Genomic DNA, 72,089 nt, shown 5'->3' on the forward strand with positions numbered 1-72,089 from the left:
GATTCTGGATCCTTCTTGGCTTGCACGCCGGCAGAGAAACCCTGGAGATGACGTGAGTGGGGCTTTTGGTTTAGACTGTTATGGTTAAGTCTGACTGTTGTCATTTAAGCTAAACTTACAAGTCTTTATTTGCCTGCCCACTCCCACTGGTGTCTCCAGGGGCAACATTATTTTGTTATTGGATGTAGTTGATGCGGGTTTGAGCACCCCAACTCTCTATCTATCCTATCCTCAACTGTAAAAAATTTTTTTTTTAAAAAGGCAAATAATGATGGTCACTTATTTTTTGCAATAAAAATAGTTGTGTGAGAATTTGTTACTATGTACATTTAGAGTTAAGCATTCAAGAAAGCATAATATTTTCATCTCGAAATCTAAATATATTAAATTGGAAAATTATGATGAAAACACAGCATGAAATTAAATGTAATAAAAAAGATTGTTAGTGGCTGTACGTATTGCATGACTTCAAGCAGTATTTCATGGAGGGGAAGTGTTTTGCTTTTAGAGCTCTTTAATTCTTAAGTACATTTATATGCATTTTTTACATTACCAGTAATGCAAAATGACCCTCTGTAGCTCTATTTCCTTTCCCCAAAGATTCCCTCCCGTGATACTCCACTTGTGTTTCTCTACTACAGTATGATTTATGTCATGTAGCGTATGTATGGTGACGTACCATGCTGCTTTTTTTTTTTTAGCTACAGTAAACAGGATAGTTCTTTCTCTCAATAGTGCTTTTGCCAGATGGTGTTTGTAGGCGTGGAAGGTTTCAAGCTGATTTTGAGTGAACATTTGAGCCCAGACCACTAGACTTTGTAAAGCCATTTGTTGTAACATTTACCTCAGTTAATATGATGTTAATGGTAAAGCTGTACTCCCTAGAGAAAGTAACATTAACTTATGTTCATTTCAGCTTAAAGGCCTAGTATTTTTATAAAACGGATGTTAGTTGAATTGATATGCAAATGAAACGCAAGCATAAAAATTCCCTGCTCACAAAGTTTTGTTAATGTTAATGCCAAAAAAATTATGTACCGTAACATTATTGAAGTCCTATCTAAATCTGTTGTTGCTCCCATCTAGACTGTGATTAGAGCAAACATTAAAAATTAGAGCAAAAGCCAAATGTACAATTATTTGGATGACATTTAAAAAAGGGCACAAGACCAGTCCAGATAACTTCAACATCTGACGAGTTTTGGATTTCCTGAGGCATACATGGACAGTTAGTGAACTTCAAAAAAAATCACCTAATCCCAGTGCAAAAAATAAAATATTTGGGAGTACAATTCGATACTCAGGCATGGTTTTTCTTCCCCATGAAAAAAGGGACAACCTAAAAAAATATGATCAGGACAACCAGGTCCAGTTATCAGCTGTCGGCCAGGCAATGCACGAGTATCATCGGCATGCTCTCGTCCACCATTCAAGTGGTAACATGGGCGAGATGACACATGAGGGTTTTCCAGCAACATTTTCTAAGACGGTGGGACAGGAAGACAAAATACCCACTTGAATCTATCACACTTCCACAAAGAATTGCAAGTATAGTGGGAACAGGATAAACATCTAGAAAGTGGTTGTTCCCTACATGAACAGGTCTGGCTTATGTTCACGACCGATGCAAGTGGCACAGGCTGGGGCTTCCAACTCGGCACCAATGTAGACTAAGGAAAGTGGCCTACCAGTTGTTGCAATGTTCCAGCATGTTATAGAATTGAGTGCAATAAGTCACTTCTCATTACAAATCGAAGGCAGTAACTGCAATATTCGATCAGAAATGTTATTAGATCTTAATATTATTGAATCATATTTTAAGTTCTAATTATAGATAATGATAGCCTGATCAAATAAATGACACAAAAACATGATACTTTTTCAACATGTATCATAGTTACATATTTACATAGTAGATGAGGTTGAAAAAAGACACGTCCATCAAGTACAACCGATGCTAAATTTAGAAGACGGATACTTTATCCGTACTTGCAGTATATTATTTATCCACAAATTATTCAACATTCACTGTCCATGTGTGAAAAATTATGTGAAGCTGTAGGTTCAGTACCTGGTGGCACCCTTTGAGCAGCAATGACTTCAACAAAGCGTTTCCTGTAACTGCTGGACAGTTTCTCACATTGGATTTGAGGACTTTTGGCCCATTCCTCCTTACAAAACTGCTTCAACTCAGTGGCATTTGAGGACTTCCTTGCATTGACCGCTCGCTTCAGGTCCTGCATTTCAATGGGGTTTAGGTCAGACATTAACGAGGACATTCCAAAATGTAGATTTTCTTCTTCTGCAGCCATTCTTTTGTAGATCTGCTTTTATGTTTAGGTTCATTGTCTTGCTGCATGACCCACTTTCAGTTCAGCTTTAACTCACGGCCTGATGTTCTCTAAAATCTTTTGGTACAATGTAGAATTCATGGTTGTGTCAATGATGGCAAACCGTCCAGGTTCTCAGGCAGCAAAACAGCCCCAAACCATCATATTCCCCCCACCATGCTTAAAGTTTGGGATGAGGTTCTTCTGTTTGAATGCAATGTTTGGTTTTCGCCAAATATAAAATTTCTCATTGAGGTCAAAAAGTTACACCTTTGACTCGTTTGTCCAGAGAACATTGTTCCAGAAGTCTTGTGTATTATCTATGTGCTCTTTGGCAATCTTCAGATGGGCAGCAATGTTTTTTTTTTTTTTTTTTTTAAAGAGAGCATTGTTTTCCTCCTGGCTATCCTTCCATGAACACAATTCTTGTTTGGTCTTTTTCTGATTGTTGAATCATGAACACTCAAAATAGTCAAAGCGAGAGTGATCTGCAGATCCTTGGATTTTACTCTGGGGTTCTTTGTAACATCCTGGATGATTTGCTGGTTTGTTCTTGGAGAGATTTTGGTAGGACGACTGCTCCTGGGTAGAGTGACTGTGGTCTTAAATTTTCTCCATTTGTAGGCTATCTATCTGGCAATGGATTTGTGGAGCTGTGAGTCCTTAGATATGGTTTTGTAACCCTTTCTAACCTGATGATCATCAGTAACTGCTTTTCTGAGGTCATCAGAGATTTATTTTAATTGTGACATTACGTGTTTCCACACACTTGTATGGTGAAGACCAAACTCACAAAGTTTCTGATCTTTTTATAGGGTGGGGCCTACCAAACTCACACCTGAAGATCTACCTTTTTATTTAAATAACGGATTCTAATTATCTGCTTTAATTTAGTTGATAAAACCAGGGTTTCACTTGCTTTTGCACATACCCTGACTCTTAATTACTAATTGTTTGTCTAAGTCATACATCATTTTGTTTCAAAAGACATGGAATTGGTTTGGATATTTAGGAAAATACTGGTTTTAATTCATGAAGGTTATCATGAATAAACTATGAAATTTCAGTAATTATCATTTGGGTTCACAAACTTTTCCTCACCACTGTAGAGGAAGCAAGGAGGGACAAGAAGTTCAGTTCTACACTACGTATTTCCCATTATTGCTTATGCAGAGCAACATCTAATCGACCTTACCGCAATCGTATCGCAAGAACGAAAAATCTGCCAGACGATTTTTTTCAGTCGACGGACTTTAGATAGGTCAATCAATATGTAAAACTCAGAGTTCAGATGTAGCTGTAACAAAAGATGGTATATCTACAGTATACAAAAGGAGTGCAAGTCAACCTTTGTTTATACCATTTAGATGTAATGTTTTTAATTTATATATCCATTATGCTTCCTTTTTTATGAGTAATTCATCCAAATGACCTCTTCATAAATATATAATTTCTAATATGTTCACTCCTCCCCCTGACGAAGTTTGCAGAGACAAACAAAATGTGCGTAGGGATCAGAGCGTCACGACGGTGACGCTAATGCAGGAGGCGGTCTGAATCAGCTGTGCTACAGCTCGGCAGTATCCTGTTACCAGCACAGCACCACCAGTATACGGTTGTATAACTCTTGCTCCCAATACAAAGCCTCATTAATTATTCACTCTTGTTTGCATGTTTGCCCAGTCAGTCTGCTCAGTGACCTTATTTCCATCTCGAGCTGCTGCACTGGGTTACAATGTGTGTTTAGTTGGGTCTCGTGGCGCTTGTTATACGGCTGTCACGCGGCTATACACTACAGTTTGGCTTAGAGGTATGGGTCAGGAGCTGCAAAAGGATTTGGCTACAACGAGTTATACTGTTGGCTGTTAATAGCTTATTTTGCTTATCCTCCATTGCCACATTATGTACTAGATACAGACTGCATTGTCTGCCTTGTAACAGTGCAGCTTGCAGTCTGATGGTGGTTATATGTGGTGTACTGCAAGCTTTCTACCTTTTCCCTCACTACTATATGAAATTAGGTCTTGTTATACTAAGCAGTGCCAGGAAACATGTGTGGCCATACTAACGAGGGTCCTATTCTGCCGAGCTACATTATTGTTTGGGCAATATCAGCTGGTTCACAACTATGCTATCTAAATAGTAGCAAGTGTCTGATAGGGTTGCAGTTTACCTTCTATTATTAAAGTTCTTATTTTGCTATTTCAGCCATCAGCACATGGTAACACTGCTACATATGTATAGAGAGTCAGCATCCCACTGGTTAATTACCCAGTATTGCTACAATACACCCTAATCTACCACCTACCCGGGGATTTATATCTATTTTATGTATATACTATTAAACGTTATTATTGTGTATTATAGAAATAACATTTTGCTATTTTAGTTCAATTGTGAGAACAATAATCACCTTGATGTGTCGATTCAAGGAGAAATAAACTACTCCTTTCGTGGGTTATTGTATACCCCTATCATTACGGTATTCATACTACACTTTGAGTGCAGCAATTGGGGTTCTTGTGTTAGCCTTTGGCTAACTTCTGTCTCTAACATGTTCAATATCAATAAATGATCGATTTGTATTATTGCCTCTGTGTGTTTTTTGATGGGCTTTGCTAATGGTTTATCAAGGTGATTCTTGATGAAATTAACATTTTCCAAGAAGATGTTTCTCCTACATTCACTGAAATGTTTGTTTCACATATTGTTGGCTACATGCACACGTGATCTGATAAATAACACTTTTGCTTTTGCAGTCAATAAAACTTTATTTTGTACTGCTCTGATCTATTAGTATTACAAACTTTTTTTGTAACTCAGAGTGATGTATGTTGAAGTCGGATCACACCGAGGCTCCAGGGTGAAAAAATGAAGAGATTCCAGGTCAACTCCAAATAACAATTAATTTATTGAATGTAGCTCCCAATGGATGGGTGAAAAACGTACCTAAATGTTTCGTGCGTTAGCACTTTATCAAGATGTAAGGTACATATACAAAAAAACACATTTGACTCGTGTGCTGAAGATGTCATTCCTGGCAATAATTAGCAAAGGTAAACTATAAAAATGTGTTTTTTTGTATACTGTATGTACCTTACACCTTGATAAAGTGCTAACACACGAAACACGTAGGTGCATTTTCACCTATCTATTGTGAGCTACACTCAATAAATTCATTGTTTTTTGGAGTTGCCCTGGAATCTCTTCATTTTTTCACCCTGGACCATGGCAATTCTCCGGCTTCAACCTACATCAATCTGAATCTGCCTTCAAGGACTGCACACCCTGGAGTGGCTGGATTATCCAGGCAGGTAATGGGCTATAGCCCTGTACTATATTACCTCATGCTATCACCATTTATTATTTTATACCTTTCTGGAGGAAAGCATTAATGGCCAATTATTGTGGTTGTCAAGTGGACACCATTAGGCCCCTAGCTCTCCTGGGTTATACATACATACATGGACTGCCTTACTGGTGACATTCACACAGCACACTGGACACTTATAGATTTATATCAGTCATATAGAGCTGCAGCGGACGTTATTCTAACAAATTACGGTCCGATTTCGGGTGCTCTGTGTACTCCACACGGCATGAACGCGGCCAATCACCCCAGGCACCCGATTTGCTTTGTTTGAATTTCATGGATTCTGTTTCTTTGGGTGTAATAAAATGAATGAATTGCAATGTATACAGTACTGTGTTACTGTTTCAATTTAAGGTTTTTGCTCCCTTTCTTCATGTCCGACGTCATCTCCAACCCACGAGGACACTACGACAGGCATCGTCGCTGTAGCTCCTCCGCATTTACTGGGACTGTTACTGGGACTTTTCCTTTGAGTGTTTTTACATCTACATCCAGGCGGTGTGGGCTCCAAGTGCACCATCACGTCCCAGATGTGGGAGGGATACTCACACGAGATTTTACCAATTTTAATTCATGTAAGTTTTTAACTTGTTTATATTTTATATAAAGTACCAACTTTTTTATAGTGATTGTGTCCTATCTATGCGCTCTGTTTTTGTGTTTGTTCCCTTCCTTCACTCCCTGTTTTTTTTTTTTTTTTACTTTTTTTTTCTGTCTTTTTGTCTCCCTAATTTTTTTGCTCGACATAATCTACATTAATCTCACATTGATCATCCATAGGTAGGATAAGTATATTATGTTTTGATATACTAACTTTCAATGTTTCTTACTAGCTATTATTAGTATTGTTTTATGTGACGTATATTTGCACTTTGTTTTGATGCCATTTACCTTATTCACAATAAATAATCACTGAATCGTTTTTTTTAAACGTTTTTCTATATATTGCTTATTGAGTGCTCGAAACCTCGCCTATCTTTCGTTACCATTATTTTTGAGGGAATAAGGGTCCCTTGATTGCTCCCGTCGCACTTTTCCGCAATTGTTGGCTATTCCATATATCATTAGCTGTGCTGTATGCACCATATACTTTATATTGGTTGCTAAAGGTACAAATACATCTAACAATTTTAGGTGTATCTGTTCTGTTATCTTTCAATAGATCATATCTGTTAGTCTTAAATGCTCAATGATATGCTTTCTTTAGAACACCCACGCTATACTCTCTATTTAGGAACAGCTGTTTTAATTCATCAGCCTGTATTATAAATACAATATCCATTGAATGATTTCTCCATGGAACTCCCCGAGTTTTACATATTGATTGAGCTATCTAAAGAAAATGAAAAACGAATCCTCTCTAAATTGAGAGATTAGATGAAGTAAAAAAGGCTTTGGCAATCTACCAAATTCCAAAAGCATAACCAGTTGCCACGAGAGTTAATCAGCGGTTTCCCGTTTGTATATAAACTTATGAAGGAGCGAGGTCGCATCAGCACTCCCTTGAGGGAGCATTAATTGGGGTTAAATGCGAGTGATGTCAGGCGTCGCTGGGGGCAGAGCTTAGAGGTGTAGGAAAGAGGCTGTGTTTGTATGCATGATGTTCACCGCTGCACTACAAGAAAAGATGAGGTGATTTATTACCTACTAAGATTGCTTTCGGATAATAGCCACTGATATCTTAGCCAGCCCTGCGGTTCAATAAGACATGTTTTTATCTTTTCCCTACCTACCATACCATCATGAGAAAAATAGGCATATTCCGCAGCCAGCCCATGCTATGTGATTTAGCTTGGTCGACATGACCTCTGTTGTCCACATTAATTAGGAGTGTCTATTATATTGACTCTGATTACAAAGACCCACTGCCTGTTTATCACCTTTACATCTCTAACCTGCCCATCATATATTTTATCGATTTACTAATGCATCTTATCTTAATATATATTAATAGATGTTCTGTTTTATATCTCTACATGTGATACCAACAGTAGCTTTGATATTTTTATTGGACCTGAAAAATCCAACATATTTAGTGTGCACACACCGAAAAGGTATCTTGGGGCATTCCCCTGTGCTGTAGTTTACAACTCAATAAAGATAAAAATAAATTAAGTAGAATTAGACAAGTTGAAAAATGTCTACCTCCGCAGGCAATTATCAATGGATGGGAACCTTTCGAATTCCATGAATAGCAGAATGATGATGGGATTGAAGCTCATTTGGAAGAAACAAGACAATCTTTCAAGGGAACCTTCCACTGTGCTCAAGAACAAGGTGTTCGACCAGTGAATTCTGACTCTGCTCAAGTATAGACGTGAAACTTGTACCCTCAATGGAAAGATAATTCCGAATTACAGCCCACGCCAAAAATGATGGAGAGATGTATGCGGAGTATTACTCAGAGAGACAGGAAAAATTACTGGATTTAAATGCAAACACATTAAAGGGGTGAAGGAATTAGGGAAATGCGTTAATATTTAGTGTGTTAATAAAATGACACGTGCTTTACCATTTATTTTAATTGAGCTGTGTTAAATTTTGAATCACAAATGATTAATTGTTCATTGGAAAATGAATCGTGTTACTGGGAGCATTAATGTCCATTACATCTGTACATATGTTCAACTTAACCTAAACCAACCTGAAATAGATGCTATAATTATATTACTTACACATTATAAATGTTTCAAATAGATTAACCCTTTAGTAGCTAAAATAACGGGATAGTAATTGGCAAGCTGGCCACTAATGTCTACTAAGAGCTTAATATATTCCCTACACTACAAACACCCATTGAATACCAAAGAGGCTAGTAAAGCATTGCTTCACATTGCCTTGCTAACCCCTAGCAAAAACAAGAGGTATCCCCTACCAACCTCTCCCCATCCCCCTACAATTGGGCCAAACCATCCTTTCTGGGGCACCTACCCCTATCCCAACACGCCAAACTACAGCCCCTCATAAAGCTAAAGCTGGCTAATCGGGCCGTAGGTCATGCTATAAATAGAAATTAAAACCACAATATAATAATACATGTATTATAAAACAATGGTAAAGCATACATTACAATAGATATAAAATGGTGATTTGTTTATTTATAAAATGTTTTACCAGGAAAAATAATACATTCAGAGTTTCCTCTCATTTTTAATTATGTCCTGGGCATAGTTATGATGACAATACATGGTTAAGTTAAAGAAATAGAAGTTATGAGTTCTATTAACAGGCATTTCATGGAAATTAGACAATATAAGTTATGGGAGTATGTACTGTAGTAGTTACAGACAATATTAAAGTATGAGACAGCTAAAGTCTTGTAATAACTTTAACTGGAGGCATTTTGAGAATCTAGGGTTGATTTGTTCCAGTTGTGAGATGCACAGTAAAAGGAGAAGCGACCGGATTCTTTGTTGAACCTTGGGACTGTGAACAGTCTTTTTGAATCAGATCTCAGGTGATAAGTGCTGCGTGTGGTAGGGGTGAGGCGCTTGTTCAGCTAGCCGGGTTGCTTGCCCTGAATTTATCTGAAGGCAAGATAGGAAAAATGTACTTTGCGTCTGGACTCGAGGGTTAGACAATCTACTGTAGCTCCTGGAGCATTTTGCAGTGGTGTATGTTGTAGTTACATTGTAGGACAAAGCGGTATATTGCATTGCAGAGGGTATTTTGTTTGCGAAGGTGAGTTTGGGGGGCTGTACCATGTACTATGTCTCCATAATGTCTATTGGCATTGGAATACACATCTGCTGTGCAATGCGCTTTCTGATCAGCGGGATTAGGAGGATTTGTTCGTATAAAGTACACCCAGTTGGCATAGGTTTTGATTATCTGAGTATCAATATGCAACCCAAATGTTACATCCCCCAAGGGCTAGTGAGGCTGCCTTGCAAATAACAGTGGTGATGGGGGACAGTCCTGTCTGTTTCCATGATATATTTTTAATACGTTTTAAGGTTCCTTTTATATCTTTAGCTGTTGGAAAAGGATATATAGCCTGAACACCTGTCCTAAAAGCACTCTCAATACCAGACATTTTTTTACATAACATGTCAAAATTGAGTGCTGTAACCAAGTCTGCAATATTTAGATGCATTTAGTATTATCCAGGACTCGTCTGCTTGAATTCATTTGAGCAAAAGAGCATCCAATCTTGTCATTATTTTGGTAAGCATGTTTACTGTATATCTGTGGGAATTAGGAAATTGGCCAGTAGCTGGCATATAGATTGGGATTACTACAATTTCTGTCAATAATATGTATTTGAGAATCCATTTGGACCTGGTGATTTGGCTGTTTTGAGGTTTTTGATTGTCTAGTAATTCTCCTGTTGTAATTTATTTTCTAGTTATTTATTTTCAAGTAAATAGTTATCAATTAGACAATCCAATTGTAAATTGGCACAGTGTGATGGGAGATGATTGTATACTGTAGCTTGGTATAGAAATGGGAAAATGTGTTGCATATTTTTTCCTAGTTATAAATGAATCCTTACTAGAATTTAAGGGGATGTGCTCTTTTTCACAATGATTGGGTTCTTCATTTTTGGGATAACATTTCTTCCACTTTCTTCCATTTTTCATTGTATTTTGGTTTTCTTCAATTTAAGACATGCTCTGTGTTTTTTCAATGAGATTCAGCTCTCTGTTTTTGGAGATTTGAGAAGGCAATATTTGGGTGGGATTCATAGGTTTATTTTAGTTGAGTGCAATATAAGCTTCTCTTTGTATTGTTGACTTTCTTCAAATGTGACTTACCCACAATGGCTGCCCTATGTGCTTTCCATAGTGTCACATTGGATCCGTCCGGAGCATAATTTAATTCAAATAACTGTCTGATATTTTGTAAGTAGTTTTCTCACTTTTGCAGATGCCTGGAGTGACACATTGAGTCAACATTTAGAAAAAATTAGGTAATTGAACTAGGGAAGCCCAACTAGATAATGATTTGACCAGCAAAGGGAGCCAATGTTAACTGCTTCCTTGTTCTTAAAGCTGCAGTTCAAGCAATATCCTGCATGTGTGGGTTTTTTTTTTTTTTTTTTAAATAAATCCGTTCTGTAGTAAGAAAAAATACTTTTAGCATTTTCTGTTTTTAAAAAAACTTTGAAAGACCAATTATCTTGTATTCTATTTTAACAAGCATGCTTGTTCCTATAGCAACCATTTACATTCCCCATATTTAAAGATGTCGCCAAACTTTGCCGATCAATAGACGGAGAACGAATTGACCGGCAGCTATGCAGTTCTTTAGGTAAGTGGAGATTGCCCACATGAAACTATTGAAGTAAAAAAAAAAAAAAAACGGGAGCTTGAACTGCAGCTTTAAGCTTGACTAAAATCTATTCAAATAAAATTAAGTAAATTCTACGGGAAACCTTGTGCGAATGGAAAATATACAGTTCTTATGTTTGGTTTGAGAGACCCCAATGCATCAATTACAATGATTCCTTTAGAACATGTGATAGAGATTTTGCTGATTTTGGGTCCAGGTTGGGACAATTTTATGTTTGGATCTATCACCACATTGAAATCTCTGCATAAGATTACTTTGCACTGTATTATATTTGAGATGGTTGAAAATAATAATAAGAGTAGTCTAGTCATCATTTGGAGCATACATTGAGGAATGTGTGGTAGTAATGTTGTTCAGTTTGCATTAGCATTAAAAATCTCCCATCGTTATCCCTTTTTATCTTTATTACTTAAAGAGCTTTTAAGTATCTTTTAACCTCGTCCTCATTTTATGGACCTCTGAGAGGAAGCATATTATACTTGAGTATTGGAAACTGTGGAGAAGAGGTGTTTGTTCATTTTGAAATGGGTCTCTTGAGCAAAACTACGTCCCCATCGATTTTCCCCATTTCTGACTAGGCTTCTTTTTTTTTTTTTTTTTTTTTTGCTGGGAGGTTAGGTTAGGTGTGTAAGAGCCAATACATGGTTGAAAGGGTTTATTGAGGAATCTGGATGTTTAATTGGCTTAATTATTGAGACACCAGGGTAACCTATACCTAGAGGAGAAATCATGTAGTGGTCTCTATATGTCACCCCCACCTACATATTAAACTAACCTTTTATTATAGATCTTGAAACTGTGTAATATATATATATATATATTTCCTGATCACTCTGGCAGTGGGCACCTTTGGGTTCATCCCTTCTCACTCTAGGTAGGACAGGAAATAGACTTTTGCAGGTAGGCCATATAAGGCCCCTCCCTCTACCTGCACCTTAGTCTTTTTCCTGTCCTCACAGCTAGGAGTAGGATTTTTTATTTTCTAAAGGGACTCACCTACTGCACCTTGTGCAGATATCCAGGGACCTCAGCCTCTCTGCCCTGAAGCTCCGGTCAACACGCCCATGCGGTGGCAAGACAGAGACCCCTAAGAGTCGGGGGAGCCCCAGGAACCCTGTACATTCGTGGGGTGGGGAGCAGCTGCAGCCGTGGGCCGTGGAGGCTTACATGCAAAGGAAGCCCCATTACCAGACAAAGGGAGGGGGAGCATAGCAGCTGCAGCTGAGAGCCGCGTGAAGGCTCAGACTCACCGCACTAGCGTCTGGTAAGCTGCGGTAAAGAAACCCCCAGGAGCCCGGTACAGCGGGGTGGAAGCAGCCACAGCTGCGAGCCGTAAAAAGGCTCAGATTGACCGCGCTAGCGTCCTGGAACGCTGCGGTAGTGGGAACAGTGCAACGGGGCGCGCACGTCACGTTCCGGCTGGCGGATGCGTGCACAGGCACGCAAGCCGTGTACGAGCACTGGAAGTGACGGACACACTGTGTGTGTGTGTGTGTGTGAAAGAAAGCTGCAGCATGGAACGCTCAGCAGTGAGAAGCCAAGTGCTGGATATGGAGACTTCTAAAAAGTTCAGTTACCAAGACTAGGTGAGTCCTTAGTTTTAGTACTACATGGGAAAGAGAGAGGATCTATATACTTTAGGGTGTATATTTAGTATTTATTTTGTTTTGTTAATATAGCTAAGGGGAATCCTGCATCATAAGAAAGAAGCTGTGTGAAGATTGTCTTAAGGCAGCAGCTGGGGATTCTAACGAGCAGATGAGCACCTCCCTTGTATTAATTAAGGAGGCAGTTAAGCAGAGTGTGGATGCTGCTGTTCAACAGACAGTTAACCCTAAGCAGGAAAGGTCAAGATCCTAAACCAGTTTGGATAAGGGAAAAGGCTTTTCATCTGACGAATCAGACATTGAATGCTGTCAGGTGTCAGAAGGTGAATTGGATTCATCAGATCAAGATATTTAGGAGGAGGAATCTGAATTTGATGTAGAAATGGTGGATCCTCATCAAAGCCATGAGACAGGCTTTAGCATTTAAATTTTCTTGATAAAGTGCAAAGGGTTGCAACCCTCTATTTAGGGTTTTCCATTAAAGAGTGTATGTTTGCCACACCTGCTCTCCTTCATTTCTCTGCTGTGCGCTCTGCACACACTGCATTTAGAGTGGAAGATACTGAAGAATTGACCCACAGGAAAGAAACTGTTTTGGGTCAAGACAAAAAAAAAGAGGTGCTATTCTTAAGGCACTGTCCGAAGTAAAGTGGGTAATAGACTACATAGCAGAGGCCTCGTTGGATGCGGTAAAATTAGCAGCTAAATCTATGGCGCTAGCGGTATCAGCAAGAAGGACTTTATGGCTCAGACAGTGGATGGCTGACACAGCATCAAAGAACAGCTTATGTGGATTACCATTTGAAGGTGAGTTCCTCTTCGGCAACAAACTGGATGCCATAATAACAAAAGCATCAGGAGGTAAGAGCACTTTTTTACCTCAGGAAGGCATATAGACCTGGCAGGTCGTTTTCAAGACAAACACATGGAGGGGCGGCCAGAACTGGCTTTTTCGTGGTGCCAGAGGAAGAGGATCATTTGCAAAGAACAAGTTCACATGAAGGTCAAAGGGCCCAGCAGTTGCCAGTAGGAGGGTGACTGAAGCAGTTTTCTGCAACATGGGCCCAAACAATACAGGACAATTGGGTAATTGGGTATTAGAAACCATTCGTCAGGGGTGCAGTATAGAATTCAAAGAGATGCCAAGAAGAAATATGGGCCTAATAACATGGATACAGTCCAAGGAAAAAAGAAGGCAAATGAATTCGGCTTTAAAGAAGTTATTACAAGCGGAAGTAATAAAGAAGGTACCTCAGGAAGACAGAGGAAGTGGAATTTATTCCAGAATATTTCTAGTAAAGAAACCCACAGGGGATTACAGAGCAATGCTAGACCTAAGAAAGGTAAATTCATTCTTGAAAATAAGAAAATTCAAGATGATATCACTGAACCTGATTATTCAAGAAGTACAACCAGGAGACTGGATAGTGGTGATAGACTTAAAAGACGCTTATCTACATGTGCCCATAGCAAAGGGACACCAAAGATTTCTAAGGTTTGCAGTAAATCAAGATCATTATCAGCAGTGGTCGACAAATCACCAAAAAATCTACTCGCCAAACAAAAAAATCTACTCGCCACCTAGTACCACACGTGTGCTGCTTGGGCCAATAGGAGCTCGCCACGATGTTAAATCCACTCGCCCGGGGCGAGCAAATGTATAGGTTTGTCGAACACTGATTATCAGTACACAGCACTGCCATTTGGTCTGGCGACTTCCCCAAGGACGTTTAAAAAGGTTGTAGCCCCTCTAGTGGCAGAAATGAGAGAAAGAGGGGTGGAAATATACCCATACCTGGACGACACCCTGGTTAAAAACAAAAAGTCTGGAGAAACTACAACAAGATCAGAAGATGGTCAAACCTTCATGGAACAGCACGGTTGGTTAATAAACAGAGACAAGAGTCATCTCATGCCCACTCAACTGTTAAGATTTCTGGGGGTAGAATTCGATACGGTAAAAGGAGAAGTGAGACTACCAGAGGCAAAGAGGCAAGACATAGCCATGCAAACAAAGAAGCTCAGGAAAGCTGCCAGAACTTCAGCAGAAGAATGCATGAGGCTTCTAGGAAAATTTGCTTCAACAGTAAGCATCACAAAATGGGCAGCACTACATATGAGACCATTACAAAACAATTTTGCAACAATGGAACGGGAATCACAAAAACACAAGACAAAAAATCTTGTTAAACCCACACACAAAACAGGAATTAAAGTGGTGGGAAGATACCCAAAACCTGGGAATAGGACAAACACTACACCCAGTACAGTGGGTAAGAATTACAACAGATACGAGCAATGCAGGTTGGGGTGCCCAAATGGGAAAAACATTGATGCAAGGAACCTGGACAAACCAGGAAAAGCATCTTCCATCAAATCTGCTGGAACTAAAAGCAGTACAAAGGGCCCTAGAAGTTTGCCAAGACCAAATAAATGGTGGCTATATTAAGATAGAATCAGACAACAGGTCAGTTGTCAAGTATATAGCCAAACAAGGAGGAACCAGGAGCAGAAAGCTGATGAACCTCACAGCAGAAATCCTTTTTTGGGCAGAGCGCCACTTGTTGGAAATTACAGCCATACATACCCCAGGACTGGAAAATGTCACAGCAGACTTTCTAAGTCGCAACATCATACACCCAGGAGAATGGGCATTAGACCCACAGGTGTTCCAAGAACTGGTAGAGCAATGGGGTCAGCCAGACACAGATCTCATAGCGACACATCAGAACCGCAAGGTAAGGAACTACTGTGCAAGACAGTTTTCATCCAAGCGCACAAAGTACAGATGCTCTCAGTTTCAAATGGGACTTCAAGTTGGCATACCTGTTCCCTCCAATTCCCCTAATTCCGAAAGCAATCAGGAAAATCAGGGAAGACCAAGCAGAAGTGATATTTATAGCACCATACAGGCCAAGAAGGCTTTGGTTCACACACTTGGTAAATATGGCAGTAGATACACCATGGCACATACCAGATCGCAAAGGACTGATGCGACAGGGGCCAATATGTCATCCGAATGCCAAACAATGGGCCTTGACGGCATGGCGATTGAGTGGGAAACATTGAGACTGAAGGGTTGTTCAGACAAAACAATCCAGACCCTTTTACAAACAAGAAAAGGTTCCACATCAAAAGTATACCATATAATCTGGCTTTGCTTTCGCGATTGGTGTGAAAAAGAAAAACTAAATTTCCTTTCACCTAGAATTGTGTCAATAGTAGAGTTCCTGCAAAAGGGATTTGAGAAAGGTCTCAGTCTTAGCTCATTGAAAGTACAGTTTTCTGCACTATCAGCCTTATTGGAAAGAAATCTGGCAATGGAAAGATTAATCATCAGGTTCTTGCAGGCAGTTAAAAGATTAAGACCTCAAATCAAGAACAGAGTACCAACATGGGACTTGTCTCTAGTATTGGATGTAGTAACGGTAGCTCCATTTGAACCTATACAGGAGGCTTAAAATGGTTATCATGGAAGATGGCGTTTTTGATAGCAATCACCTCAGCAAGGAGAGTGGGAGAACTACAGGCTCTATCAGCCAAGGAACCATTCCTAGTCATACATCAAGACAAGGCAGTTCTCAGACCAGTGCATCAATTCCTCCCAAAGGTTGTATCACAGTTCCATATGAATCAAGAAATTGTGATTCCGTCATTCTGTCCAGAACCAAAGAATAAGAAAGAAGAAAGACTACACAAATTAGACGTGGTAAGATGTCTAAAAGTGTACATGGAAAGGATGCGAGATGTCAGACAGACTATTCATTAAACCAGAGGGACCAAAGAAAGGTCAAGCAGCATAAAAGACAACAATTTCTCAGTGGATAGTGTCTTGTATTTAAGAAGCTTATGAAAACAAAGGACATGATAAACCTTTGAACATTAAAGCTCATTCTACAAGGGCCATGTCTACTTCATGGGCATTTAAAGCCCAGGCTACACCAGGACAGATATGCAAAGCGGCAGTCTGGTCCTCATTCAATACATTCTTGAAATACTACAGACTAGACGTACAATCATCAGCTGACGCAAGCTTTGGTCGTAGAGTGTTACAATCTGTAGTGAAATAAAGTGTAAAGTGTATTAATAAAGGTCAAATTGATAAAGGCATTAACTGGTGGTGTTTATTTCTGATGTGTCCCTCCCTAAAATTGTCACTGCTTGGATATGTCCCAAAGGTGCCCACTGCCAGGGTGATCAGGAAAGGAGAAAATTTAAAACAACTTACTGTAATTTTCTTTTCCTGGAACCATGGCAGTGGGCACATAGTTACCCGCCCTATGAATGTCTAATGCCTATCAGTTATATTTTTCAGCTATGGAAGAATCGTAAGACTAAGGTGCAGGTAGAGGGAGGGGCCTTATATGGCCTACCTGCAAAGTCTATTTCCTGTCCTACCTAGAGTGAGAAGGGATTAACCCAAAGGTGCCCACTGCCATGGTTCCAGGAAAAGAAAATTACGGTGAGTTGTTTTAAATTTTCTCCTTTTTCAGGTCATCCCAATCTCCGCTGCAATAGAAAATAATCACAGAACTTCTACCATATACCTTTTGTGCAGCCCGCCAGGGAAAGAGAGGGAGAAGGAGAGACTTGTTGTCAGTGAACCGGATGGTTTGATTCATTTTTCTTATTGCATATATACTCTGGTGTACTCAGGACTTTGCCCGTTTGAGCTTTCAAGTTGTATTTTTTTGTGATTATTGAGTGCTTCTCTGGTGGCTGGGGTGTCAGGGTTAAGGGAAGTACTTGTGGTCTGAGGGAACGGGCCTGAGGAAGGGGTCTCCCCTGAAATGTTGCCCCCCCCTGATTACCCTCCCCCATTTGTGTTGTCCCCACTCTCCTTACCAGTGTCTATCCCGCTCCCTGTCCCTGTGTATTTTCCCCCCCTACCACAGTTATTGTAAGATTTTGTTTATTCATTTGCGCCGCATCACTCCTAGTTGTGCTATATTATCTCGTGCATACATTAAATGACTTACTTGTTTGACATATACCTAGTTTTTGGACTTTCTCTGAGTCAGAGAGTGCTGGAACTCTAGTTATTTTTGACCTTTTGTATGCTCTTTTGGTCATTACCCTTTTGGTGATTTTGCCCACAGAAATAATTGAGGAACAAGCGTCTGTGTACTGGTTCTTTTTTTCTAACTGGCCACTTGCTATGACTTTTTACTTTCCAAATTATTCCTTCTGGGTTGTGTTATAGATTTTGGATACAATTGAAGATGTTCAAGAGCACATTTTTATGAAGGAAGCTAAACTTTTGCAAGCTCTCATACCAGTTGAAAAAGTGCATATCACGATTCTTGTTGCTTATCTGCGAACAGAGGACGAGGTGGCGAGGTAAGAATTTAAACACGGAATAATAGCTTAGATAATATTTCATGATGTCCTAATATAAAAATGAACCTTTTGGAAAATACATTATAAACTCGTCATGTGCCATGGCAGCGGCTGATACCAGTGAAATAATAAATGGGTAAAACCCTAAACGAAGATCTTGAACCATTGAAATGTTAGAAATAGATCAGTACAACATGAGCTGTAGTATCAAGTTATGTTATGACTTTCAATTTTGTTTTTTTGGTAGGACTGCTGCTTTAAAATGATTTTTTTTAAATTTATTTATGTGTATATATTTATATAGAAATATATTTTGATTGGTGCAATCATTTTGTCTTTGCCATTAGGGATGGGCGCAGAAATGACTTTTTGTGTCAAATTATGTTTGTTCCAAAATTACCAAAGAAAGTTGAAATAAATAATATTTAAGAATTGTGATTTTTTTTCCCCTCAAAGTATTCACACGAACCCCAAACAACTTGAGGGTGTAAGATTGTGGTATTTACAGTATGAAATTTGAACACTTGAAGCATGCAGGTTGCTCTGAATAGACTATAATTTCATCAACCGATGTAACCAGCGTTAATCTTCCCCCTGCCAGGGGAACCCACAGAATCCTGACCACAGAATCCCCCGGCAGCGGGAAATCTCTAAGTGGGGGTCCCATCTGGCGGCTTTTACTGTCACCAGAGCAGGAACAGCGTGTTGCTTTTCTTCCCGCAGATCCACGGACAGTAATGCGTAATCATTAACCTCCTCATTTTAACTACTGTAAAAGTATCAGAGGAGTCTGACCAAGAGAACAAATGCAAAGTGCATCTACAGGAACCAACACTGGGCACATCTGTGAAGAAGTGGGTCTGTGCGGAAGAATTTGCATCTAAAAAGTTATTTTCTTTGTGTGATTCACACCAAATGTGTTAAGCATATTTATATTTTTATACAACTTGCCGCATTTTTGCAAGAATTGTTTGTATATCTTTACTTATATTTTGCCATCCATGTACATACAGTAGCGCTTCACAGCAGTAATACACGTGACTTAATTATATAACACAATATGGGAATAAGACATAAAGGTAGAAATTAGGAAAAGGATTCCCTACTGAAAAGAGCTTGGAAATTAAATTGGTAAGTAGGGAGAACTTAGAGAAAGTAGGAGAGTGTTCTGGTAAGTGCATATGCAAGGTCCAAAGGTCAGTACATATGAGATGTATATTATCAGCCAGTGGAGCTACCATTATGATTCATTAAAGATGTGTGTTTCAAGATAGGTCAACGTTAAATGGGTTAAAACAAAGTGGAGAGAGTGGGTGCTAGTCGGATATTGAGGGGAAGGGCATTCCAGAGGCGAGGGGCAGTGAGAGAGAGGTTTTAGGTGGGAGAGGGCTTTATATACAAAAGGGGTAGATAGAAGACATCGTTGAGCAGAAAGCAAGAGTTGGCAGGTGTATAGCGAGAAATAAGGACTGAGATGTAAGTAGGTTCCGAAGACTGTATAGTCTAAATAGAGAGGAGGATAAATTTGTAAGTAATGCGGAATTTAATTGGAAGCCAGGAGAAGGATTTCAGCAGGAGAGACAGTGAGAGATTTAATGGGAGAGTAAGGTGATTCTAGCAGCAGCGTTTAGGATAGATTGTAGAGGAGACAGGTGAGAGACAGGAAGGCTGGACAGTAGAAGGTTACAATAGTCGAGATGCAAGAGAATTGTGCTCTAAAACACTTCCTACTGCTTGTGACGGAGAAAAGTAAAGCAACAAAAGTATGAATTTGAATGTAAGCCGCACATTTCTTCATACATATACTGTACCTGTAGCTGCACCCTTAGCTACTCCAACTACTACTGCACTGCACTCCAGCGACTCCAATATCATCGCAGACCAACACAGGCAAATGAAAATGGTGCAAAGAATAACAATACATAGATTTGCCTATTGCAGCTATATTGTAGCACAATTTGAGACAAAACAAACACTGTGTTAATATTTAGGGTATAAAAAATGGACCCCATGGACTCTAGAACATACATTTGATCTTTTAATCTTGATAAGCCACCTCCGAAAATCATTGGTATTTTTTTAAATGAAATATATACCATAATGTTTTTAACAATAATTAGCAAAAACAATCAGTTTTATAGTTATGTTTATTTGAAAATCCTTTTTGAACTTGCCAACTCATTTACTGTAGAATAACCTTTTACAAAAACTTAATGCTGTGATATACAGGACATTTGTATGTGATCTTGATACAAGTTAGCAGCTTGTGTCCACACTGTTTTCCATGTCGTATGGTTACTGAAGTGATGTGAGTAAAATAACATGAGCATACACATTGTGAATAACATACTGTACCATTATAATTTTAACAAAACCATTTCCCAGTTGTACACCACTTTATTGTACTGTACACAGCATACACACAGTGCTTTCTTGACAAGCTATTCTGGAATATATACAGTCCATAATTGTTAACTTGTATTAAGTTTTCTACCTAAAAGGTACTTGCATTATGTTTTTCCTTTTCTTTGTACAGTGCCGTTTCTGCTTTGATGAACAGTAAAGCTAAGGTAGAGGAGCTCATGCAGGGTAAACCGTTTAGGATGACATTTCACGGAATTGGCCAGTTCAACAATCAAGTCATATACATAAAAATTACAGAGAGTGAACAGAAACAGCTCTGCAGAATTGCAGGTTTGTAAGGAATGCTAAAATGCTACTCAATAGGAGCCAGAACTGTTCTTTTTATTTGTTTAATTTGGTGTTTGTTGAACTTTTAGGCACAGAATGGCTTCTTTAACAAATACGAAAGGTATCATACTGTAAATATAGGAAGGTTGAAATTGAGGATCTAGGATATTTAAATATTGTACATTTTAAACATTAAAGCTTCTTTATAAAAATAATCTTAACCTTCTCTTGAAGAATGATGATTATTTTCTTACTCTCATAAGTGTAGTATAGGATTTACATAGAGTTCTTGATAAATTGCATCCGGATTTCGCTTTGCTTTATTGTCTTTAAAATGCACAAGTAGTACATACACCCAACCCTCACTCTCTGTCCCAAAGGATCTTTTGTGTTCTTCAAACTATAGTATCACTTGAATTGTAATCCCATTTAGGCTCAAAGATTCCCTTTTACAAAGCTTTTGCCTTTATGCTTTGTGCTCCATTCTATGTATTTTCTACATTCTATTTGGTGTATTAGCAAAAATACCACATGGATATTTTAAATGTACAGTATACTTTTATATTTCTGTGATGAATTATGTGTCATGCTGTCCCTAATCACAAACATTTGTCAGAGCCTTGCCTATTCCACACCCTCTATACTATATGATAAGAGGGCAATATATTTTATAATTACAACATTTCATAGACGGTACTGTAGGTTTCTGTGAAGCAAACATTTATTTGTAAGAGTAATATGACACAGGAGAAGATCACAATTCCTTAGTATATTTCAACTCCCTCCACAAATTTACCATAAGTCTATTATCCATATTAATTCCTTAAGAGTGCAATAATTGGTTTTAGCTTGGCCACTCCAGCACTAAAGGGGTTACAAAAAAGTGCACATGGGAAATATAAAAACAAAGGTCTTCTGCCATTCATAACATCACATGTAATATACTATTTGTTTTAATGTAAAATCAAGAAGCCTACTTATTACATTGTTAAAGGTGTCATGGTTTCCCTAAAGATTTAGCAGGCATGTTAAAAACCTAGTAACCAGCTACAGCTGCAGTAGATGGACACTGCTCACTTTTATTATTTCCCTTAAACTGACAGCTTTTTTTCTGTGGTTGGAGTGTTCTGAAAACCAAGGTACAACCTGCAGACATGGTACTGAAGCCCACACACTAGGAAGGGTAATGCAGGGAATTGGGGATCGTCTCTTAACATTATTCTTGTCTCCTAAGTGCAACCACAGCTGCATAGTTCTGCAAACAAGGGCTATTAATACTTCAAGGGTTAAGTGTAAAAAATTGATTAATAGTGTATGCAAGTTATGTGAGCGCACACAATTTGTTACAACAAAACCTGGCACAGTACAGAGGTGGTTAAAGAGGGACAGCACAACACTACGACACCTAATTTACAAGATGGTACAGTATGAAATACACTACTAATCTTTGCAACATTCACAAAATAATTGAATTAATGGAAGATGTTAGTGCAGATACAATGTAGATAACATTGGATGAAATTCAATTCATAACACACTAAAAAATTACACAGAAAAAAGAACTTGACAGACCCAAATCCTTCTCCTCAAACACAAACAGTGCTTATGTCACAGGGGGAGAGTGATGGAAGGGCAGGTGTACAGCTTGTTTGGCTTGCTGTAGCAGTAATTTTATTTGGCATTTTGTTTTTTTGCATAAGCACGACTCCCTTACCCATTAGGTGGTCAGGGTTGCCAATAAACCGCAATGCAAGAAAGTTGGGAAAATGTGTTTTTTATTTTTTGAAAATATGTGTTGTGGTTGTGGGATGCTCTGCATGCCACGGGAATTGTCACATTTGCAGCCACAGTTATGTGGCCTTGTAGAGGGTATGGTCACTAGTTAAGCATGTGTCCCGGACAATCTTTTAGGAGTGGTGATGTGTTACCTATCTGGTCCACCTGTTCCTCTGTGTTAATTGGGCAGGGCAGGGCAGTGGGATGCAAGAAAGCACAATAACACAGTTCCAAATTTTATAAAAGGGGCTTTATTGAAACAAGTTCAATGTAACTTCTTCTGGCAAACCCAGTCCTTGGTTATAGAGATAAAGGAGCACTGTGAAACAACCACTTAATACAAAGGTACAATGAAAAACAATGGCATGTATTCTTAAACTTGGACAAGGTTGCTGTGCGAAGTAGTAGCTAACAAGCCCTCTACAACCCTGCTGCATTCAGCTGTGGCTGTCTCACTGGTGTCGTGTGCTTGGGACACTATCTTCAAACAGGTATGGAGAAGATAAAGAAACCAATAGTGCGGATGGTTTATTACTTAATATATTATATATATTTACACCAATTGATTTGATCTATATGCATGTCGTTATATATTCATAAGGAGAGTCTGGTTGATGCTCCCTTTCCATGTTAAACCAAGTCCTGGGTTTGATTACTAAGGCACACAGTCCTTGAAGGGAATATAAGTAAAGAGATGAAGTCTGATGTTTGTGGGCATGGACTGGGAAGGCAGCGCCTTATACTTATCAGGCTCCTCTCCTCAATGGTTCCCTGAACGTCATCCTAGTGGGTACCACCACTTTTTAGCCCTCTCAGCCTGAATACCACAGGTGAGGGAACTAGCCATGGACGATTCCTACTCCAATCTCACCCCTCATTGTTCCAGGCTTACGTCCATGCTCTTTTAACCCTACTGCAGGACACTCACCTAACTGTCTCTTATTACTGCAATTTTATGATGGTATACATCCACATTGCAGTAATAATTTCCTGGGTGTGATATTTACCCCAAAGTTGCAAAGCGGGAATTAGTGCATTAATTAACGCATTAATAACCTCAGAAGGATAGACAACAGAGAGCTGTCACAATTTTTCAGATTGGACAAAGTTGTGAGTCGAGTACCTCAATGATCGGTACTGGGCCCTTGATTTTTAACAGGTTTATTAATGACCTTGATGTTGGCATAGAGAGCAAAATCTCCATCTTTGCTGATGACACTAAATTGTGTAAGGTAGTAAAATGAGAGTAGGATGTAATTCCCTCCAGAAGGACTTGGATACACTGGAAATGTGGGTTAATACAGATAAATGTAAGATTATGCATTTGGAAAATAAGAATATACAGGCAACGTAAAAATTAAATGGGGAAAAAATTAGGTGAATTCGCGATGGAGAAGGATCCAGGAGTGCTTGGAGACAGCAGGCTTAGCAATAATGCCCAATGCCATGCAGTAGATGCAAAGGCAAATAAGATCTTATCTTGCATTAAACGTGGCATGGATGGATATTTGGAAGGGAAGTAGGCATAATTATGTCCCTCTATAAAGCATTAGTAAGACCACACCTTGAATATGGAGTACCGTTTTTGCCACCACTCCATAAAAAAAGACATTATGCAACTAGAAAAAGTGTAGAGAACAAAATCTGACTTCTTAGGAGAGGCTAACTAATTTATATTTATTTATATTAGAAAATGTGTCTAAGAGGGGATATGATAACTATATACAAATATATTCGGGGACAATATACGGAGCTTTCAAAATAACTATTTATCCCAAGGGCAGTACCAACAACATGGGGGTCATTCCTTAAATTTGGAGGGCAGTTAAAACGTGGAATTCATTACCCAAGGAGGCTGTAATGGCAGATACAATAGCTATATTCAAAAAAAGGTTGCACATCTTTTTAGAAAGGAAAGGTGTAACACATCCCCCCTCCCCCCACCACAACACTAAGGGTGATTTGTATGGTACCTGATGTATCATGGTGCTGGTTAGCTCACCTGTGGTCTTCCAGGAAGCCTGAGTCTCCGCTGATGGAAGTGGGAGTAGCAATGGGACAGGCTTGAAGTTCTCTGGCATACTGTAGTGCCTCCATCCTGCAGGTATCTGCCAGAGACAGGGAGTAGTCCCCACAGGAACCCCTTCTAGCAAGTCACACAGAGGAAAGGAACAGTTCACCATTTATTGGTGGGCCAGACCTGATTCCTTCCTTCTCGGGAAAGAGCGGTACTTCATACACCCGGCAGTGATGGAACATTTCCCTCACATCTTGCATGGACACTTTTCCTTGACTAGGCCCCCAAGGGCTTGAGGCTAGTCACCACCCCCTTGCCCCCTGATGGGGTAAGGCAGAACACCGCCTCACTCTCTGGGAAGTAGGCTATATATTGGAATCCTTTTCTAAATTTAGGTAGGAAGCATCTTATATACCTGGGGAGGGGTTAGTAATCCTGCCCTTAAATTGGGCAGGTTTAGGTGATGGACAGGCATCACACCATAATGCCTGTAATGACCCTATTAACAACCCCCCACCACCCCAGGCATGATACTTCCAACTGCCATTAGCCTGCACCAAACTAACCAGTGTGCTAACGGACTTGCATGCTGGCCCATGTGAAAGGGATTTAACCCTAACACTGCCTGCACTTACCAGGATTTATATGCTAGGCCAGGAAAAACATAGCCAGGGGAACTAGGCTAGACAGGGATATACCGAATAAGTAAACATGGGAAGGATGTTGATCCAGGGAGAAATCTGATTGCCATTATTTGGAGTGAGGAATGAATTTCATTTAGTTTTATTTGTTTGCCTTAATCTAGATCAAAATGCTAGAAATGCAAATATAGATGTTGATGGATAGATTTTTTTTTTAAACCTCATCTACTATGTACTGTAACTATGTAACAAGAAAAGAAAACTGCAGATCTCTATACTAGAAGCCAAAAGTGTATTTTGGAATGTTCTCAATCAATAGGAAGTGAAAAGTGCACCTATTTCAGGATTGCTTGCAAGGCTCAATACTGTGGCACTGTAAATGTCCAGTTGCTGCTGATACCCCTGGGAATGGGGAAGTCTCAGATTCTGATTCCTGAAGTAACAGAGACCATGGATCATGACGCCAACAGACGTTTGGGGGAGTATGAAAGGCAAAAGTAATATGTAAGGCACCTCTGGATGCAGTACACACAAACAGGGACAATGCAAGTATGAATAAGCACCCTTATCACATGGAATAAGGGGGACTGTGTTGCATTCTACAGATAAAAACTCCATCTTATCAAACAGGTTTCTTTTCTACAATCTGGAAATCTCTTTTCTGTTAACAGTAAAATGCATTTTTTCACAACCCCTTCTTAATAAGAAATTGTATTCAGGAAAGTAATATAACAAGGCTCAGCTCTGATTACACCTGTATTCAAAACTGATTAGCAGTAAATTGACGACATTGGCAAAAACCAGACACTGCATGGTAATTAACTTCTGGTTTAAAAAACAGACTTGTGTGTTCCATTCACACTATCTACCTATTATGAAATCACCGATGATGTGGACAAAATTCAAAATCTCATTATATAGTCACTAGGTACACTTTCTAATATGCTCTCCGAACCATCATTTATAAAGTATCTGTAATCTTTAAAAACAACACTTCCTTCTACAGTAAGCGACTAATGCCTTATTAATTAAACTGAAAGATGACTTGGTTTGTTATTGCTATACTTTTGTTTAACAGATGCGGTCACAGAATGTTTCACTGAAATTGGTGTGGACATCTCTGGAAGCAAAGACTTCAGGCCACATCTGACTTTTCTCAAGCTTTCAAAAGCACCATCTCTTCGGAGGAAGGTAAAACTACTGAAGCATTTTTTTTTCATTTAGCTTTTTTCTCTTCAATAAATGTTCTCATAGTATATGCATAAAACAATATACAACAAGCTAACTATATTTTTGTTGAATTTGCATGTGTGACTGAACACATGTACATTTAGTGATCTAAAGTTAATTTGACTCGTTGACGGTTTACTTTCACAAAGCTCCCAACATTTGTTTATTGGTTCTTTCATAGTGCTGAACCCTTTACTTTAGGCCTGCTAAGGAGTCCTGTAAAGTTATGTTACGTATCAGGTTTATGTTCTCTTTCATAAATGTTGCATGTGATTATTATGCTCTAATACTGTGTTAATTGCTTAAGAAGCTAATTGAACACATCTGGTATAGTAAAGAAAAGTACAGGAGTGTGAGAGTGCACCTGTTTCTCTTTTCTTGGAAAATAAAACTTCATTGCGATCAGGACTATGAAGTGAAAAAAAGAACATATTGAATAACCAGCTATTGTGATGCCATCTAGTGGTTATTTCCATTTGCACAAGGTTTTTTTATTGATTCAATTTTATACCATCTACTAGTTTTTCTAATCCAAATGTATCCAATATTGATGTGTTGACTAACATATGATGACAATATCCCCCAGCTGTTTGCATTTTGCATGACACAGTAATTTGTATATCTACTCTATCTTGAATTTTAATATGTAACCAATGACTATTAGAGATACTTTCAGTAGATGCAGACACTGCATTTTTTTAAATGTATTTCCTTCTTGGTAACTAGTATGTAAATGACGATAAACTGCCAGATTAATAAGCAATGATCACTTCAAGTAATACCCGAGTCTTAAACGTGAAGATGTTGGTACTGTAATGTAGTCAGAACCACAACAGCTAAAACCTTCTGAACCGCATCTGAAGTCACAGTCTTGAGGAAATCTAGTTTCGAGAAAAAGGGGACAAGTTTTTGAATTGGTGGCCCCTTCATTCTGATTTCTTTCCTACTGATCATTTTGTGGTGTACAGTACATATCAAAAATGGTGGAACTATTTGGGGCAAAACATTTGCTTCAGGGGTATGAAATAAAAAAAAATCTGATGGATTGTAATGGGATTTCTACAGAAAAAGGCTTGTATGTGTTCTTAGGAAACAGATTACGCAGATGTCACCGATTAGTGTCTGTTGATAGATGCTGCAAGGTTAGTGCTGGACTTCGATGTCAGCGATGATGTATTTTAAACTTGCATTGGTATGATTTTTTTAAAAATTATTTTGATAAAATAAAATTTCAAATTGTCATGAACGGCACACCTGTGGGCATGTGACTTGTATATGTGACCAGGGTTAATACACACAGCTGGTTCTCGCACCCGTGATCTCCCTCCATCTTACACTTTAATTCTTCAGCAATTAAAATCTTCCGCCATTAACCCTATCTATGCCCTGCCTGTTATATTACATCACATTAACTCATTATAGCCTTTAGTTTTGATCTTCAAGCTTATATTATACTCAATTTGTCATTTTGTTCTCCAATGCAACTATAACACACATCACTGCGAAAGGCTCAAAGACCTAGATTGATCATCACTCGTGTCTAGGCGCAAAGTTCACCTTTCCTGTCTTGCCTTCAAATTCTTTATGGGCAAGCTACCCAGCTACCTGAACAAGCTCCTCACCCCTACCACATGCAGCACCTATCACCTGAGATCAGACTCCAAAAGACTGTTCATGGTACCAAGGCTCAACAAAGTATCCAGCCGCACCTCCTCTTACTGTGCACCCCAAAACTGGAACAACCTACCAGAGACACTTACATCTACCACCAGTCTACGTTCTTTCGAATCTAAGGCTGTCACACATTTTAATCTGGTCTGTAACTGTTTCATACTGTACGCCAAAATATAAATTATCTTTAACTGTGCATGCAATGTCTTGTATATAATGTGTACCCTGCGCATTATGTAACCTTCTGGACATGTCCTTAACCCCCTTCTTCAGTCTCTAATTACACTTTTATGGCTTATGGGGAAAAAATAACTTTCATTTGAATTAAAAGGTGCCTTAATATAGGCAATACCTCATAACTTAATTCCCAGAATATTGTAATGCAACCGATTTGTATTTGGGTGAATTTTCTGCATATTTTTGAGGGGATTAACTCTACGTATGAGAGACATATGGATATCTGTCCTTTGCATCCTCATAATCATAGTTTTGTATAATTTAATTTGTCTGATCATAAATGTTACAAAGGTATATTCATTATTACAAGACAAAACACAAAAACAGGGGCGCTTGTTGTAGCAAATATATGTATTGTATTAAGATGGATATAGTTATGACAAATTTTGTATATAATAGAATAACAAAAAACTTGCTTGTATGAGGTTAGGACTTCTTTGCCTGGTCTGGGTGATGCTGTTGGCTGCTCGTTGAAAAACGGGCTGGTATTTCCCTCTGGGTTACTGGAATTAGAGCCGCCTCAGGAGCCGATGTTACCGCTGCGCTTGTCCCTTGGGTTGTGCTGTTCAGGAGGTGTTGCGCCGCGTCCTGGAGTTTCGCTCGTGTTGCGGCTGGTGTCCCAGATATCTTCTGCTTTCTCTCAGCTATCCTGGATATAACGCGGTCTCTGTGTACTTCCAGTGTCCCTGGTAGGGATTACCCCTATGACGAGAGCTGTTCCATGCTAGGCACTGTGTATTCTCTGCAGCACTATACAGCTACCTCTTGGGCTTCAGTTTTTGATTGTAAATAAATTCTGCTACTGCAAACTTGGATATGTCAGTGGGTAATAAATGAAAAATCCTACGCGTTTCGGCACGACTGCGCCATCCTCAAGGATTCATTATTCTTGCGAATCATTGTCAGACGCATGATATTTTAGAATTAGTAAATTTATATAATCCTGTGGACTATCTTCCTGGCAACACCCTCTGGTATTCTCAGATTACCAAATAATGTCTTTCAAGGTGCCTTAGGTTTTTTTTTGGTTTATTTATACTCTCAGAAGACATTGTGATGTAATATTTCAATCATCCAATTTCCAAAACCACGCATTGACCTTGGGTAACCTCAATCCTAGACCAACAAATAAAAGCTAGGTAGAGTCAGTGCCTTGACCTGCCATAAAAACAATTCCTTCCATTTTTAAGCCAACTTGAAACTAAAAGAAACATCTGGTGTGCCAGGTTATTTTAAATACTGAATATTGTCTGACATTTTCATTACACAGAGTTTTCAGAATCCCATTATCTTGTGTATTGTGTGCTGTGACTGGGAAACAAGATAAATAGCAGCTTTCTGCTGTAAATAAAAAAGTTCAAACGCTCATTATTTTCTAACTTATTTCAATATATGTTTGCTGCTTTGTATTTGGATGTATATTTTGTGGTTACTTTTTAACAGTTTGCTCTCATGCTGCCCTGGGAAGAGAAGTGGAATTTCCTTTACCTACTCCCTTATCTCAGCACAGGGTGCCCACTTCCCACCGCTTCCTTCCAGCAGGAAGTTAAGGCCTGGTTCCAGTACTCACCTCCAGGATGCCCTGCTTCAGCACAGACCAGAAAGTAAAAGGGGGTATAGGGATACGCGTATCCCCAGTATAGTCAGAGGCCCCTAGTTTAGTGGGAGTCCCCCCCAGTATATGCCCCGCACCCCAGACCTGGGATAGAGGTTTGGAGTGTCTCCAACCATCCATGAGGTTGTGAGAGTGAAATTATTTCTAAATCCAGCTTCAGTAGCAACTCTGAAACTTAATCTAAGCGTTATTTGAAGCAACTTGTTATCAAACTTCTTATAGGAAGGTCTAGGAGCTCTGAAAATGAACGTGCACGTCTTTTCAGTAGATCCTAGGGGACGAGGGACATAGAAGAATTTTGTGATATTTTTATTAGCATGGTGCATAAAGTTATATATGTTTTATGCACTGTATATGAGCTGGGGAGTTTCCAAGTCCCTAGTTCCGAGAGACCAGATGCCACCAGGTTTGGTGCCACTGAGTCTGCTCAGGTCCCGGACTTGAAAGCCACAGAGATGCCAAAGTGTTAGGGCGGCCAGAGTACCAGAGTTATGCTTGAGTACCCACGTCCTGGCATGAATAAGGGCTATCAGGCGATCATTTGCCTGACCCCAGACTCTGAGGAGCCTTTCCCAGCGGGGGTTCAATATGCTAAGTGGCATGCCCCTTTGCAGAATTGAAATCCGTGCCCGCCCAGCTTCAGGGTATCGGCAAATCACTGATAGGCTGGTGGAAATATTCCCACGTTCTGATTGGTTAGGGTATTCTGTGAATGGGACTGAAATCCTATAAGAAACCTATCAGCCAATCAGCTCAGGAGATTCTAAGCGCCAAGAAAGCAGCGGCAAATTCGAAATCACCAAAAGATACTCTGGGAGAAATAGCAGCGAGCCGGCTTCAAGGTTTTTGAGCTGAAATATTTTCTACTTCCCGACTTTTTGCGGCCAAGTTCTACAAAACGAACGTAGCGGTCTGGGCTGGAATTACTATAGTTCTATGAACTTTGTGACTTACTCGTGGTCAACCTATTTCAACACTCTGGAGCTTATCCAGCCATGGCGTGTGGCACTTCATGCTGATTTCAGTTCCAGGACATTTCGGGACAAGTCCCGGTCAACTGCAAACTTTGTTTTAAGGACTGTAAAGGGCTAGGAAAGTCTATTTTCCCCCCAGACCCCCAGTAAGTGTGTTTTGTTCTGCATAATTGTAATCCATTGTGTGTATATCTGTTTCAAAGGAATAAATTGCAATTTGTTTTACTTCTTGGTTTTGCTCAGTAATATGATCCCGGTTTAAAGGTCTAATTGCCTGGTCTCATGTGACAAGTACCACATCTGCTTTATGCCAACTTGTGATACTGATAAATACTTGGTAAAACTCTACACCTGAAAGTAAGGTGTAAGCTTGAGATCAGGTCACTTAACTAGACTGGGACTAGTCTAGTCTAGTTTAGTCTTAGGTGTGGATTGTTGCAATGGAAAAACATACTTTTAAGCTAGTTTTTCTATTAAGGGCTCAAGTGTTGGTTACTGTTGACACAGAAAATAATATTAAGGCTATAAAGTAGTTTTGCAAACTAAATATAACTCTCGACCAGCATTAGGTAAAACTGACTGCAATTGTATATGCTTATGTAACAGTGTTTCCCCTACCCAATCTCATATTGGCCCCCTCCTGTGGAAACTGACCCATATTACATGTGGTGTAGTGTGGTGCACCTGCTGGCTTACAGGACTCCTGAGTCTCCCGTGATGTTATGGGGATATCATCAGGACTGGCTCTCCAGGTATAGCTGAGTAATACTCACTCTTGGTACAACGCCTCCATCTCTTCTAGATGCCAGTGTTGTAGGGAGGAGTCTCTGAAAGAACCTCTATGTGCATCTTCTCCCTGAATGACTCCACTCTCAGGCAAGAAGGGTTGTTTGGCAACAGCATACTTTATTGCATCAGACAGTAGCAGACTGCCCATCATTGCCGCCGGTCTTCAGCCGCTCATTATAGGTTGCCAACCCAAAGGAAGTCCCTGACAGTACACTCCCAGGCAAGGGCACTGAAAGCAGGTCTAGCTCTTCCCTTACTCCCTGATGGAGTAAGAGGAATAGTCTCCCACACCACTCCCCTGTGGGAGGGCCACAAATCCTGCCAGAACCCTGGCAGTTTGCTGGGACAGACTAACCTCACTCATAGGTGATGAGGCACTGCCTAAATACAGGAAGTGCTGTGCACTAAATAGCTCCAATAGACACCACCCCTGTGTCACTGTAATTGGACACAGAGCTTAATGACACTATCTTCACTGAATACTACACAACATATGGGGTGGGGGAAAAGCCCCATGGTTACTCCTGGCAAACCTGCCCTTAACAGGGATTATTGCACAGGAGGAGAAAGAACTATAACCCCAAAACTACACAGGGTTACACTTAGGCCTGGGACATGGTGCAGGGAGCGGCGCTGGGCAGCGCTGACGCTCATGCTCTCCTGCTCAAGCAGGAGATTTTTCTTGTCCCTGCATGAGCGTCAGCGAGCGCGCTTGTGGGAGGCTTTTGGGAGGCGTGCCTGGAGGTGGATCGGGAGGCGTGGCTAGCGCGCCACGTCACGGCGCCAACGTCACGGACTGCCATTGGCTTCTGGCAGTCACGTGACCGGCCTGCGCTTGCATGAGCGGCAAAATTTAAACTTGCCTGTCTCCTGCATTTCCACACGCCTCCGCACGCCTGCGGAAGCGCCGTCTAAATCCGCGCTGATAGGGATAATGTTTCCCCTCAGCGCGCCTCAGCACGCCTCAGCACGGTCTTTTTGACCATGTCCGAGGCCTTAGAAGAAACCTGTAGTTAACATTGTGCTTATGTGCAAACATTAAATATGAGAGGGATATTGCTCACTAGACCAGGGTTTCCCAAACTTTTTTTTCCGTGACCCGGTTATTTTTGAACTTCTTTTTCGTGACCCACTAAAAATTTTATCGCCTATAGGGCCTGCACAGACACACACACAGCTACTGATACACACACACACACACACACACACACACACACACACACACACACAGAGCCACTGATACACACACACACAGCCACTGATACACACACATACAAAGCCACTGATACACACACACACACACACACACACACACACACACACACACACACACACACACACACACACACACACACACACACACACAGCCACTGACACACACACACAGCCACTGATACACACATATACAAAGCCACTGATACACACACACGCACACACAGCCACTGACACACACACTGATACACACACACACAGCCACTGATACACACCTTAGGGACACTTGGGTGGGAGGGGGGCCAGGGACACTTGGGTGGGAGGGGGGCCAGGGACACTTTGTGTGGGAGGGGGCCAGGGACACTTGTGTGGGAGGGGGGCAGGGACACTTGTGTGGGAGGGGGCCAGGGACACTTGTGTGGGAGGGGGCCAGGGACACTTGTGTGGGAGGGGGCCAGGGACACTTGGGTGGGTGGGTGGATGGGTGTGTGGGAGGGGGCCATGGACACTTGGGTGGGTTGGGTGTGTGGGAGGGGGACAGGGACACTTGGGTGGGTGGGTGGATGGGTGTGTGGGAGGGGGCCAGGGACACTTGGGTGCCAGGGACACTTGTGTGTGTGGGAGGGGGACAGGGACACTTGGGTTGTGTGTGTGGGAAGGGGCCAGGGACACTTGGGTGGGTGGGTGTGTGTGTGGGAAGGGTCCAGGGACACTTGGGTGGGTGTGTGTGTGTGGGAGGGGGCCAGGGACACTTGTGCGGGTGTGTGTGTGGGAGGGGGCCAGGGACACTTGGGTGGGTGGGTGTGTGTGTGTGGGAGGGGGCCAGGGACACTTGGGTGTGTGTGTGTGTGTGTGTGGGAGGGGGCCAGGGACACTTGGGTGGGTGGGTGTGTGGATGGGGGCCAGAGACACTTGGGTGGGTGGGTGTGTGGGAGGGGGCCAGGGACACTTGGGTTTTGGGGCCAGGGACACTTGGGTGGGTGGGGGCCAGGGACACTTGGGTGGGTGGGTGGGGACCAGGGACACTTGGGTGGGTGGGAGGGGGCCAGGGACACTTGGGTGGGTGGGAGGGGGCCAGGGACACTTGGGTGGGTGGGTGTGTGGGAGGGGGCCAGGGACACTTGGGTGGGTGGGTGTGTGGAAGGGGGCCAGGGACACTTGGGTGGGTGGGTGTGTGGGAGGGGGCCAGGGACACTTGGGTGGGTGGGTGTGTGGGAGGGGGCCAGGGACACTTGGGTGGGTGTGTGTGTGTGGGAGGGGGCCAGGGACACTTGGGTGGGTGGGAGGGAGGGGGGCCAGGGACACTTGGGTGGGTGGGAGGGGGGCCAGCGACACTTGGGTTAGGGGGGCCAGGGACACTTGGGTGGGTGGGAGGGGGGCCAGGGACACTTGGGTGGGGTGACTTACCTTGCCGCCAGACGCTTTCCCCTGCTGCCCCCGATATCCCCTGTTCCCGGGACGGGAGGAGGGCTTGGGGGCATGGGAGGTGGGCTCGGGAGGGGGTGTCACAGGAGGTGAGCTCGGGAAGCAGGCCGCAGTAGGAGCTTCCCCCTCCGTCCAACGTAATGTGCGGGCCGCAGAGGAGCTGGTACTTCCTCCTCTGTCCCACGTTGGGAGCGGGGTGGGAGGAAGGGAGTGGGGGGGGAGGAATGGAGCGGGGGGGGAGGAAGGGAGCGGGGGGGGGGGAAGGGAGTGGGGGGGGGAGGAAGGGAGTGGGGGGGGGAGGAAGGGAGCGGGGGGGGGGAGGAAGGGAGTGGGGGGGGGAGGAAGGGAGTGGGGGGGGGAGGAAGGGAGCGGGGGGGGGAGGAAGGGAGCGGGGGGGGAAGAAGGGAGCAGGGGGGGGAGGAAGGGAGCGGGGGGGGGAGGAGGGGAGTGGGGGGGTAGGAAGGGAGTGGGGGGGAGGAAGGGAGCAGGGGGGGAGGAAGGGAGTGGGGGGGAGGAAGGGAGCAGGGGGGGAGGAAGGGAGCGGGCCCTGCTTGCCCTGCGCAAGCACGTGGGACCGCGGGGGGAATCGCCGGCATTTTTTTAAACTTGAGCTGGGGGGACGGGAGACACCGCGCGGCCAGCCTCGCTGCGACCCGGCAATTTTGGTGCCGTGGCCCGGTGCCGGGTCGCGACCCACCATTTGGGAAACGCTGCACTAGACTATATGGGGGAAAACATGGGAGATAAACTTTCAATAATACAATAACACTAACGATTCATCCTTGCTTCTCATGGTCTCTGCAAACCAACCAACTTAAGTGTTGGTGTATGATATGAGCGGCCTTCCTGAGCAAGATCATCAGCACCCAAAATGCCTCTGACACAAGACTAGGGGCCACGGCGGGACAATCCATCAGGTGAGGGTACTTCCTGACACTGTGAGGATTCGCCATCCTGGCGGCTGAAACCGCCTCCTCACCTCAAACCTGCTGCTTTGTCTGACACTCAGGAAGCGCAGCCGCGCAGCCTCGTGGCCCTGCTACGTGCACGCGGATCTTGCGCGGTCTATCTGCCCGCCCGTGAGTTCTGTCTATGCCCCCCACTCTGATGCTTGACGGTTGCGTTCGTCCAGCCTCCCCTCTGAAACACGCCACGGTCTCCGCCCCCGCCCCACTGACGGACAGGACCGGAGTGGGAGTGTCTTGCACACCGGACTCCGCTACCTGACCTCGTGATGCGCGCAGGTCGGCACGCGTTCAGTCCCGCCTCCCTTCCTGATCAGGCTACATCATAGGGCACACCTGTGTGAACCAGCAGCCTATGGGATTCGGTTTCCTGGTTCCGCCCTGCCTCTTCATTGGAGTTTCTCCCTATATATACACCCTATTGCTCCAGACTCTCATTGCTGAGCATAGTCTTGTGTGACGCTGTGCCTTGCTGCATTCTTTTCCTGTTGCCTTGCCTTTCCTGATATCCTGTTGTTGCCTGACCCTGCTACTCTCCTTGGACTCCGTACCTCTCCTCTCCTGATCCGGCTACGAACGACCATTATTCTGTCTCCAGTCCTGACCTTGGCTAGTACTCCGACGATCCGCTACTCTCCTATCCTGAACCTGGCTACATACCCCGACGATTCACTACTCTCCAATCCTGAACTTGGCTACGCACCCCATCGATCCGCAACTGTCCTCTCCTGACTTGGCAAGTACCCTCAACTACTCTCACATCTATAATCCTGACCTGGCTTGCACGACCAATCTACATTCTAGGCACGCCCACGTGGCTGTGGGTTGGCGTTTCTCAATACTCTAACTCAGCACCGTGGTTGCGCTTCGTTTGTGGTGAGCTACGCGTTACAGACACATAGGACTATCCATTGTGTTAGGCTTGAAAGCTACAGATGGGAGATGTGACCAGAGCTCCTCTGAACCAGGCAAGTCTCAGCGCAGCGGCCTCTGCGCTGTGATCCACTGGAGTCACACTGCTTGATAGAGGCCTGTGGACTCCAGGAATTTCTGAGCTTCAGCCAGATCCTGTAAGTGTTCCAGTCCAGAGTACTTTTCTGGTACTTGCCCTTACGTCGCTGTTGTGGCCATCGTGGTTTCTGGCCAATCTCTTCCTGGACTTGCACCTGTTCCAGGGCTTAAATAGCAGTCAGTGACTCCCAGTGACTCCCTGCCCGAGCATTGTATGCTTTTCCTTGTAATCCTTGTATTCTTGAGCCTGCCCTATTCCAGAGCCCCCCCTATTCTTTTGGATTCCCTGTCGCCGACCTTATCCTGTGACCCTGATCACCGCTCCTGTGCCGCCTGGCTTGACCCCACCCTGTATACAGACTTACACCTTTGCCGCCTGCCTTGACCTGTGCCTGGATCACAACTACTCTAACAGGACTCTGTCCCCTGGCTCTGGTCGTGATCATATACCCCAACTTCAGCCCTGCAGGTAAGCTCCCCATAGGAGACAAGAACCATTATACTGTAGATCCTTAATAGAGGTCTGCGAGCCATCCTTCATCAATATCAATTTAAAACAGAAACCCCATATTATTATTTAATGTTATTTTGCAGAGTTTCTATAACTTTCTTGAGATTTCTCCACTTTTTAAGGGGAATGGGGTCAAATATGTTAATACAAGTACTGAAGCACATCCATCTCTACCGAAGGCCGATTCCTGGTGGCAGCGAGAATGGCTTTTTTTGTCTAAAAATAAGGAAAATGAATAATGAAATCGCTTGGGTTTATCCATCGAGGAAACATGCCTTCACGTTTCATCCAACTCTGGAAAATCCGGAATGTGTGTGTTTTTCCTCCATGAGCAGTTATTTTGTGGTCTTCTTGGCTGTTTAAGATGTTGCCATTCTGTAGTTTATCGCTCTTCGTCTCCTGCAGAATACCATTATGAGCCTCTGTCACTTCCATTTTGTTCTCAAGGTCACTGGTCCACTATCCTAGTTGTCAGATTAACTTTCACTTATTTTATGGTTACTTGGTGCTCAAGTCGGAAAGTTGATGTCAGATTAGAGTATACCTCATTGTTGTCCTGCCATTTTGTTGCAAGGGTCCAAACAGCTCAACTCCATGCATGCACCCCTATTTAAATATTTTGAAAACCTCAACTGCCATATGTTTTTCAAAAAACATAGCATTAATTCACTTTGGTACTGCACCATTGAAGTGTTGATTAGTCCGTGATAGGAGGTAGTTGTTAAAGTCAATTACTTGTATAGATCTGAGTAAGCAACGTATTACAAACAACCAGGCTTTTGTTTTCACATTAAGAGGCATTGTGATTGCATTACTTTTATAATCCATGTACCATTTGGGGATTGGGGAGATCTACATAACAAACATGCTAAAGGACGTACAGTAAAAGCTTTATCCGGCATGTGCTGGACATGAGAGGTTCCGGATAAGCCAAAATTCTGGTTAATGTACAGTTATACCATACTTGTAGTACCAGTTTTCAAAGAATTGCAATAAATTACAAGGTATAAAATAGTATACAGGTACTCGCCAATCAAGTTCTGTAGTAATGCTACTGTAATACTGTCAAAAATATGCGACTGCACTTGGAAATACTTGGCTCAATCTGGACATTGCGGATAGCTTAGGCATGGATTTCGGTTACTACTTGAAGATGTGTATAGGGATATAGTATCAGAAAATCTGGATACTAAAGCTTGCCGGTTTGTAAAATTATACAGCTTTTACTGTATTAGATTGCCCAGCCGCATAACCTATTTTTTATCCATTATAGAGAAACACGCACACATTTTTAAACTGGCAGGACTCCAGTAGGTTTAAGCCTTTATGGTTAGTAGGTCAGTTTTAAATGTCAGAAACCGGGCACATTTCACATGGGCTTTTGTAAATTCACATCAAACAATTGAAGCAACAATGAAAATCCCAGAAAGATATATTCTTTGTGGGTTTCAACTTGCAATACCTTTTTGTGAGTTGTCCATTAAATATTTTGTTTCTACATCAACATCAGCAAAAAGCTGTAGATTGTATTTAATTATTTTATGGTAATGCAGACAGTATTTGACAGGAGGCATCTAAAACCTTAGCCTGTGCATTAATATTACAAGATGGAACAGCAATTCTGCAAGTAACAAATTAGCATTATGTAGACAGAATTATTCAAAATTCTGCAGCATGTCCTGCATTTGGCCAGTACTCATGACCAGTAACTAGCTCTTAGGGGCCTATGCAGAGAGCAGCGCTAAGCTCGCTTTCGCCACTTATCAGAGAGTTCTGCGGGCAGAAAATCAGAAAGTGGCGCGACATAGGGAAACAGAGAAAAAAGCGCCATGTTTTTTTTTACCTTAGAAAAACTCGCCGAGGCGGTGGCGAATCCCTAGTTTTTTGCACTTTTTCAAGCCGCCGTATGCAGGAAGCGGCGAACAGCATGTGTGAGAGAATCTCTCCAGAAACATGGAGAGCTGTTCGCCAAGTCTGCACGCCATGAAAAGTTGGCAAACCCCTTATGCTGCCTGGCGATAGGGATGACGTGGCCTCAGTTGCGCGCCCCAAAAAAAAAAAAGGCACTTTAAACTCGCGGTTTCTTTAAAGCACATTCAAACAGCGCGATTCGCGCCAATTACAAGTTTCCATATTCCTGCATGTCAATTCTGGCGCTTACCGTTGCTTTGTGCATACGGAGGCGAATTCTCCACATTTTATGTTTAAAAGATTCAATCCGCCAGTTTTTTAGATCGCTGCTCTCTGCATGAGGCCCTTTATGCGAAAGCTCCACTTGTTGCCTTTTACAGTACAGTATATATTGTTTTGAAGCTTTTAACCATGCACTTATCACTATGGGCATGCTTATCTATCTTCAATAGTTATTTATGTATGTATTCTACTGTATCTGCAGTGTTGAATTATCAATTGTTTGTGATTAATTGTTCCAAATTATTTGGAAACTTAAAAAACATTTCAGTTCAAAATACTATAAATACATTAATTTGTAATGTGTACATAGTACCGTTCTTTATCCATTACATCTATTTATTACATTATATATATTTGTATCTCTCTAGATTTGTGTAATAATTACACCATGCTTAAACAATTTAAAAAGCACTGATGAAGTTTCACACAGTGGTTTTTAGACCATATATGCCCCTGTATCAAAGACTTGGTATACAGTACTTATAGTCAGTGTTCGACAAACCTATACATTTGCTCGCCCCGGGCGAGTGGATTTAACCCCCGGGCGAGTAAATATTGGCCCAAGCAGCCCACGTTTGGTACTAGGTGGCGAGTAGATTTTTTTGTGTGGCGAGTAGATTTTTTGGTGATTTGTCAACCACTGCTTATAGTAATTGCTTAAAGTAATTATTTGTTTGGTTAACCCTTGCATTACCAACATACAGTAGTTCTGCCCATAATGGGCATAGGCTATAGGCATGCTGTAGACATACTGAAAACAAAGAGCTTATATAGAAATAAATATGATTAACAAGTATATAGAACATTTTCTATTTAAAAAAAAGTAACACTTTCCAAATGAATGTATTCAATATAACGTGAACTCTGGTATAATGGACGTAACAATTTTACACAATAGGTTTTTGATTTGTTATATTGTTTGACAGTATAATAATTCTGTAATGATTTAGATATTTCTTTTGTCTTTTTTTTTTTTTTTAGGGCATCAGAAAAATTTGTAGTGATGTTTATAAAGAATATGAAGACCGTTTTTTTGGTGCTGAGCTGTTAAGCAGAATTGACCTCTGTTCTATGCACAAGAAGAACAAGGAGTCTGGCTATTATTATTGTGAATGTTCAATACTTTTAGATATGATCCCATCAAATGAATCTGACGATAAAGAGAAGGAAGTTAAGGAACCACAAATTGAAACTATGAAAGAAACAAAACTTGATGAGTCTGCGGAACTTCTAGAATATGGACTGGCTCTCCCAGACAACCGTATTGCCTCCTGTGTATCAAAAGACGATGAAAAAACTATTTTGGACATCACTAATGCAGCAACCATAAGTAAAGAGAAGGAAATCAAAGAGCCAGATGATCAGCCTGAAGCCGTGAACACTAATCTGGGAGAAAAAGCCTGCTGTGAGTCAACACCTGATCTATTTCCAGCAGAACCTATAGCATCAACAGCTGTGGATGAGGGATCTGAAAAGTAAAACTGACAGATAAGAATCTGTTGCCAAAGAAATGTCTGCATGGCTTAAGAGAAACATAAAGATCAAGAACAAATCGGGCTTTCTGCTTAAAGTGTACTCTGTTTTTAGTGGTGCAATGCCAACTAAAGGAATTAATGTCAGGAGAAACATTACGAAGTTTAGAGACAAATACAGATAGTCAGCTCTGATAAAAAATAAATACATTTTTTTTTTTAAACTCTGGGCAGTGTGCGCAACTCCCAGAAGTGCTATATAACCAGATGGTACATTTTCTTCATCAAGGTATAATAAAGATGACTCTAAAAATGAGTACAAATGGAAAATAAATGAATTTTGTCTTGGACTGATGAATTAATGATGTTGCTGCACATAGCCACAAGGGAAATTCTGATTTCCATTTGCTTTTCCTGTGTCTGGCATAGCCAACTTGGGAGTTAAAATGTTCCTTCTCAACAACATGCCTGCTTGCTGTGGAGGAACCTCTCTCAGGGGCTTATTTAAACGTCTTACTGAAGGAAGCAGCTGTAAGTCATTAAAAGAGGTAGAGATTGGTATATGGTGCAGTTTCAGAATCATTTGAGTCCACACACAGGAGTTAAAAAAGCATAGTCATTTTATACAGAAATTACAAAGAAGTATTTGAAAAAATCAATTTATTTAAAAAATATCTACTGTATATTGCTGTTAGTAAATCAGGCAGAACTTAACAGAACTTACCTTAAAACGCCGAAAAAAAGTCATACTTTTAATTACATTTGGAACATTGGTCTTTTCGTAATAACATGAATGTGCCTTCAATTGCTTACTTTATATAATAAATTCCATATTGTTTTGTGGTGTGGCATATGCAGATGTTAAAGAAGCAGACAACTATTTAGAAGAATTTAATCAGTTTGAATCTGATAAGCATCATAGTGCCATGTCATGAAAAACACAACCCATTCACCCTTCCCAAAACAACCCATTCACCCTTCCCAAAACAACAAATGAACATACTGCATTGAATAATAATAATAATAATAATATTAATAATAATAATAATAATAATAATACGGAATATTCTCTTGCAAATATCACAAACCCATCAAAGCTTGCTCTGTCTTATCTGATGTATGTGATTGTGTCCTTTGTGAACAGATTCATGTTAATAACATGAAGTAAATGGGCTTAGAGTACTGTCTTGGTAAATCAATATCCAGGTTGGGAGAAACTGGTTATATGTCAGTGTCCAAAGCTAGCAGGTTTTTTCCATTATTATTTTGACTCTAAGAATAAGGCTAAGGTCCCCAGTGCGTGCGTGACTGGGTGCCTGGTGGCGCTCGTTACCGGCATCAGCACGACCAGGTGGACTACTGGCAACTTGCGACGGGGAGGCATGGTGGGGGCGTGGCCATGATGTCACACGGTTGGTTCGCCGTCATTGGCTAAACTGCAGTCGTGACATGACCAATGCTCGGCCGCCGCGCCAAAAGACAAAAATCTTGTCTTTTGGCCAAGGTGGTCGCGCATCGCACTTTGTGCACACACACATGCAGACTGGGGCCTGCCCCATAGAGGGCTGTGCCTTGTGTGCGGCGCACACGCCGCTGTCGCGCGCGCAGACGTGCCACTGGTGACCAAGCCTAACAGATAACAACATACTTTGCTTTAATTTGCCACCACTTGTATTGGGGAATAAATTTGGTGAGTGTTTTAAAAAAATGACATAAAATAAAAAAACTCTGGGCAGTGTGCGCAACTCCCAGAAGTGTTATACAACCACATTTTCTTCACCAAGGAATTATAAAGATAACAACAAGTTAATCTTTTGTGTAAAAATTAAATAAAAAATTAGAACAAATGAAAAAGAAATGAATTTTCTTGGACTGCTGAATGAATGATGTTGCTGCCCATGGCCACCAGGGAAATACAGATTTCCATGAGCTTTTCCTGTGTCTGGCGCAGCTGGTTTGGAAGTTGAAATGTTTCTTCTCAATAACATTCCTGCTTGCTGTAGAGGAACCTCTCTCAGGGAGCAATATGTGATAATAACATTTTCAAATGTGAAATTTGCCATACTTGGGAACCCAATTTCTTATATTTGGCATGGACTCTGATGTATAACTTTTCAGTGATGGGCTACATGGTGTTCAGAGTGCACTTGATAGGTGCACTTGGTGTATAGCCTGCAAGATTAAAGCTGCAGTTCAAGCTGTCGTTTAAAAAAAAAAAAAAAATTCCATTCAATATGTGCATTAATACAATCTGCACACTGACAAGTGATTAGCTAAGTTGCTGATCGCTCCGTTCTCATGTGATCGATCGCTGAAGATTTGGCTCTGGGCTCACTAAATGCATGTTGGGTCCTATTCTGCTGCACTGACAATCAAAGTTCTATGAGGAAGATCATGTGACCAGGCAGGTACTAGATTCAATTGGCTCACTGCTAGAGAGGGCAGGGCTCAAAAGGTGATGCTGTTTCAGAAGCAGAAGGAGATGTGACTTTGTAAATGGTTGCTATAGGAACAAAAATGCTTGTTACATTAGAATACATTAAAAAATGTCTATTATTTTTGTTTTTTTTAAATGCTACAAGTATTTTCTCATAACTGATTTATTTAAAAAAAACATGTAGGATATTGCTTGAACTGCAGCTTTAAGTGTACATGTGTCATAGTGTATAAAGTATTTAACAGTATACAAAGGATACTGTCTTTTTGGAGATTACCACTTTAGGCAGACGTTAGCCATTTATTTGATTGCATGCACCAGGAATCACAGTACTTTTCCATATAGTTGAGAATAACATTCTCATCCATGATGTTTTCAGTTTTAGTTTTTTGCTATGACATCCAAAAATAATTGTGTATTTTCCACAGTAAGTTAGCAAAGCAATGTTTAAAAATAAAATTAAAATGGTGCAACAACTTTCCTTCATTGTTTCTATTCTGTTTGTCACACTTGGGTCCATAAACATTTAAGCATTGGATGCTAAACTTCCTAATAAACTGTGCTAAATTTAGCTTTTAGCTTTAGAGGGCACTTATGAAGCACCAGGCACGTTATGGCCCCACTTGGTGGTATTTTAGGGGCATATCATGCTGACTGCTTTGTCCAGCTTTATTTGAAACGTACAATAAGTGGAACACTCTATACTTCCATTTCCTTCAGGCAGACACCAGTCATATTATATGATCACATGATGGAGAACCTGGAGTCTGGTGGCACTCTGGTGTCGTCAGACTCCTGGTTCTGTAAAGGTTAAAGCAGCAATCCGGTTTATAATATATATTGTAGTGGATCAGGGGTCCAGTCCTGCTGTGTAGAACCTGGCATACTTACACCAAGTAGGGCAGCACAGATGCTCCAAGAATGAATTGGCAGAAAAAAGGCCCTGGGTAAGAAAAAGCTTTAATTCTTCCCACAAACAGGGGCTCAGGTCTTTAATGGGGAGCGAGGGGGGGGGGGAAGTGAGGGGGAGGGGGAGGAAGACTCAGACACAAAGGTTGTACAAATCAATCAATAATAAATACTGGGCAGTGCTCCTTTTCTAAGATACAAATAGAAAAATAAATGCATGATATGGGCACTCATAATCTCTCATTGCAAGAGAAATAGAGCAAAGGTCTATTAACTCAAAAAGTTAATTTATTGCTTTAAAAAATATATTTATTTAGATCTCCACTACTCTACATCACTGTACATAGATCAAATATATAATAATTTCTGTACGTACTGCATATATTATTGCCTAAGTACACTATTGTTGGTCATTGTGTGTTAAAAAGGCCTTCTTGACATTGGTCAGGAATGTGCCCTCAATTTATAACGTTGATCCTATTAGAAAATGTGTTGCGCTTTATGACGATTCAGCATTCAATGCTATGTTCAAGAACGCATTTTGACGTATAATTGAGGCCTGCCTGCCTGTGTGTGTGTGTTGGTATATACAGTATATGTGTAGCACCCTTGGGGGTATGCTATGTTTTTTTATTAGGTCAATGGTTCCTAGAGGGGTTAGCTATATACAGTAGTAACAGACTTTTATTCCCTTAGATGGAGTTGCTTAGCAAACACATGGCCACACCCACCTTCTAGAAAGTGTCTAGTGACTTCATCAAGTAAAGATACTTTGTATAATCCTTACTTTTCCCCTAGTAGTCATAGTGACTAGTGATGTCACTATGGGGTACATAAGATGGGGATGGAAGATTCCTGGGGGAGTTGTTGGGGAATTACTTGGGGTAGGTCCATTAGTTTTGTTACCAGTAATAGGGTGGACGCTTGGGAAATAGATTATTATCCCTGCGCATGCCTCTCATATGTATCTAATCTGCAACAAGAAGCTGCCGTTGCATGACAACCGCTCCTGTTTACTGTATCTTTGCAATTGGACTGTTCAAATAAAGTTACAGAAAAGTTCCTGGCGCCTTTTAAATCTTGCTCATATACCAGCCCTGCACAGACCATGAGCCCCTGAGGATTAAGGTAAAAGAACTGCTGCACATCACCCACACCACTATAGAGACATTGGAACTCTTTGGTGTGGCCCCTCTCCTGTTGGCGGGGGAAGAGGTGTTACATATGTGTAACAGAGTTCCCCTGGCCCAATCTCATGTTGACCCCCTTCTGTGGAAACTGACCCATGTTACATAAGGTGTGGTGTGGTGCACCTGCTGGCTTACAGAATCCCTGAGTCTCCCGTGATGGTATGGGGGATGGCATCAGGACTGGCTTATGAGGTAGTGCTGAGAATTCATACTCACTCATGGTACAGCGCCTCCATCTCTTCCAGATCCCCAGCGTAGTAGGGAGGAGTCTCTGAAAGAGAACCTCTTTGTGCACCTTCTTCCCATATGACTCCACAATCAGGACAGAAGCGATCTTTATCTTTGACATCCTTTATTGCAGCATACATTGGTCAGCTGCCCATCATAGCGGCCGGTCTTTAGCCGCTAATCACTGGTTGTCAACCCAAAGGAAGTCCTTGGACACCATTCCTAGTCAGGGCCCTAGAAGCTGTTTTTGCTCTTCCCTTACTCCCTGGTGGAGTAAGGGGAATAGACTGCCCACACCTCTCCCCGGAGGGAGGGCCACAAAACCTGCCAAAGCCTTGACAGTTTGCTGGGTCAGACCAGTCTCACTCAGGTGGGGTGAGACACTACTAAATACAGGAAATGTTGTTCACTAAATAGCTCCAATAGGCACTACCCCTGTGTCACTGTAATTGGACACCGAGCCTGATGACACTACCTTCACCAGATACTACACAGCACAGGAGTGTGAGGGAAAACCCCATGATTACTCCTGGCAAACCTGCCCTTAACAGGGATTATTGCACAGGAGGAGAAAGGCATATAACCCCAAAACTACAGGGGCTACATATGTAATTTTGCAATCCGTAAAATAATGGATTTATTTTTATTTGAGACCTCTCTTTGCTTGGGCCTCACTTTATTTTGATAAGGGAATAAATGTTGCATAAAAGGAAATTATTGGTATCCTGACTAGAGATGTGTGAAATGTTCTCAAAGGTTTGTGAATTAAACACAGCAAAGTTGGCCAAAAAAAGGAGCAAGGTCATATGACCCAGATGTGCAAGTCCTGTCATATGCACTCATTTAAAAAACAAAATGGGGCAAAGATGGCGAGATTTAAAATAATTATTTAATCCTGACCAAACCATAGTAATTAGGTTCCCAGTAGGAAGGAGTGTACACTATAGAAGTCAAACTACGTATGGATATAGTGTAAAATAAAGTTTGATAATACTGTATCTGCCGGTCTGTAATACAGTTGAATACAGGTATCGCAGGCTGACTGCAGGTAACAATTTAAATACAATTAAGAAGGAAATAAAATGTGTGTTCGTTTTTTATTTTCTCCCTGAAAAAAAGGCATATCAATGGAAGATAAGACATCTCCCACAATATTTTTTTTACCAAATCTCCCTGTAAAGAGATTTCATATGTTGGTCAGTATAATGTACAGAAGTTTTAATAAGAACCAGCACTCGCCTCATTGGGGGCCAAGTATCAAAGTTTAGTTTAACCACAAATACAGTAAGATGACAATTTTTTGAGCAGTTTTTAGATCCGCTTCAATTCTAAAAAGCAATCTGAAGTATTTATCATCTAGTTTCATATTTTTGGGGGTTTTCATCAATAAAGTTGTCGCATATAATTACAGTACTTTTACAGTAATTCACTGTACTACAGTATATATTATTGTAAATATATGCATGAAAAATGCTTACATTGTCTAAGAATTCATTAAAATGTGATCTTATTTCAGAAACAAAATGTTGAAATATCAGAGCAATGTAAATACAGTACATGTGAGCTTTTTACCATTAGATGGCACTAATACAAAAAAAATCTCAAGTCATATTTAGTGAATACATTTATCTGAATTTGCAAATACAGCAAAATAAATGCTTTATGCATTTCTTTAACCTTAGCCTGCTAGTAAAATGTGAAGGCGGTATCTCATTTCAACTGTTTCAACTTTGATTTATAAAATTAAATGTGTACAGCTGGAAGAAAGAGGTTTAATTCGTGTAAAATATAGCTTTGGTTTTGGAGCACAATTTCATTTTTTTTCCGATTATTATATTATTTTGGAGGAAGAGTAGCTTTTTAGGTTTATTGAATGTCAAAGCAGGAGATAGTACATTCAGACTCAATAATACTGTAGATCCATTACCACACATAGGGAAAGATCTCTCTCACCCACTCTCGTGGACATTTCAAGTGTTTTATTGCAGCAAATTTACGTTTCGGTCCCCTGAAGGCAAAGATATAAATGAGGAGATGCTGTGAGAGTATTTAATTAGCGATGGGTGAATCCACCCATATCCGTTACCCAGATTTTCGCTGATGTTACCCTCTATCAGTTTGAAGGTGTAAAATTGGGAAATGTATTTGGTCAATTTCAATCCACGCGGATTCATCAAAATCCGCCGTTGGATACAACCCGTGGACGGATTTGAAGATCCAATCCGTGAATTTAGCAATCGGTGTATTCTCAAGAACACTCCAATGGATTGCTGAATCCACGGATTGGATTCTACAAATCCATCCACGGGTTGCGGAATCCGCGGAGTGTATTGGTAATAATAAAAAATCCGCAAAACGCGAATCACCCTTTTTGACATTGATTCGCTGAAATCTGTGGGCAAAAGGAACTGGCGAATCCGCTGCGGACCCAAATTCACCCCCCAAAAATTCACCCATCTCTAAATTTAATTGGCACAGAGAATGTTGCCAAACAACTGTTTCCACATCACCCAGTGGTAGAAAAAACATGGAGTAATAAACATTTAGAAGAACCTATGTGTAAACTACCATACTGTATATAACCCCAAAGGAACCCTCGATGGAGTCTGTGAATGAATAAGAACAGAAAAGTCATCACATTCATCAGTGTAGGGTTAAAAACTGTCTAACTGTCTATTAAACGGTATTTAACTAAAACATTTGTCTATTTGCCTCAGTAAACTTGATGTACCCAGGGAGTTTCAGACCTGCTGTATAGCGTGGGGCATGCAAATTCAGTATACTTACTCTTACGTTTATAGGAATTCTATATGGGGCCCCTTGTACTAAACGACACACTCTCTTCCCCCTTTCCACCCTCAATTGGCACATGGAAATCTCATTTTAAAATTGGACTTGTGTAAGCCTGTTACTAGATTCTAAAGTCTCACCTAGCTCAGCATATATTAAATTTCCGTATTCGTAATTAAGGTGCAAAACAGGAATATATATGAATTAATAGCAAAAAGAAACAGGTCTCTATATGCTGCACTCTCATATACAACTAATTAGTAGTGATGATTTAGTTAATAATTAACTTTTATTAGGTATATAATAAAATATAGTAAGAATATTAAATAAAACAAAATAAGTGAATATTATATACAGTGATTAGCACGATTAAAAATGAGATTTTACTGTGGCTAATTAGTAGAGTATAGTGTCTTATTGGTAGTATATAGACGTAAATAATGTGTATTTATAACGGTCCAAGTGAGTATAAACCTGGACTGTAATCCTAAAATAGACCAGTTTCTATCTTATAGAGTAGATAGCAGAAGTTAGTGCTATAGTATATAGCACTTGTTGGGTCAATATAGAGTTTCTGTATACTGAGCAATATATAATAGATTATATTGTATAGATTATAATAGTATTGAGAGCATTTCAAATATCAGGTGTGGATAAATGACTAGATGTCAGTTTTTGTGTGGTGGTAATCAATTATAGCTCTTATATATAAAGCTCTTATATATAACATAGCCTTCCGGCAGTTACTTCTTTTCCCTGGGCCTTTCCTCTGTCAGTCCTTTTAGTGCATACAGTGGAAAGGTTACTTCCTTCTTTAGGCCTGTGTGTCAGTGTTACTGCCTTGAATGATGTAATTAGTATTCAAGGGGAGGCCTAGCAACTTCTGAGGATGTCAATCTGAGGGGTGGATATTGGTTGGAACCCCCCCTGTAGTGTGTGGGGCAATCTGTATCCAGCTCTGGCTTGCTATGAGTCAGAGTTAGAGACACTCTCCAAAGATACTAAATTGTTACATCCTCCCAAATTACGTCAGTAGAGTTCTGGAAAGAGTCTGAGAGAAGAAGACAGAGAGAGAGGACAGTCTCTCCCTCCCACCCTTGAGGGGTTGGGAGGGAAGGGAATTATGCTGCCTGAGTCAGGGCTCTGATTTAGAGAGGAGTCTAAGAAGCCTATGATTATGATAGAGATGAGAAAACTGCTAATCTATGTCCTGTGAGCTGACTGCCAAATAAACATCAGAAAAGACATGCTGTGTATTCCTGTCTCTGCTGAATGGAGGAGTATCAGTAGGGGTCCATCCCCTGAATATCTACAGGGGATTCCTGCTGGCTGGAGGCGTTGCACCAAGTGAGATCAAGGTACCTGTCCTTCCTGTCCTGCTTCTCCCCACACCACCGCGGAGCGCTCAGCCCTCCTGTTGCCTACAGGTATGCAGCACAACACCTAGACGTAGCTGGAGAGAGCATACCCCCCCAATCTCACTTAGGGGTGGGGGTAGATGGGCTACATATATATTTTGCTCAGTATATTGAGTGTATGTAAGGATGTTCAGTGTCACTGTTCTGAACCCTAATCAAATCATGGGAAGGGAGTTAGAGGACCCTGCGCTGCTATTCTGATATAGTAGGGTTTTAGGTAATGCACACTAAACACTGACACTTTGTTGCTAGTTCTCCGTCAGTAGCGAAGCCGATCGGAGGAACAAGTGTAATATTTCAGTGCCCTTGGAGATTACATGCTACTGACGTAATGACGCCAGGACGGCGACTGACGCACATTTCAGATCATATGACGCTTTCTCAGAGGTAACCAGAGCCATGCCTTTTGAGGCTCCTTACATAGCATGTCTGTTGCTATGGTAGCGATCACAGAGGCAATTTGTACCCATTTGCGGTCTAGGAGCTATATTTAATTTTTGAAGCAAATACATTTTTATATACATGGCTGATTATTTCATGAATATGTGTTTAGGTAACATACCTATATTAACAGAGTTATGTATAGTATGTAAGTATGTATGTCTTATATAGCGCCATTAATGTATATAGCGCTTCACAGCACTAATATACGTGACAATCCTATAAATAACAAATAATATAAATAACACATAAAGGGGAGAAGAGCTTCAGATATAAAAGTAACATTTAGGAAAAAGAATCCCTGCTACAAAGAGCTTACAATCTAATTGGCTGGTAGGAAGAACGTACAGAGACAGTAGGAGGGCGTTCTGGTAAGTGCGTCTACTAGGGGCCAAGGTTTATGTATGAGGTTTTAATGATCAGCCATTGAGCTACTCATATGCTTCCTTAAGCAGGTGTGTTTAAAGGTGGGTCTTAAAGGTGGATAGAGAGGGTGCTACTCGGATATTGAGGAGAAGGGCATTCCAGAGGTGTGGGGCAGTCAGTGAGAAAGGTTTAAGGCGGGAGAGGGCTATGGTTACAAAGGGGGTAGAGAGAAGACATCCTTGAGCAGAACGTAAGAGTCGGGATGGTGTATAGCGATAAATTAGGGCATGAGATGAAAGGAGGGGCAGAAGAGTGTAAAGCTTTTAAAAGTGAGGAGGAGAAATTAGTGTGCGAGATCCAGGTTTTGATAGGAAGCCAGGAGATGGATTTCAGCAGGGGAGACACTGAGACAGATTTCTGAAATAGCAGAGTGATTCTGGCAGTAGCATTTAGGATAGATTGTAGGGGAGACAGGTGAGAGGCAGGAAGGCCGGACAGCAGGAGGTTACAGTAGTCGAGGCGGGAGAGAATAAGGGTCTGTGTCAGAGTTTTTGCAGTCGAGCAACAGAGGAAAGGGCGTATCTTGGTATTAGTACAGAGGCCTAGTAGGTCTAAACATTGACCTATTATATTTTATAATTTCAAACTTATTGAATACTCTTAAACATTTTTTTGTTCATACAGTAGTTGATGTATAATTAACACCATGTCTAAGTATTCTTGATGGCTAGAATGAAGGCAGATATTTAGTTATCTGGATTCTTAGAGTTAGGTTTAATTGTTTATTCAATAAATGGAGAGAACATGAAGACTTATTTAGGCCCTGTGGGGCTAAAGTGCCAAGCCTATATATCTATTTAGCTTCTCTTTTGTCCTGCTCCTATGGAATCGCCCACTTACACTGCTAGAAGAATTCATCAATAAACCTAACAACATCAACTTTAATCTGAAATTAACTGCAGAAGTTAACAAAACCACATTTACCTTTCTTGATCTGAAAATAGAACGCAACCACTGTTTTCAAAATAGTGAATTCTTGGTCCATCAAGAATACTCAGACATGTATAGTTAACACCATCACCTATGAACAAAACAATGTTTGAGTATTCAATGAGTTTGAAAGTATAAAGTATTATTGGTCAGTCTAAGAAAAAAAGAGAAGAAGAAGCGCCAGCTCCATAGCATAATACTGTATAAAAATTCAAATTTATTAAAAAACAACGAGAGGCCGCCAGGACATGCACTCACTTCAATGTGTAAAAAACATTCATTGGAGACAATCTGTAAGCCTTCAGGAACCAGGGAAGGGGAACTATTATTACCAAATATAGTAATCAAGCTACGGAAATTAAGAATATAATCAAACGTCATTGGAATGTTTTGAAACTAGATTCAGATCTTGAATCGATTGTGAAAGAAGGCGCAAAATTTGTTTTTTCAAAAACTGATACATTGGGAACTCATTTATCCCCAAGTTTATTCTCTTCCTCTACTCCTGTGACTAGTGGTACAAAATATACAACAGGTTTTTTCAAATGCAGTTCTTGCAAAATCTGTAGTTATGCACGTCCTATAAAAAATATTAAAGAAATAAAAACAGGTAAATTATCTACAATTAAATCCTTAATTAATTGTAATACCCAATTTGTAGTCTATTTCATTAAGTGTGGTTGTAATATGGGCTATGTGGGCAGAACTATTAGACCCTTGAAACAACGCATTATGAACATGTTAGAGCAATAAAACATAAAGGGGCCTATGCAGAGAGCAGCGAATTTTAAAATTGGCGAATTTATTAAAAAGTAGCTTTTTTGGAGAGTTTTAATCTCCATATGCAGAGAAGTGCGAATTCTGCTATGTTTAACATGGATGCGTGTGGCGAGTTTAAATTGGCGAGATGCGCGCTTCAGAAATGTGTTAAAACAAATTCGCGCCTTTTTTTTTCCCTTTGCAATGGCCGCGAGCGGCAGTTTTTTCTGGCGAGGCAAAACGGAGACAATCGCGCCATTTTATTGGCGCGAACAGCCGCTAGATGCCGTTCGCGCCTCTCTGCATACGGATATTTTTAAAACTGGCGAGATTGAGGTTCTCGCCAGCCGCGAGGCGAGTTTTACAAATAGAAAAGAAAAATTGGCGCGTTTTTCGGAACTCGCCATTTTCTGCTGCTTTCTGCGCGATTTTCTCCAAAAAATGGCGAATTTCGAAATAGCGCTGCTCTCTGCATAGGCCCCAAAGACTTAAATTTTCCAGTCTCGAGACATTTTACACAGTGTAGTAAAGAAGGATTGAATAATTTTACTTTCATGGAAATTGAACAAATCAAACCATTAACAAGAGGAGGAGATAGATTGAGGTTACTTAACCAGAGAGAAATGTTGTGGATTTTTCTGTTGGATACACTTAGTCAATTCGGAATGAATGTAGACTGGGAACTCCAACATTTTTTATAAATCAATTATAAATATCAAAGTTGTCTAGATTACATATATACATTTATGTTTTCTTTCTTTCCTCCCCTCCCCCTTCCCCCCACACTTTTTTCCCCTCCTTCCCCTCCTTCCCCTCCTTCCTTCCTTCCTTCCCCCCCCTTTCCCCTTCTCTCTTTCTCCCTCCCTATTCAAGGTGTGGTCTTACTAATGCTTTGTAAAGGGGAATAATTATCTTTACTTCCCTTCCATCCCTTGCCCGTTTGATGCAAGATAAGATCTTGTTTGCCTTTGCAGCTACTGCATGACATTGGGCACTATTGCTAAGCCTGCTGTCTACAAGCACTCCTAAATCCTTCTCCATCAAGGATTCCCCCAATATATCTCCATTTAATTTGTAAGTCGCCTTTTTATTCTTGTATCCCAAATGCATAACCTTACATGTATCTGTATTAAACCTCATCTGCCATTTACCTGCCCACGTTTCCAGTCTCTCCAAGTCCTTCTGAAGAGAAATTACATTGTGCTCTGATTCTATTACCTTACACAATTTAGTATCATCAGCAAAGATGGAGACTTTGCTCTCGATCCCAACCTCAAGGTCATTAATAAACAAGTTAAAAAGCAGGGGTCCCAGTACCGATCCCTGAGGTACTCCACTCACGACTTTAGCCCAACCTGAAAAAGTTCCATTTATGACAACCCTCTGTTGTCTGTCCTTTAACCAGTTTTCAATCCAGGTGCATATATTATTACTGAGTCCAACTTCTTTATTTTGTACACCAACCTCTTGTGTGAAACCGTATCAAAAGCCTTTGCAAAATCTAAGTAGACCACATCAACAGCATTACCCTGGTCTAGATTCCTACTTACCTCCTCAAAGAAACAAATAAGGTTAGTTTGGCAAGATCTATCCTTCATAAATCCATGCTGACTACTACTAATAATTTTATTTTCCATTAGGTATTCCTGAATATTGTCCCGTATTAAACCTTCAAGTAGTTCCCTACTATTGAAGTCAGGCTTACAGGTCTGTAATTTCCCGGTTGTGATCTAGCTCCCTTTTTAAATATAGGCACCACATCTGCTTTATGCCAATCTTGTGGTACTGAGCCTGTGGAAATGGAGTCCTTGAATATTAAATATAATGGTTTTGCTATTACTAAGCTTAACTCCTTGAGAACTCTTGGATGTATGCCATCGGGGCCAGGTGCCTTATTAACTTTAATTTTTTCAAGTCGCTTATGAACTTCTTCCTCAGTTAACCAATTGTTCATTAATATGGAGGTTGTGGCTTCCTCCTGCAGCACTACTATTGAACTTGATTCTTCCCTGGTAAACACAGAGGCAAAGAATTTGTTTAATACCTCAGCTTTTTCCTTATCTCCAATAATCTGCCTACCCATCTCACACTGAAAGGGTCCTATATTTTCTTTTCTCATTTTTTTGTTATTAAGGTACTTAAAGAATTTTTTAGGGTTGACCTTACTTTCTATTGCAATCCTTTTTTCTTTATCCATTTTTGCTAATTTGATTGCCCTTTTGCAATTTTTGTTACATTCCTTAGAATTCTGATACGATGTCTCTGTCCCTTCTGACTTAAAGAATCTAAACGCCTTCCTCTTCTTGTCCATTTCCTCCCCTACCTGTTTATTTAGCCACATTGGTTTTGACTTATTTCTTTTATACTTATTACCCAGGGGTATACACTGATAAGTGTGCTTTTCTAACAATGTTTTAAAGACTGCCCATTTATCTTCTACATTTTTCCCTGCAAAAACATCATCCCATTGTATTACCACTAGATTAGACCTCAGTTTATTAAAATCTGCCTTTCCAAAGTTGAAGGTCTTTGTTGAACCCAAGTAATCTGTTTTTTCATAATTTATTTCAAATGAGACCATGTTATGATCACTGTTACCCAAATGTTCCAGGACTTGAATATTTGTTATTACTTCTACATTGTTTGATATGACCAAATCCAGAACTGCCCCTCTCCTGGTTGGTTCCTCAATAATTTGTGTCACATAATTGTCTTTAAGCACCCCCAAAAACCTGTTCCCCTTTGTTGTAACGCTAATCTCATTGCCCCAGTCTATGTCTGGATAATTAAAATCCCCCCTTATGCAAACATGACCCAGTTTTGATGCCTTCTCCATTTGCAAAAGTATTTTAGCTTCCTCAATCTCACAGAGATTTGGTCGTTTATAGCATATTTTCCCAAAAACATTTTCTTTATACTTTTACCTCCACTGCTAATTTCTATTCACAAAGTCTCTACATTTTCATCATTCTCTTCATAGACATCATCCCTTATAATAGGTTTTAGATCCGGTTTAACATATAAACATACTCCACCTCCCCTTCTATTTGGCCGATCCTTCCGAAAAAGAGAATAACCCTCTAAATTAACTGTCCAGTCATGAGTTTCATCCCACCATGTTTCAGTAATGCCTATGATATCATACTGCTCCCTTGCAGATATTAATTCAAGCTCCCCCATTTTATCTGTCAGGCTTCTTGCATTAGCAAGCATGCATTTCAGTTTTTTTTCAGTTTGTACTATTATCTTATCTGCTCCTTCCTTTCTGCGCCCACTTTGTTTAGTCTTTAGAAGTTTTCTAGTAGTATCTGTATTTACTATGGGTGTCTCACTGCTTGTCAAACTTGCACTTGCCCCCATTCTACCTCCACACCACCTTGTATCCTCATCTATTCCATTTAGTTCATTATCTGTTTCATTCCCCTCCCCCCCTCCATCCTAGTTTAATATCTCCTCCAACCTTTTTAGCATTCTCCCCTCCTTTCTTTCCTTTTCCCTTCCCTTTTCCTTTTCCTCTCCCTCCCCCCTCTCCCTCCCCCCCCTCCTTCTCTTCATGAATACATTTATTTTTCATATAGTTATTACTTGTTTGCTATATATTTCTTTTCAGGAATGAGTCAATAATTTTTCTTAAAAATAATTTTATATGTTTATAGAGTCTTTTGGTTTTACATTCACTTCTTTGTGGAAATGAGTCAAGTATTCTGATATTGTTGATAATGATAAGGATATAGGATAAAGTATCTGTTGTCTAAATTTAGCATAGGTTGAACTTGATGGACGGAAGTCTTTTTTCAACCTCATCTACTATGTAACTATGTAACTATATTATACATTATGTAATAAAACCATGTATTGTTTTTTGAATTGAGTAATATATCAGGGAGTAAGATAATGTTACCATCTGCATTGCTAAATTACAAAATCCTTTATGCCATTGTGAGTTTGTGATAAATAATTTTCAATATGTATCTTTAGTATGTTTTTAATATATATCATTGTGGTGATTTTCTGTAAGATTAATGTCAGCCGTAATGTTTTTTATTAATTCATGTTTTAGAGCTATGGGAAGGTTAATTATGAAATGGGTATCGAGCAAATGATTTCTGCTTGCTATATATATGTTTATATTTAACAAAGTTACGATCTCCCATATAGCTGTTTGTTCTATGTCTGTCCGATCTTCCCAGTAGTGACGCATGTACCTCCTCGGCGCCCACTTTTGGAGGGGAGAAGTTTCAATCTTGAATAGGAGGAATAAATTTAAGCAGTGACGCATGTACCTCCTCGGCCCCCACATTTGGAGGGGAGGAGTTTCAATCCTGAATAGGCAGAATGAATTGAATATATGGCCCCTATTGGCAACACTACAGGGAAGTATGGGTATTTTAAGGTGTCTTGTTCACAAGTGTATATCCTCTTTGATAAAGTGCGGAGTGACGCGCAAAACGCTTAAGAGTTGTTTTTTTCGGCTGCTATGTGTCAATAAAGCTAGTTACCAATAAAGAGCCCAGGTCTGCAACATTTCTTCTCCGGAGCAGATGCACCGCCTGAGTCTTTCTCCTATCTTCTATCCACGTTTACACTGGTTGGAGCACGCTGACGTCCAGGAGCCCTTCCTCTCAAACAGTGAGTTTATTTTATTCATAAGTTTACCCCATGCAAGATATTCCTCTGGTCAGAGGCTATTGGGGAGACTTTAACACTGTTATTTACTGTGAGACTACAAGGGGTTAAATTCCCACATATGGGACGTACCTGAGAAGTACTATAAAGAAAGAATTATACTATTTACTGCTGGATTCGGCTGAAGTGGTGCCGCTAGGGAGTTTCATACTCCTATTTCTACTCCATACTGTGACCGGAACATTTACATCTGGACTTTGATTTCATTTCACCATCTACTTTGGACTTAAAGTTTGTTCTATATTTTTTATTGGACACAACACTTAAGGTTTAAATATTTATTTGTTTCCCTTTTTGGTCAATTTTTACATTGTGGTTATATATTATTATTTCAGTATTCACCTTTTCACATTTACATCACAATTTTTAATCACTTTTACTTATAGAACGCACTTATTCACACACTGTTAGAGCTACTTTTTGTTTTCTGTCAATGTATTATTGGTCAGTGTTCAGACCTACTAGGCCTACTATATATAACTTAAAATAGGTACATTACCTAAATACAAATTCATTATATAATCAACCATATATATAAAAATGTATTTGCTTCAAAAAGTACATATTATGCACAGATGACCAAAATTACTATAAATATGTGTACATTTACTACTATGTACAAAGTAAGAAAACTAAGAAAAGCAAACTTTGAATACTAAATTACCTTTAAAACCATTATCAATATATACTAAAATATGTTAGTGATCTTAAAGTTCAGTCATATACAGTGGCGGCCGCCTTTATCCTAGTGCGGCCATAGTGGCGCAACTCTGATAACCGCTGGCAGATGCAGTATGGTTGTTTTTTTTCCGGAATATGTTGCGGTATTTTAGCACTCGTAATATTAGCATTTAGCATTAGCAATACCGTCTAAAAACTCAGGGGTGCGTTCCCGAGCTGTTGTCTTCGAAGTCGAATACTTTAGCAGTTCAACCTACTGTACAGTACGTCAGTACACAGTCTGCGTGTGCGCGCGCAGTAATTGTAAATTTGCATATTTATACATGCATGTGCAGTGCTGCATGTCTCATTTGAACATTGTTGAAACACATAGGCGTGTACTGTAACAGTATCACATTTCGGCATATACAGCGCTCTCTTCCTTTTCTCGCACCCGCACACACATAGGCTAATTTACTGCACTGCAGTATTTCAACTTCTTATCTTATCTACAGTACAGTACACCTCTCCCACACCATTCCTTTGAATGTGTGTCTTTCTGGTTTCAATCACATTCCTGCTTGATAGCTGATGATTACTGCGCATGTGTCTATAACTTCACCACTGCTTGCTTGCGAAGTTCAAGAGTGAGTGACCAAAAAGTATATATATTTTTTTTTTTTCTCGTCATTTTTTATTTTATTTTCTCCACAAGCCTGCCTAAACCATCTTGATATTACGATATTCAATCTGTGCTGTAGCTTTGGACTGCGAGACTGTGCGTTTGACTGCACATGGTCGATTTGTGTATTTGGGGGTGTGGGGATCAAATTATTATGATGACCTGTCTGTTGAAAATATGTCATGTCTTTGAACTACAGTACAGCTAATCCTTCATGCAGCTGTACCGTGTACCTCCCTCCCCCAAGCACACACACAAGGCTCGCTCAAGGATTTGAACCTCTTATCGACACCTCTCCAGAGCCATTCCGTTTCTAAAGCTTGTCATTGTGTTTTAATCGTCCATCCCTAGCCGAGCATCACCTCTCTGCGCCTGCGTGCCTACCATTCATTAATTTTCCTATTGTTGGCTTTGAGTCACCTCTCTGTAATCCTCTTTGGGAAGGGAGCTAGCTGATGATTACTGCGCATGACTCACCCATCCACCCCCCCAACCCTTTGAGGCTTTGTTTACGGTAACGCTTGTGATAATCCCTTCTCGAATTTGATATGTAAATCTGATTTGCACAGCACTGTGAAATTGAGAGTTAAAAAAAACATAATCTGATTCATGTTTTTGATGCAATAAGTTACCACTTTTTGTCATTCTTTCTTTTTCTTTGGTGTAGGGGGGGGGGTCAATGATTATGATTAGCATGAGTGTAAAGAAATATTTATTTTATTTTATCAGGAACAAAAAATACAAATATACAAATAATCATGAATAATACAAAATGCAGTCTTTATTCAGTTCTTCTATCAGTTGAAAATTTAGGGCCGGTGGATTATCATGAATAATGCACATTGATAATAATATTAATTAATAATATATAATATATAATAATATATATATATATATATATATATATATATAATTTTTTCCGTCTTTATCTTCTTCCTCATTCTGTGTACAGTAGTTCATTGAGAGAGGGGAGGTTTTGTGTACATCATGACTGCAGTTTAGATACACTTAACTGTACAAACAGTTCACAAACTTTACACATGATACCCCCCATCTCCCCCAGTCCATCCTTTTTTTCTGAAAAGACAAGAAAACAAAAAATGTGTGCAGTTATGTGCATACTGTATTATGGCATTGTGTGCTGTATAGTACTGTCAAACTAGTCTATACTGGAACTACTGTATACTGTAACTTCTGTTAAATACTTTGCAACCAGATGGCTAGTGCTGCTCTCTCAGGAAAGAAAAAAATTGTGCAGTTAGGTGCATATTACGGCATTGTGTACTGTATAGCTACTCCAAATTTGACTACAGTATGTAGTTAGTACTGTCAAACTAGTCTATACTGGAACTACTGTATACAGTGACTACTGTTAAATACTTTGTAACCAGATGACTAGTGCTGCTCTCTCAGGAAAGAAAAAATCTGTGCCATACTTACCTGTATCATACTGTACTTACAATACTACAGTACAGTACTATACCATACTACCTTCCTGATGCTTGCCCATTACGCACAATCACAATGGGCAACACAGTTGCAATATGGTCAATATATTTATTGCATCGTTCCACGGTGAGTACATCGTTCCAAAAACTCATTATGCCTTGCGCCAACTCATCCTTTTTGGAGGGTTTCACAACTTTTCGGATATGGTCCTTCTGCTGATGCCAGACCATTTCGATAAGATTGAAGTCTGGCGATCTGTCATTGGAGGGGGGAAAAAAGGACAATTAGTTAAAGAGATACAGTACTCAGTAAAAACAGTGGGAAAAAATGAGACACGGTTACCGCACTTACTCCGCTGGCGTCTTCACCCAGTTGATACCGCGCTCAAGCATATGCGCTGTTGACGCGGTGTGCTAAGGATCGTTGTCCTGGTAGAAACGGTGACCATCTGGGAACTCACGTGTGATGTATTCCACAATCTCAGGCACCATTTGCTCTTGGAAAAAAGCTCTATTCATAATTCCTATAACAAGAAAAGAAAAGTGCTCAAAAAACTGCACACTAGTACAGTACAGTGCATAAGGCAAAAGCGTGTGACTTATTTTACCTTCAAAGATGACAATGCATCCTGTCCACGCCTAGAGATGGCACCCCACACATGCATCTTAACTGGGTATTTTGGACGCGGCTTCATAGATATGCGACCTTTTTTGTGGAATGCAAAGGTGGCAAATCTCTCCAGCGATACAGTAGACTCGTCAGTGAAGATGCAATCCTGGAAAGTTTCTCCACTGTCGATCCATGCCTGGGCCTGGACCACTCTCTTAATCTTGTTAACGTCCCTTATCATAGGGTACGCTCTGTAATGACAAGGAATAATTTTATAGGTACAGTACAGTATAGTTTCTTAAACAACACTTTAACCTCCAGTACTGTCCAGTACTAACCTCACACGTCCATATTTCCATCCAATTCTGCGTCTCATCTTCTTTATGTTGGTCTCGGATACAGTGAGATTGTGATTTTGCTACAGAGTGTATTTGACCCTTAAGGCACCCTTATCATCAATCTCTTCACTTATTTTGTCGACCAGAAGAGTTGTCTCCCTACAGTGTACAGAAAAACAACAATCCGGTAAGTTACAGTGCAGTAGGCCACAAGTACAGCACATCATTTACAGTAAAAATAGTATAAAATTAGATAGATCTATACTATATAGTTATATTAATTTGCAGCAATATAAACAATAATAGATATACTGTATTATATACTGTAGTTATATAAATATTCCGAAATAACTATAAAATTAGATCAATCTATACTATATAGTTCTATTAATATGCAGCAATATAAACAATATTAGATATAATGTAGTTATATAAATATACCAAAATAACTATACAATTAGATAGATCTATACTATATAGTTCTATTAATATGCAGCAATATAAACAATAATAGATATACTGTATTATATAGTTATACACTGGTGACACACTTTATTCGAGCTCGGCTAGTCCCACGAATTCGGGTATACTCGGGTGTATTGAGGTTTGTGACTGTTTTCTGCCCGAGTGCATTGCGTTATTTTCCAGGCAGGGATTGAAGCATTTTATTCCCACTGGCTGCAATACTGCACAGTATATATATATATATATATATATATATATATATATATATATATATATATACTGCATTACAATTCATGAATTTATGCCATCTGGTAGACACGCGAAGCATTGCAGCCTATTAAATCCTAATCATTATCATTTAACAGATCAGCCGCCCGTCAGCCAGGCATGAACCGTGGCTGGGAAGGCAAACGCAACGGGGCTTGTCAGAGGTGAGGAGAGGCGCATTCCAGGTATCTGCCAGGTACATACTGGGTATTTGCTCGAATAAAGTGTGTCGCAGCAGTATAAATATACTTACGCGTTAGTTACCGTTGGTGTCCTCGTGCGTTGTTTGGTTTTTCCGTGTGCATGATAGCACACGGTGGTTGATGGCACAACGAGGCCAGAAGCAGCTAACCAGCATTGGATATCTGCAATTCGTTGTCCGCTCGTGTACATCTCCTTAATTCTCATGCTGAGATCCTTTGAAATCTTTTTAACAGGCATTGCAGCGAGTAGAAAGAAACACAAGCACTAGAATGTATATTCGATGTTTAGTTTGTGTATTCAATGTGCAGTGAATTCACAAAATGGATGGTGTATTTATACGTTAATGACTCACATTAGAGTACGCCCACTTTTAACACCTGTACCTCGTCGCCATGCATAAATGGTTGCACACTTTGCATAGCCTCCCACACAATGATCTGTATCTGAACTTGCCCTTGTCCAGATACTGCATTGTGCCATCTGCTTCCATGGATCAACCCCGATTCTACGGACGCAAGAAGCCACTCGCCTCTGCCATGCCTATCACACAGAAAAAGCGAAAGGCGGCAGCCGTTTCCAAGCCAAGGCCAAAGCGACAGGCTAAGGCTAATAAAGAAAACCTTCTGCTGACCCCAAAGGCTAAGGTTTTTAATACACGTAACACTTATTATGTCAAGAAGAAAATCGGTGATGTAAACTCAAGGCAAAACAAATGGCAGCCAACCCATCGAACCCGCAGGCCACTTCCTCGATTACGCTTCGACAACTCTGCCGCTGCTCTCCCGGAAATCCGGAAATCCACAGCCCATCTTCTCCACTACTCGTCCACGATGCTGCTGCCGCTCTCTGGGAAATCTACAGCCCATCTTCTCCACTGCTCTTCGACGACGCTGCCGCTGGTCTCCCGGAAATCCACGGGTCACTTTCTCCATTACGCGTACACGACTCTGCCGCTTCTCGCCCGGAAATCCACAGGTCGCTTTCTCCATCCCTCTTCGACGACGCTGCCGCTTCTCTCCCGGAAATCCACAGGTCACCTCCTCCATCCTTCTTCGATGACGCTGCCGCTTCTTTCCAGGGAACCCCCATCTCATCCTCTGTAGCACCCATCCACCCAGAAGTCCACAGCACGCCATGCACAAGAACCAGCACGTTAGACCGCATGCTGAATGGGTTAAGTGTAGATATTCCCGGGAACTCTACAATGCTGGTAAAGATAGATCTGCTTTTAGAGACCATGCTAAATATGGATCAACGGATGGAGAAAATGGATCAACGGATGGAGAAGATGGATCGACGGATGGAGAAGATAGACTGACATAGTGGGGATACATAATTTACTCGGTGTTCATGCCCTTGTATCCCCAATGCCAGAGCAGGAGGGTGGCATGGATGTGATGAATGGGACCTTCGACTGCCTTCCAACACCAAGCGCACCCCCTCCACCAGAAGATTTTGTGTACATGTATGCCATTGAGGAGCAGGATAACATGACAACCCCCTCAAGACCACGCCAGGAGACAACACGGCGACTAAGACAGGAGGAAAGCTTCCTCCCAGACAACCTACCCTCACCCACCGCCACAAGCACACCCGTTCCCAGAAGCACACCCGCTCCCAGAACCCAGCCTACATACGCTTGCATCGATACGGTGCCCGACATCATCCTACGCGAGCTGCCACCGGCACTCAGGGAGAAGTATAGGGTGATGAGTGCTGGTTTACCCCAGAAGTAATGGCATGTTAATTTTTAAGCACCACGTGTCCTACTTGGTGTACTGCGGGTGGGGCAAAAATGTCAACTACGAAGGAAATCGCGAAAAAATGGCGCTTCCTGAAAATTTAAGGAGGACTATTGTGGAGGAATTTCATTTCAGATCTTTTAATGAAAATCGTTCGAGACTCCATTAATGGCATTTTGCGCCATACAAGGCATCGGACCTGGAAGGACAATATGGTGGGGATCAAATTTGCGTGACTGTTCGACTGTTGTTTATTTTTTGACTTGTTGCGTGTTTTAACTTGTGTAGGTAAAAACATTTATTTATTAATACAAGACCTGCACAATTCCAGTCCTCGAGGGCCGCAAACAGGCCCGGTTTTCAGGATAAAACCGGGCCTGTTTGCGGCCCTCGAGGACTGGAGTTGTGCAGGCCTGACTGACTGTTCTGTACACCATCCTACTGTAAATGTTTTGACTTTCTGTACATAAATGTTTTCACTAGCAGTAAACCATACACCTGTTAATGTTTTGAATTGCTGTACAGTACACTTTAAATGTTTTTAAATTGTATTTGTAAATAAATGTTTTTGTACTTGCTCCACCAATAAAAGAAAATGTTGATTTGTTTTAAATTGTTCCATTGTCTACTTTTATACTGTATTTTATACTGTAACAAAATAAAGTGCTTCTAGAACATACAGTACTGTTCAGGCATACTGTACAGTACTGTACTGTATACTGTAGGCATGCTCAGTACCGTACATCACAAAAGTATTAAAACAATACATGCTGTACGGGTATAGAATACACATATGTACCAAAATACATGTAGAATAAATTCATACTTTTATTTTTCGTGTTTATTATACAGCATATATAAAAAAAAGTATTGTATACGGTCTGAAAACAACAGCATACTGTTTCAGGTTTTCTATGAAGCTCTCAGTTACAGTATTCTATCCTAATCAATAACAATGGCCACTAAACTGTAGACTCCGGTACGTGGTTTTTTAAATCCGATTCAGCAATGTGCAGGCATTACAGCGATATTATCCATCGAAATCCCTCCATTTTCCGTTTTCCGCATGAGATGACAAAGTTTTCTTTTCTGAGGAAAAACAAAAGTACAAGTTTTACTGTAATGGTCAGTCAGTCCCCTAAGTTCCCACAGTCAGTCACACCAATAATTTTCTCGGGGGGCGTCTCCTGTTCACATGCGCATGCGCCTACTGTCGATGTAAGATGACACGCATATGCGTTTCAAGAAGTTTGCAATGCGCATGCGCCTAGCGTTCCACCAATTGTTCAGTATCTACTGTAGAAGCTGCTCAGCCAATGATATTGATTACAGGAGATATTGCTTACAGGAGAATCGCTTGACTGTGCATTGAATTGATATTTCAAAAACAGAATAAAATACGGCAACATTACTCACCATACACTTTGCCAATCAGCTGGCGCCGAGCCACTGCCAGTCCCGTATTCTTCATTATACACGTAGTTGACAGGTGACAGCGGGACTACTACACCTGTAGTCAGCTGATGAGGCTTAGGTACATGCAAGCTTGCTGGAATCTGTACGCGAAATCCGGCTCAGGCTACAGGTATCCGGGCAGGGACAGACAGCAATGGTTGTCGGTCACCAGGTTTTCACTGACGGTCGGACCGTTATTGGAAGCCGGTGCTGGTGCTTGCGCATTGCTTGCCTGCGACTGACGTTTCTTAATTGGTTTTAACATGGCCTTTCGCCTTTTGAAGTCTCCATGATCATAGATACGGGAGAAATCCGGTGATACACACCAATACCCTCCAATAACACCGGGATCAATACGAAAAAAACACGGATCGATACATAACTTTTTCCTTATTGCACGCTTCCACACATGAGCATCTGGTGAACATTTGTAAAAGTCATAGTTTTCGATAAAATACTGATAAATTTGACCAACTGTTGCCATCTTATCATCTGTTGCATTGATCGCGGCCCATATTAAATAAGCGTACATTCTGTCGGGTTTTTGGAACATGTATTGCAGTTGTGCACTCATCTCGGAACTCTCAGGACAATAGAACACCAGACACTGCGCATTTAGTTTTAATATGAAAAGCCTAAATTGATACATTATTGTAACTTCTTCAGTCCCAAGGCCAATTTACAATGAACACTGTGGTATTCTTTTAAACACCTGCAAGTCGACACATTACTGAAGCGCATGCGCATTGCAATTCATGAATATCTGCCATCTGGCGGATACGCGAAGAATTGCAACCAATTAAATCCGAACCATTATCAATAAACACATCAACCGCGGGTGTGAATGCAACATGAATGCGGTCAGAATGCGGCATGAACGTGGTGAAGTGCGGTGAAGTGCGGTGAAGTGCGTGGCATTCTGAAAAAATCCCCGAAAAATTCGGAGATGTTGGAGAATAAAAGGGGCCGCGGCTGTAGAATTTCAATTTGAAATAGTTTTGTTCTAATGACTGAAATTATTATGAATGTTTACTGTATAAACACTTTTTACATTCATATAAACTACATTGCATACTATCAAAGGAAACCTTATCATGGATCATTTGATAAATTGTTATAAATCAATACAATGATGTCCCCTTCACATTCAATACATTTACTATGTGGCTAAATCATTTAGTCTACACAACTCCCAGACCGAAAATGGTTACAAATTGCCTCTGTGATCGCTACTGTAGCAACAGACAGGCTATTTAAGGAGCCTCAACGGCATGGCTCTGGTTACCTCTGAGAAAGCATCATATGACGTGAAACATGCGTCGTTCGCCGCTCTGACATCATTACAGTACGTCAGTAGCATGTGATCTCCAAGGGCACTGACACATTACACTTGTTCCTCCGATCGGCTTCGCTACCAACTGAGAACTAGCAAAAAAGTGTCAGTGTTTAGTGTGTATTACCTAAAATCCTACTATATCAGAAAAGCAGTGCTGGGTCCTCTAACTCCCTTCCCATGATTTGATTAGGGTTTAGAACAGTGATGCAGAACCTCCTTACTTAAACTCAATATACTGAGTTTCCATAATTGATTACCACCACATAAAAACTGACACCTAGTCATTCATCCACACCTGATATTTGGAAATGCTCTCAATATAATATAATCTATTATATATAGCTCAGTATACAGAAACTCTATATTGACCCTACAAGGGCTGTATACTATAGCACCAACTGCTGCTATCCATCTACTCTTTCAAGATAGAAACTGGGCTATTTTAGGATTACAGTTATGGTTTATACTTGGACGGTTATAACTACACATTATGTACGTCTATATACTACCAATAAGACTATACTCTACTAATTACCCTTGGTAAAATCACATTTTTAATCGTGCTAATCACTGTACTATATATAATATTCACTTATTCTGTTTTATTTAATATTCTTAATACAGGTTATTTTATTATATACCTAATAAAAGTTAATTATGAACTAAATCATCACTACTAATTTATTGTATATGAGAGTGCAGCATACAGAGACCTGTCTCTTTTTGCAATGAAGTCTATCTACAAGCCTGAAATCTGCACCAAAAGTGTCAACAGATTGTTTTCATTTATTGGCATGCAGAACTAGACTGCAAAAATAATGTTTCTGCGCAAAAATGAAGTGCATCAAAATCATCCAACAAGTTCAACTTGACGTAAACTCTAAAAAGCTTGTTATTATTGCTAGGTATAATTACTGTAAATTGCTATGTATTAACCAAAAATGTATTGGTCATAGCCTGGGTGTTTGATCACATTTATTATTTCCACAGTATAGCTATTATAAATAATGTTATACTCATAATTCATATTTACAAGTTATAAATAATAATAACAAATACGTATACTCTTGTTTTAATTTAAAGTGTACCAATCTGGGATTCAACATGATTTAAAAATTAATTTCAAATAACAAATTGTTTCATGTATGAAGGCTTTATACTGTACATGCGATGAACATTTTACGAATGTTTTTACTTCTTTTCAATACGAAAATGTTGACGTACTTCACAATTAAAATGAATTTGATAGTGCACAGGTGACATGATCTTTCATTCTACCTCCTATAAGAAGAGTTAAAAAAAAAAAACATGTATACAGTATGTCAAATGAGACACGTTAAACAATTTTCCATTCATACAGCTTTTCATAGCAACAGCCATTTCCTTTGGGCCTTGTGAAATCTTTTCAGACGCTGTCCCCATTTGTAGGTCAAGATTTGTTTTTTTTTCAGTCTATAAATCAATGTTTCAGAATTGTCAAACGTATTTCTCCCAGCATACCTTCCCTTTACTCCGTGCTTCATCCTAAAACCCCTTCGCATCAAGCAAAGCCTAACAACACGCCTATGCTTGTATATGATTGCAGTGAGCACACAATAGAAATACAATCTAAATTCTGTAATCCTAACCAATTTTTAAAGGCAGTGGTCAGTACATGGGGAAAACAAAGTCCGAAAACATTATCCTCCTTCAATGTCAATTACAATTATTACACTGCTATATATAATTAGGGGAGGCTGTCATTTGATTATCTTCACGTATTATCCATATTTAATAGGCATTGTTATTCCATATTTAAGGTTGTAAAAATAACATTTGTGAATTGTTTCATGAAAGGTTCTCTTGGGGTAAATCTAGACCATTTTTTCTTTCTCCTTCAGGTATTCTCTGAAGACCAGAGCTGTGACCATATGCAGTACTGTAGCTCAAGACATGCTTGGTTATTTCTGTGTTTCTATTCAGGAGTCTCTTAAGGGCAATTATACTGGGCACTGAGGAATTTTGACTTGGAATGAGAATAAAGAGAGTATAATTGCCACTGACCTGCATGATTGATCATTTTTTTAATTAACCAGTTCACTGACAGAATGATTCCTGTTTCTGCACCCCCCTTTGCAGCTATGATTGAATAAGTCATATGTTACATGTGGATAGAGATGAATCTATCTGATTATTCATCTTGCATTTGTTTCATATAAGTATTATAATGTCTAGCTGTTTAACACAATACCACATTTGTGTAATCAAGATCATATTCGAGGCATTGTACAGTACCTAGGTAAAAAAAAAGAAAATTGGATTTATAGAGTAATGATGAATCATAATACATGGTAATGTAGCACTAATTATGACAAAGATTTGCATTGGATTGCAAATACAAGGATGGCTATTAGAAGAAAGCTATTGTTTACTTTTTTTTATTACAATGTGCGTCTATCTTAAGCCTTCCAGTTTGTCTTCTGTATAGGGATTGGAGTACAATATTATTTTACAAGAATTACATATCCAGTAAAGTTCTTTAAGCTATAACGTTCTTTAAACCCAGATGGATTACCAGCTATGATGAGGAGACAGAGAAACCCCACCGCATCAAACAAAAACGTAATTTTATTCAACTGAAATTCTGTGCTTCTCTTAATAATTGTCAGGACGAGCTCACCACAAACGAGGCGGGACCGTGGTGCTGAGGTGGGATAGGATATAATGCCATGAGGGCACGTCTTGAGAGTAGAGTGGTCCGGGAGTCCGAGTCGGGGCAGGAGAGGTACGGATGGTAGAGGGTGCTGTTCGCCAAGTCCGGGGTTAGAGAGAGGGACGTAATCGTTTACCGTTTGCTGGGTTCGGGGTGCCAGAGGTGCGGAGAGTCGTATTGCCGTACGCCAAGTTTGGGATGCCAGAGGTGCGGATAGTCATAGGGGAAGCCGGTTCAGTACACGGGGAAGACTGCAAAACAAGACAAGACAAGACAGGACTAGGGGGGCAGAGAGTGATGAGAACAACTGGTTTTATGCTCAGCCAACGAGTCAGTGACACTGTAGGGTATATATAGTAGAGAGGGAACAATGGCAGCGCAGCAAGGTGGTGTGTGTGGAAGGGCCAGGCTACGGCAGGGATAGGTCCAGCATGAGTCCCAGGGGAGGAGCCATAAAGCCCAGTAGTAAGGCTGCATTTGGTTGTAGCAATAGTTTGAGGTGCTGTGCCTTTAAGGGGTTGGTGCGCCTCCGTGTGGCCGCGCCTCTGTGTAGCTGCGCTTGCGAGCGCGTGACCGGGCATACCCGCTGGCCCAACAGTAGAAGAAGAGCATTGGCGTGCGCGCGCCCACGTGGAGCTGTGAACGGCGTTCTGGACGGAGGCTGCCTGCGTGCTGTGGGGTCACCCGGCGGAGCTGCAGGTGTGTGGGGAGCACGCCGAGGGCGGCGTGACTCCTGGACCCTTACAATAATTTGGTTGAGTAAACAAAAATATATTTAGCAATTAATGAATAGTGAAACAAAGTTAAACAAATGTTCCCTTTTCAGGCATCCCTGATTATTGAATAGTGAAAGTGTTCCTTTTGGCAGAAGTCCAACCTCATCGGTGTAGTCCCACCAGAGTTTTATTTCCTATTAAATGGCAGTTAGTGTAAGTTTTACCTGGACGGGTCTTTAATGCAAAAGTGCTATTTCATAGTGCTGTATGAATCAAGATCTTTATGTAATGCTGCTTTTCAAGCCTGCACTAGCCTCTGTTCAAGTTAGCTGGGAAGGAGAGTTGATTTTTTTTAATGTAAGGTGTTGGCTGTCAGCATTTCTGAGCAGGTCACTTATGAAGACTCCTTCATGCATGAATCAATAGGGCTCACTCGGCAGAGCACAGGTTTTCTCCTCCAATGAGGCAATAAATGATCCCCAAGAAGTTTGCAGATGGTAGTAACCGCTAAGGTAATTAAAGGGTCAACTCATTCTGCAAGCTTGCTGTGAGGCTTAACCACCCTCCCCGGGGCAACTACAGTACATCCTTCACTCACCCCATTAAAACACCAGTAACTCCTTAATTACCTTAGTGATAGTGCAACATTTTCAAGTGTAACATTGAAAGTGTCTGGAGTTAATTTTGGAGATTAATCTTTAATCATGGATGTATTCTGAATATCTGGACTAATATTCTGATCTTTTCAAACAGGTATGACTGGTCTGATTTCTATCTAACAACTGAAGGAATTTTAATCAAATTAACATCTACCTGGTATGGCTTGTCTGATTTCTATCTAACAACTGAAGGAACTTTAATCAAATTAACATCTACCTGGTATGAGCTGAATAGGCAGACCCCTCCCTTAATTGTTAGTCAATTGAATGTGTTTAACTATATAAGGCAGGCTCTTTTGGCTGTGAGCCATATGGCTGCGCAACATTTTAAAGTGTAACATTGAAAGTGCCTGGAGTTAATTTTAGAGTTGAAATTGGAGGTGAAGATTAGAGGAAGATCTGGACTCTGCACAACAACAACTCTGCAGCTGTGAGAACTTGATTTTCTAAATGCTATTATTCTTTGTACTCTTCCTATCCTCCAATACCTGGACTGTCTCCTCCTGCATCTCACCATGCCCTCCCTATTGCTTTTTTTTTTGGTTACTGTTTGCTCACTACTTTGTGATTGTCTCTGTTCTCTCCAATTTCCCCACTCGCCACTGCACCATTATTTATACACTTCTCTCCCAACAACTTCTTTACCCCTTAATAAAAAGCACCCACACAAATCCTCTATTCACACCCTCTGTCTACTCCTTCCTGCTGCTGGGGATCTACCCTAAGCCTGAACCAAGATACACACCTGATATCACCCATGCAGCTTGCCATCTCTTCCCCTGTAAATGGTGTTAACCTTCTGATTTAATACTGACTAATCTTAAAACTCACCCCACAAGTTAAGCATCCCAACAGCCTGCACTCATGGTTACTGTCCCACACTCAGCCACTCCTACCACCCATTGTGGTCAAGCACTGCCATACACAGTACTTATTCCCTAACCTGCTGTCTCTGTAAGTCTCCCACCATACCTCTTAGATTGTAAGCTCTTCGGGCAGGGATTTCCTTTCCTATTGTCTGATTTTGCTGCACTTATTGTATCATTTTAATTCCCTGTACTATATTCTTTGTGAAGCGCTGAGTACACTTTTGGCACTGTATGAATAAAGACATACAATACGATTTATTAATCTAATTAGTATTTTATTGCACTGTACTGTATATTTGAATGGGCAAAAGCACTAGTAGCCATATTTAGCAAATAAGGCTTTTACCCATTCCTGTGTGGTGGTGGGTTTTTTTTGGGGGGGGGCAAAGGGGGTGGGTGAAAGGGGTAGTTGCCACAGGTGGGTGGTTAGGCCTCCTGAGTGAGTAGTGGGAGGGTTTAACCACTTAAAACTTTAGTGGTTGTAACTGCTAAGATAATAAGGGGTTAACTCATCTCACAACCCTCCCAGAAGGCTTAACCACCCACCCTGGGGCAACTACAAGCTTAACCTACTCCCTCTATATTTTCTTAAGATCACTCTATGGGTCACTGACTAGTCACACTACCCATAGTAATTGAGAATGTATGACCAATTTTTGGAGGTGGGGGTAAAAGCTAGAGGCAGTCAGTAAGGTGTTCGGGTCAGTGGGCTTAGTGTAAAAGGTACCGTAGTGAGAATGGGTAATTGAGTGATAGTGGATGAGGGGAGAGAGGTGTAAGAGAGGGAGGGGGAGAATAATTGAGGAAGAGAGGGGGAAAGAGTGAGAGACAGAGGGGGATAGAAATATTGGTGTTAAAGGGTGCTCACAAGGCCGTTGACATGGGGGGGTGTACGGTGCCAACTCGGGGGATAGGGGATGCGGGGTTGACATGGGTAGGGAGCCCCAGGCAAAGCTCTAGTCCTGGACATCAGGAAATCTGTTGGCAGTCCTAGTTACACGCAAAACATATGGGGCAATAAATCGCATTTAATGTGGTTAGAGACTTGTTCAGTTCCTACATAGTACCTGTCCACAACATAAACAGGTCATCTCTATATATTCTATAGAGAAGAATATGTTTATTGTGGATGTTGAGGATATGTGCTGTTTCATACATCCCCATGTAGATGTTGGCTAATGTTGGAACCCATTAGTATCTTTCATTTAAAGTAGTAATGAAATTCAGATTTGAAATAGTTCTGTTTGAGAGTTGCTGATCAAAAATCTGATAATAAATCTACATAAATTCTACAGTCTAAGCTGCACTGGCAGAGTTATTGGTTATTGGTAATGGCCATACCAATGACTGTAGGCCA

At 40.7% G+C, this 72,089-nt stretch overlaps 1 protein-coding gene across 1 annotated transcript; it reads left to right on the forward strand.

Moving 5' to 3' along the window:
- Positions 1-13,363: 13,363 nt before the first annotated feature.
- On the forward strand, positions 13,364-40,656 carry LOC142488147 (A-kinase anchor protein 7-like). The gene is made up of 6 exons (XM_075588520.1): positions 13,364-13,466; positions 15,249-15,343; positions 17,809-17,945; positions 20,482-20,639; positions 26,149-26,261; positions 39,885-40,656. The coding sequence occupies exons 1-6, from the start codon at positions 13,364-13,366 to the stop codon at positions 40,380-40,382; spliced, it is 1,104 nt and encodes a 367-aa protein (XP_075444635.1). The 3' UTR covers positions 40,383-40,656.
- Positions 40,657-72,089: the final 31,433 nt, after the last annotated feature.

The sequence above is a fragment of the Ascaphus truei genome, chromosome 2 (assembly GCF_040206685.1).
Source record: "Ascaphus truei isolate aAscTru1 chromosome 2, aAscTru1.hap1, whole genome shotgun sequence".
Lineage (NCBI taxonomy): Eukaryota > Metazoa > Chordata > Amphibia > Anura > Ascaphidae > Ascaphus > Ascaphus truei.

What these genes read in the sequence shown, in the direction of transcription:
- LOC142488147 (XM_075588520.1), top strand. Translation starts at nt 13,364, where the DNA reads ATGGCTGACACAGCATCAAAGAACAGCTTATGTGGATTACCATTTGAA. An exon ending in CGACACATCAGAACCGCAAG is followed by an intron (nt 15,344 to 17,808) that starts GTAAGGAACTAC and finishes GTTGTGTTATAG; the next exon opens with ATTTTGGATACAATTGAAGA. An exon ending in ACAGAGGACGAGGTGGCGAG is followed by an intron (nt 17,946 to 20,481) that starts GTAAGAATTTAA and finishes TTCTTTGTACAG; the next exon opens with TGCCGTTTCTGCTTTGATGA.